Source organism: Henckelia pumila, chromosome 1 (assembly GCF_033568475.1).
Source record: "Henckelia pumila isolate YLH828 chromosome 1, ASM3356847v2, whole genome shotgun sequence".
NCBI lineage: Eukaryota > Viridiplantae > Streptophyta > Magnoliopsida > Lamiales > Gesneriaceae > Henckelia > Henckelia pumila.
In genome coordinates, this window is record NC_133120.1 from 33,270,068 (window position 1) to 33,342,156 (window position 72,089).

Here is a 72,089-nt window from a genome sequence, read left to right on the forward strand (position 1 = left end):
GAAAAGAGAGGAAAGAGACCAATAAACATTAGAAAATATTATGGTCCAAAATAGTGAGGTTGAAATTTTTGTGCAATTGAATGAAATTCCTAAAGTACTTATGTACAAAGAAGTTTTATCTCATTGTGATGATATAGCCGGTTCAATCCCGAGCAACGTTTGTTCTTCTTTGCAGGATTTTGGAGATGTATTGATGAGAAAGCAAAGAAGATACAACATGTTGGATCCATGTGAAGTAGGTCACACACGAAGTGAGGTTAGAGATTTGAAAGTTGTTCCATTCGAGAGGTATGAATTAAATGTTGAATACCAATCAAATTTCTACTTTCAAAGGTATGATCTCAATTCTCAATTGTTGAGATTTAATGACTTCATTGAGAGATTTATGAATGTTCTATCTATGAAATATGGATTGAATTCAAATCTTAATCTTAAGTTATTGGAATCTAGGTATTTGAATAATTTGGATCAGATGATAGTATTGAAATCATTTGTTGATCTTAATGTGTTGGAATCTTGGTGTGATATGAGATTAAGCAAGATGATGTATGTTGTTTTGAATTATTTGAATTGTTTTGATGCGAGTCAATTGTGCATGAATAGTATAGGTTGGAAGTCCTATTTGTTTGAGGTTAGTGTTGACTTTTGAGCTAGCTAATGTGCGTAATATTTTCATGAGATTGATGAGTTGTGTTTTGCATGCCTCAAGGGATATATTTGTTGTTGTGTGCTTTGATTATATCTTAGTATATATAGCAAAATTTTTAAAGTGCATGTTGAACATTATAGAGTTATGTTAATCATGTTGGATATGAAGTTTTTGGGTCATGAGTATGTTAGAAAGTTGAATGTCTTTCGTGCAAAGGAACTTATTGATTTTGGTGTAAGTTCTCAAGGATTAAGAGTTGTTGGTGAAGAGTTGATTAAGTACCAACGAGGTAATAAAAATGTGTTAGTTACTACACTATCACAAAGGTATGAGTTTTTATCTCTTTTGGTTACAAGGTGCTTATGGTTTGAAAATGTTAATGAATTGCAAGAATGGGTTAATAATTTTGAGGATGTGTTTGAAAAATACTTGTGCAATGTTAATGAAAAATTTTATGTGAGCACGTATTTGTTTAAAGAAAATAAGTTTTTCTTTATATGTTCGTCATTGCATGATTTATTTGATGAAAGGACATGTGTGTTCAAAATAAAGTGTAATTTTGAGAGGTCCAAAAGAATGAGTAAATGGATGAATATTTGTTGTGGTTACACATGAAGAGATATGTTGAGTGGAGTTGTAAGTGGGATAATGCATGTGAGTTGTTTCTTATTCCAAGAAAACAATGGTTGTATTTAACTATGCATTTTGTGTTAGGGTTAACTAGGTCTAAGAAGGGGAGGAACTTGAGTTTAGTAATGCTTAACGGAATTGTGATCATGTTTATGCATGCTATTGGTTATAAGGTGTTTAGTTTGAGTATGAGGAAGTTTTTGTGTCTTGACATAGTTTTGAGTGTGCAAGGTATATTATTGCTTATGAGAAATATTTTTAAAGTTTCTAAGTTTTGCTTGGTTTTTGTAGACAAGGGGCAAGATTTGAGGACAAATCTTTTTGAAGAAGGGGAGTCTGATATGAATTTAGGAGGTGCTCGAAGATTCATATTGTTCCAAGATTTTCTCCGTGATTTACAATCAAGAATTGAAGGATTTGGAATTCATCGCAATCAAGTTGAAGTACTTGAAGATCAATTTGGAAGATGTTATAATGCTATTGAAGGCCCAAAAGATCAAGAAAATGAAGGATTTTCACGACAGGACAGCGCTCCAGTGCTTCAAATCAGGCGCTCCAGCGCCAAACCTTCGTATTTTGATGCGCCCCAGCGCTAGTCCATTGGAGCTCCAGCTCCGTACGGAGAGCTCAGGCGCTGACGTCCTAGCGCTCCAGCGCTACCGCACTTACACATACTACGGCATGTAGTGTGTGTTTTCGGATTTTTGAGTATTTATGATATTTTTTTCTATTTTTGAGTATTCTAAGCCTACTAGGAAACTTTTAGATGATATCTTTTGATATCTTTAGCATTATCTTGCATTATCTTTTATTATTTTGTAGTTGTATTATAAATACAACATATACATTCATTATTAAGAAATAACATAGTTCATATTATTGATTTTTATCAGTCTAAAATTGTTTTTAGAATTTTATTGAAGCTTTTGTTTTGTCAAAATCAAACTTATCAAAGTTTAACAACTTTGTGGCGTTTGTCGATTGATTATCTTCGTGGGTTGTCAAAGACAGGTTCCTTTGAAGGTTCCGTTGTGATCGATTGTTTATTCCGTAATTATCTGTTGCTAGTTACAGGTTCAACTAGAGGTGGATTTTGCAAACTTACTTGTTTCAAAGATAGGGAAAAATCGTTGTTTCTTTTGTTATCGAATTGAGGTGTGATTCAATGAAGTTGTGTTGCCTTTCATACATAAGATTCACATCAATAATTGTTTGGTTTCGAGCGGAATTACGTGGAATTTGCTGTTGTTTGTGTTGGATGCTAGGAAGTAAAGCAAATACTGAATCTATGTTGGATAAAGTCAAAAGAGTCAAGGAAGGGGCAAAACGAGTGAAGACGGTCCAAGATTTTGAAGGAAAGATGAAGACGGACCCAAACTATATGAGCGCCCACGCCAGACACCACGCGCGCCCGCGCTTCCTAAAGTGTTTTTGGAGTGTTGAGACAGAGAGTCTTACGCGCCCGCGCGTGTTCGAGAATTTTGAAGTTGTAGGACAGGAAGTTATGCGTGCCTGCATGACTTTTGAGGCGCTCCCGCATGTCGCTATTTTTTTGACGAAGTGTTTCAGTAATTTTGAAAACTTTGGGAAATCTTTGGGTAGATTTTGGACGATTCTTGGGGAGTATAAAGGGGAGTTTTCAGATTTAACAAGGGTTATCTATCAGCCGCCACTACACACAATACTCTGGAGAGCAATTTCGTGAGACATTGGATCGCTATTCCTTTTTATTGTTGAATTATGTTTGAGATACTGAACATGATTTGGTTTGTTATGAATTTGAATATGAAGTAAACTTTTTATGTCTAGAGGTTGATGTAGCCTGGTCAAGACATGTTTATAAATAGTTAATTTTATTGAATTGAGTTCTTCTAAATTAATTGTGATTCTAGTTTTGAAAGTTTTTTCAATTTACTGGCCATAAATTTATTTGTCATATTTATTTAGAATCTAAGACTCGGGAGAGGGGATATAGAATAGGATCGATAGAATTGACACTATTAATTGTTTATATGACTCGGGAGAGCTTATAAATTTAATAGAGCCTAGGAAGAACATTGTTTTACACATATCATTACAAGTAGATTCTCAATAGGGATATTAGAATTGATCTGTAACTGATACATTCTATTTGATACTCGGGAGAGGAAAATAGTATAATCTATGTGTTCTTGGTTATTAATTGAAATGAACTCATGAAAATAGATTAATTAGGAATGAATATTGTCAAGACGAGGTGAGATCAAAACTGTAGTGACCCTTACCTGGATCACCTACTAAACAAAACTTATGCATGCAATTAACTTAAATAAAACAGATATCAGAATAACCTGCGAAAACCATAAACGTTATAAAATCCCAAGTAAAGGAATCTGTAATTTATCCAAATAATATACAACCAAATCGAATAGCTGTATAAACCCAAACAACAGTAATAAAACCTAGACGAAGCTCCAGCTGGTCAACCACTGACTAGCCCCTCCTGGATCCACCCTCCTCGTCCAATCGCAAACCTGCCCCATGGAATAGGGTGTCCAGAAAATACAGAGTACGAGACGTGAGCATAAAATGCTCAGTACGAGAGTATGAGTATACATGCATGCAAAGTGAACTCCCTATAACTCAAGTTCAAGGATCAGATAACATGGACAGACCGGGCCCTGGTATGTAGCACGCTGTGCCGTCTTTTCAGGAGGTGGCTCCCATACCGAGATAACCATGGATACGCCGGACTCAAATCGATGGAAGTCCATCCACTAACAGGATAGGATACAACCCTACTAACAGACATCTCGAAAGAGATACAGCAAGATGCAAATGAATGCAGCATATTTAAACCATGCAGTCACATAATACATGCATACTCAGTCAGGATATCTCGAACAGTACTTCCGTACCTCAAAATAGTGCAAGCTCTACCAACTCTAGGTCCACGCCTATAGTATGCTCTACACTGCCAAATGATACTACTATCATTAAAGTACTATAAAAGCCTTAACTAAGCTATTGCATACTCCTAAATATTTATAGGAAGCAAAAACTATACCTTCGTCCGTCGTTAGCCCTTTGATGTCGATGCCTCCAAAACTTGGGCACAACTCCGCTACGACTACCGAACACCTCGCCGACCGCCGGGTCAAGCCTAGGAAGGCTAGAACAACTCCAAAAGGACTAGAATGGAAAGGAAAACTCGGAATTGGCAATTGAAAGTGAAGCCTCGGCCCTCTATTTATAGACAACGATCGGAACTTCCGATCCTTGATCGGAACTTCCGAACCTCGATCGGAACGTCCGATCCTGTCATCGGAGCTTCCGAAGATCCTGATCTGCCACGTGTCAAAATATCACTTGTTGATTCCGGATAAGGGTGATCGGAGCTTCCGATCCTGATCGGAGCTTCCGATCTAACCACACGTCATGGATGACGTAATATCATCGGTGCCTCCGATCGCTCATCGGAGCTTCCGATCCTGATCGGAGCTTCCGATCGTGCCTTCGGAGCTTCCGATCCGTCCGATACCCAATTTATTTAATTAGCATTAATCCTTTAACTACTCAATTAGGGTACGGGTTACTACATTCTCCCCCACTTAAGATATTTCGTCCTCGAACTAAGATCTTAAGTACCGAATGCAATACAAAAATCAGAAACATTCTTTATTCAAATCCAACGTTTACAGAGTTTACAACTGAATACCACTTAAGAATAAAATCAAAACAACTCAGGATGGTCTTTACGCATCCTGTCCTCAAGCTCCCAAGTAGCTTCCTCAGTGCCTCGGCGTTGCCACTAGACTAAAACCAAAGGAATGACTTTGTTCCGTAAAACCTTATCCTTATAATCCAGGATACGAAGAGGTTTCTCAACATAAGTCAAATCCTTGTCTACCTGAACCTCAGACCGCTGCAGAATATGAGATTCATCCGCCACATACCGTCGCAACAGAGATACGTGGAACACGTCGTGAATACTGGATAGATGCGGTGGCAAAGCTAGTCGATAAGCCAAATCGCCAATGCTCTCCAAGATCTCAAACGAACCTATAAATCTAGGAGACAACTTGCCCTTAAGGCCAAATCTGAGAATCTTGCGGAAAGATGACACTCTCAGAAACACTTTCTCCCCGACCTCGAACTGCAAGGGCCTACGCTTGATATTAGCATAGCTGGCCTGACGATCCTGTGCAGTTTTAATTCGTTTCTTGATTTGATCAACAATGTCTATCGCCTGCTGGATAAACACTGGTCCCTCAGCCTGTCTCTCCCCCATTTCTTCCCAGAAGAGTGGAGTACGACAACGTCGCCCGTACAACGCCTCAAAAGGTGCCATCCCAATACTAGTATGATAGCTATTATTGTACGCGAACTCGATCAACGGCAAATGATCCTGCCAGGCTGAACCAAAATCCATGACGCACGCTCTAAGAATATCCTCTAAAGTACGGATAGTGCGCTCTGACTGACCATCAGTCTTCGGATGATAGGCAGTACTCAAACTGAGAGTAGTACCCATCGCACGCTGAACACTCCCCCAGAATCTATAAGTAAACCTGGGGTCCCGATCGCTGACAATGCTCACAGGCACTCCATGAAGTCGAACGATCTCCTGAATGTACATCCTTGCCATGCGATCCACAGAGTACTCTCGGCTATAGGCAATGAAATGCGCAGACTTTGTGAGTCGGTCCACCACAACCCAGATGGCATCACAGTTCCTCGGGGATAACGACAAATGGGTCACAAAGTCCATTGTGATAAACTCCCATTTCCATTCAGGAATAGGCAAACTGTGAAGCAATCCTCTAGGTCGTCGGTGCTCTGCCTTGACCTGTTGACGCACCAAACATCTCGAAACAAACTGATAAACACTGCGCTTCATACCCTTCCACCAGAAACGAGTACGTAGATCCTTGTAAATCTTGTTGCTCCCAGGATGAATACTCAACTTAGTGCGATGCGCCTGAGACAAAATCTCCTCTCGCAACTCTTCATCCTGCGGAATCACAAGCCTACCAGACAAACACAGAAAGCCATCTGACTGATAATGAAATCCAGACGAGCTACCCTCGTTAGCTAGACGAGCTAAACACTGGGTCTTCGTATCAGACATCTGAGCATCTCGAATCCACGAATACAAAGCTGGCTCAGATAATATCGCAAACATCTGGATACTCTGCATACTTTTCTTATGCTTGAAGGTATAACCTGAAGTACAACAGTCACTGATCGAACTAGACATCGAACAAGTCTGAAGTGCGGATAGTCGCACCTTGCGACTCAAAGCATCAGCGGTGAGATTAGCAGCTCCCGGATGGTACTTAATCTCGCAATCATAGTCCTTAAGCAAGTCCATCCAACGTCTCTGCCTCATGTTCAACTCCGCCTGACTGAACAATTACTTGAGACTCTTATGGTCGGTGAAGATCTCAAATTTCTCGCCATACAGATAATGACGCCAGATCTTTAAAGCGAACACAATGGCTGCCAATTCCAAATCATGGACTGGGTAATTGTCCTCGTGAAGCTTCAGCTGTGTAGAAGCGTATGCGATCACATGCCCATTTTGAGTCAGGACACAACCTAACCCCTGAAGAGAAACATCTGTGTAAACTACATATCCTCCAGATCCTGACGGTAATGTCAACACCGGCGCAGAAGTCAACCGCCGTCGAAGCTCACAGAAATTCTCCTCACACTCGGAGGACCACTCGAAATCCACACCCTTGCGGGTAAGCTGCGTCAAAGGTCGAGCTAGTTGAGAGAAGTTCAGAATGAAGCAACGATAATACCCTGCTAGACCCAGAAAACTACGGATCTCAGCAACTGTCGTCGGACGCGACCAATTAAGTACCGCTTTAATCTTGCTTGGATCAATAGAAATCCCCTCCCTGGATATGATATGGCCAAGAAATACCACTCTATCCATCCAGAACTCACACTTGCTCAGCTTGGCGTACAAGTGCTAATCTCGCAGAGTCTGTAGTACCAACCGCAAGTGAGAAACATGCTCTTCCGTATTACGCAAATACACCAAGATGTCGTCAATGAAGACCACGACAAACTTGTCCAAATACTCCCTGAAGACACGGTTCATCAGATCCATGAATATAGCCGGCGCATTAGTCAAACCAAATGGCATCACTAGGAACTCGTAGTGCCCATAGAGAGTACGGAATGCAGTCTTGGCTACGTCCTGATCACGGACTCTCAACTGATGATACCCAGATCTCAAGTCAATCTTGGAGTAAACTGATGTGCCCTGCAGCTGATCGAACAAGTCATCAATACGAGGCAACAGATACTTGTTCTTCACAGTGACTCGATTCAGCTGCCGATAGTCAATGCACAGCCGCATCGACCCATCCTTCTTCTTCACGAAGAGAACAGGAGCTCCCCAAGGGGATACACTAGGACGAATGTACCCCTTGTCTAAAAGATCCTGTAGCTGATTCTTCAACTCACGCATCTCTGACGGAGCCAGACGATACGGTGCTCTAGAAATAGGCGAAGTACCCGACATCAACACTATGCCAAACTCTACTTCCCTAGCAGGAGGAAAACCCGGAATCTCATCAGGAAATACATCTGGAAATTCATCCACAATAGGAATGCTCTCTATCCCAATGCTCTCAGCGGACAAATCAACTTCATAGATAAGGTAGCCTTCTCCGCCAGACTTTAGAGCTCGACAGGCTCTCAAAGCTGATACCAAAGGCATCGGAGGTCGCGCTCCCTCACCATAGAAAAACTAGCTCTCACTCCCCTCCGGATGAAAGCGTACTAATCTTTGATAGCAGTCCACTGAAGCTTGATAGGTAGTCAACATATCTATTCCCAAAATGCAATCAAAGTCGTCCATCGCCAGGACCATGAGATTCGCAATCAAAATGTTACCCTCAAACTCTAAGGGGCAACCCATCACTAGACGCTTAGCCAAAGCAGATCACTACGTCTAGTGCAATGCATGGTAACTTATGCCTCTTAACAAAACGTGCAGAAATGAAGGAATGAGATGCACCAGTGTCAATAAGTACAAGATCAGGTATACCATAAAGCAGAAATGTACCTGCGATGACTTTCTCATTCTCCTCCACTGCCTGATCATGTCTCAGGGCAAACACCCGGCCAGAAGCTCGTGGCCTCAAATGAGAACTCCCAGCAGATTGTCCCTGTGACCTCTGCTGTACGGTGGCCTGAGAACCAGATCCTGAACCAGATCCAGAACCGCCTCCCCCAGATAGTGGACAATCTCTCCAGATATGACCAGTCTCTCCACAACGGAAACAAGCTCTAGAAGCTCTATGGCACTTGTCGGATGGATGGTTCTTCCCACAGTGATCACACTTGTCCTTCTTACCATAACGGACAACACCTCCAAAACCAGAGGAAGAAGAAGATCCAGACTTCTTGAAAGTTTTGGCACGGGGACCCAAAGAACTAGCAGGCCTCGACTGAGGGAAAGACCTGTTCCGCCGAATGCTGTCCTCCGCCTGGTGACAACGGCTCACCAAACCCTCGTAGGACATGTCGTCGCCAACCGCCACACGGTCATGGATCTCTGGGTTAAGGCCCTGAAGGAACGGATTATACTTCATCTTTGAGCTATCAGCAATCTCGGGGCAATAGGATAGCAGATCAAAGAACCTCTGCTGATACTCATCGATAGACATGGCTCCCTGTCGAAGACTCAGTAGCTCACCTGCCTTCGACTGATGGAGTGCAGGAGGAAAATACCGCTTTTGGAAAGCTGTGCGGAACTCGGCCCAGGTGTCCACTCCTCTCGCCGCAACAAAAGGTGCAGAAGTAAACCTCCACCACCTGCGCGCACGCCCATCCAGAAGATAGCCAAGGGTCTCCACCTTCTGCTCCTCGGTGCATTGGAAAGTCTGAAAAGTCGTCTCCATGCGGTCTAACCAGTTCTCCGCATCCTCCGGAGACTCACCTCCAACTAAGGGCTTAGGACCCATAGCTAAGAATCGACGCACAGTGAAACGCTCGTAGTCATGATGACGATGACGCCGTTCTCGACGAGGCTCCCGGTCGGCATCACCCCAACGCCCACCAACACTGCCATGAGAACTCCGGTCGTCACGATTTTCCATCTACAAAAATACCTCATGATGAGACTAAATCTCAAGAATTCTTTTGCATGCTCTGATACCATAAATGTAGTGACCCTTACCCGGATCACCTACTAAATAGAACTTATGCATGCAATTAACTTAATTAAAACAGATATCAGAATAAACTGTGGAAACCATAAACGTTATACAATCCTAAGTAAAGGAATCTATAATTTATCCAAATAATATACAACCAAATTGAATAGTTGTATAAACCCAAACAACAGTAATAAAACCTAGACGAAGCTCCAGCTGGTCAACCACTGACTAGCCCCTCCTGGATCCACCCTCCTCATCCAATCGCAAACCTGGCCCATGGAATAGGGTGTCCAGAAAATACAGAGTATGAGAAGTGAGCATAAAACTCTCAGTAGGAGAGTATGAGTATACATGCATGCAAAGTGAACTCCTTATAACTCGAGGTCAAAGATCAGATAACAGAGACAGACCGGGCCCTGGTATGTAGCATGCTGTGTCGTCGCTTCAGGAGGTGGCTCCCATACCGAGATAACCGTGGATACGCCGGACCCAAATCGATGGAAGTCCATCCACTAATAGGATAGGGTACAACCCTACTAACAGACATCTCGAATGAGATACAGCAAGATGCAAATGAATGCAGCATATTTAAACCATGAAGTCACATAATACATGCATACTCAGTCAGGATATCTCGAACAGTACTTCCGTACCTCAAAACAGTGCAAGCTCTACCAACTCTAGGTCCACGCCTATAGTCTGCTCTACACTGCCAAATGATACTACTATCATTAAAGTGCTCTAAAAGCCTTAACTAAGCTATTGCATACTCCTAAATATTTATAGGAAGAAAAAACTATACCTTCGTCCGTCGTTAGCCCTTTGATGTCGATGCCTCCAGAACTTGGGCACAACTCCGCTACGACTACCGAACTCCTTGCCGACCACCGGGTCAAGCCTAGGAAGGCTAGAACAACTCCAAAAGGACTAGAATGGAAAGGAAAACTCGGAATTGGCAAATGAAAGTGAAGCCTCGATCGGAACTTCCGATCCTCGATCGGAACGTCCGATCCTTCCATCGGAGCTTCCGAAGATCCTGATCTACCATGTGTCAAAATATCACTTGTTGATTCCGGATAGGGGTGATCGGAGCTTCCGATCCTGATCGGAGCTTCCGATCTAACCACACGTCATGGATGACGTAATAACATCAGTGCCTCCGATCGCTCATCGGAGCTTCCGATCGTGCCTTCGGAGCTTCCGATCCGTCCGATACCCAATTTATTTAATTAGCATTAATTCTTTAATTACTCAATTAGGGTACGGGTTACTACAAAAACCTCTAGACTATTTCTCTTTGATTGATAATATCTTAAGGATTGTGTGTGAGAATGACCCGCTAAATCGTTGTGATTAAAAATCAACTGGCAAGCGAACCAGGTCAAATTATAATATAATGGACTAAGGTCCAGATGTCGAACTCACAGGAACTGTAAAAATCTGAATACCAAAATATATTTAATTCTGCTTAATCTAGACTAATCAAAAATAGCAATTTTAGATTTTAAATTATGAATAAAAATTGCAGTTGAAATTAAATTAATTAAAACTCAGCTGGAAAATTTTGGATTTAAATCAAATTTGGAAAAGGCTCGATGAAGGACACACGTAAGTACCAAACAATTCATGTAACAAGCAGTCAATCTAAAACATCAGACTTAACTTTCATTCACAGGAATTTTCCTAATTTGTTCGAAGGACTATTTCTAGAACAATCAAACCTATTCGAATATTAGTGAACCAATATTTTGTAATTCTAATCAAATTCGAATGCATGAATAACTGTGAAAATTCAGTAAACACCTAAACCGCATAATAAAACCGAATTCTATTTCTAGTCAGTTTTGCACTATGTTGATTATTGAAGTTATCAAAATCGAAACCTCCTCTGTCGAATTGGAATCAATTAACATGCAAGCAAATAACTGGCCAGAAAATTCACAAGACAAATATAAATTCAATAAACAATAAATTCGAATCAAGTCTGAAAATCTCAAATAAACAAACGAGTTTTATACATAAATTGTCTGGCCCAATCACGTGGCCTTGATCGAAAGAGAAAAACTACTCAAAGTTCGACATAATTTAAGAACAAAATTTTTTAATTCTAAACATCAATCCAAAATAAAATTAAAAGAAGAAGAAGAATTGAGATGGTGATGATAGCCGCCTCTTGCCTTCCAATATGTTGTGTAACCCTTATTCTGATGATGAAATTGGTATTTATATGTCCAAGGGTTTTCAAAAGACAATATCCTTCCTGAGTAAGAATTTCCTTTTTAAAAAACTCTGCACGCGTCGCTCGCTCGAGCGACATAGGGGTCTCGCTCGAGCGAGCAGTCTTCTGCCCAGAAGGTGAAATTCAACATCTCGCTCGCTCGAGCGAGCATAGCCTCTCGCTCGAGCGAGTGAGATTCTGTCTCGTAATCTTTTGTGTCCCATCTAGCTCGCTCTAGCGGTCATTGCCTCTCGCTCGAGCGAGCACTCCTCTGGAAAAAAACTTACGATCTCAAGCTCGCTCGAGCGAGAATACCCCTTCGCTCGAGCGAGCGATGCTCTGTCCAAAAATAAAAAATCTTGCCAAGTTTCCCTACAAAACAGACCCGGAAGAGTATTATGCGAATAAATGAATTAAACATGCTAAAACTCAATAAAACAACAACAACAACAACATATGAATGCATGCATGCAAAACTAACACAAAAAATATGCATATGAAACACAGTTAACAACTCCCCCATACTTAAACCTTGCTCGCCCTCGAGCAAGACTAAACAAACACAAAAACAAGAATCAAGAAATACTATGGAGCAATGGCCTCAGCAATAAATTTTTTTTTTTCAAAAACAATTCAAATCCAATCCAATCACATCAAGCCTACCAACACGTAAAAGTTTATAAATAAACTAGTTCACCGCATAAACTTATAATCTCTTCAACTCATGCTTCAAAGTACCTTCATCCAAATCCAATCCACACATTCATACATAATGAGGACTTTTAAGGTAACAAGGGGATCAAACAGATGATATGAACACACTCGCAATCAGTTTAATACAAAAAATAATAGTGCGTGCATGTATTGATTAACATTCATACTCATCAACAATGTCTATCAAGAGTCCATATGCTAAATTCTCACAACTCTTCTCCACTAGTATATTAGGCAACTGTGACTCGGTCAAGAGGACTTAATAAGCTTGTAATGTTAGGCCGGGCTTATGGCTACAAGTGAAGGATAACAGATCAAAGCAAGGAGTAAATTACGACTACACCATTATTATTCAACTCCTTTTTGTTTCATTCAAAATCTTTTCATCAAACCATTGATTCACTTCGTTCTTCAGATTTCTCTTTTCAACCCATGCTATCGATTTTCTTTTTCTTTTTCACCACTACTTTTCTTCTTTCTTTTTTTTTTCTTCCACACCATTCCACTCTTCAAATTCATATTCAAGAGGATAGACAATTAACATATTCAATTTACTCCTTCTAAGGTGGGAATTAGTGTTTAAGCTAGTAACTGGTAGTGAATGTAGGTCCGTGAAAAGATGACGAATGGAGGTTTACCACACGTTTTCACGCAAGCCATTTGATTTCATTAAAGCTCAAATAAGGCACTAGGGATAGAATGTATCAATGGGTAGCTTGAAAGGCTCAAACGATTAACAGAAAAATTGCCTAAATCATCCCTAATCACATTTTTGCCCGTATTGCACCTCGAAGAGTGTTTGAACTAGTTCTAGACATGTTTCATTTCACCATCAACTCATACAAATTCAATCAGTGCAGAAACAAACAATCATCCACATTGAACGATGATCATAAACAAATAGTGAAAATGTACCTCATGTACTCATATAAGTGTAGGCTCAAAAGGGCAACTAGATATAATTAATTCAAAGAAAATTAGGCCCAAAAATCCCAACAACGCCTCAATCATCTCTATGTTTGCATTTTTCAAACTCAGTTTCTAGCACAAGTCACAGAGTATATCAGAGATCATTCATCTAATTGGTTTCACCAGTTCAAATTGGTCAGAAGGCAAACGATCATGGATTACAGTTTCAAAACAAAGCTCTCATCATTGGCCATGCTATCCAATTCTTTCTTGACTCAACAAAACAACACACAATGACATGCTATGAATATGAACTCGATGCAACTAACAAACAAGATGAATGCAAACAGAATGAACACGAAACACTATAACTAAAACCCCCCATACTTAACTAAAGAATTGCCCTCAATGCTTCAGAAATGCAGACAAACACACAAACAAATGCAAAGGACAAAACTGAAAACACAATGCATAAAACATAAAAAGGAACTCCCCTGGTCTACTCGGTGCAAAAGCGTCGGGATCCTCCTCATGTTTTGGAGGAGGCTGTGGAACAGAAGCATCCTGTGGTGTAGGCGGGTGCTGGAATGGTGGATCCTAAAATGATGGATCTGGAGCAGCGTACTGAAAATGGAACGGAGGCGGGTATGGCACAGCATCTGGAATAGACGAGGTGTCGAGCCTCAAATGTGTAGTAATGCCATTGAGAAGAGCATCCATCCTCTGAAAATTTGCGGTCGCAGCTGCCATAAAATCATTCTGAACATGAGCAAAAGTAGTGAGCTCATGAATGGCCTCAGGAAATGGTCTACGACGGGGATGTCGTGGTGGAGGTGCAGGAACAGAACTAGAGCTCGCTTGTCCTGCCCGAGGAAAGTCCTTCTTCCTCTTCGCTTCCTTCTTTGCAACAAGTGCAGCGTCAACGGGCTGTCGCGGCTGCTGCCATTCCTCGTCGGCTCGAACCTGGACCCCATCCTGAAGGCATAAGTCGAAAATAATGCTGGGAAAGAAAAGGCCCAAGGAAGAGGACGTATAGATGGAGCGACGAATTTCACTATGAATAAGCCGACCGACATTGATCGGGCACTCCAAACTCAAGGCAAAACAGAATGGCAGATGCCATGTTCACACTGCTCGTATGAGATATAGGCATCAAACGTTTGGCAGAAAATGCGAACCAAGTGGCCACATCCAACAACAAAATTTTTTCAGGAAAATGTAAAAATGCAATTGGGTCATGCCAAGCCGCCCCTTCATAGCATAATTGCTCCAGAATTTCATTAAATTCGGGGTCGACCTTCAAACTCTGATAGAAACTATCATCAACAGCAGAAGTTTGAAGTAAAGCATTCAAGGCATATATGTTCATCGAAAGAAACTATTTTCCCTCTAACATAGGCTTTACCATCCTCTCTTTCAGCAGCATTAGCATAAAACTCTCTAACTAAAGGCACAACCTCCGCCTTTGGTTGTTGGCAAAAAAATTCCCAATTCCTATTCATTATATCAATCGCAACACCACTATCCCTATGAGTTAATTCGACACCTCGCTCAGGAATAGGGGTGAGATTCAATTTAGCTCGGTCGTACCTTTATTTTGCAGCGGCATTAACAAATTTTCCGGCGATGCCCGAGGAAGATGAAGACGCCAGAGCTCGCTGGGATTTAGAGGCGCCATCCAATCGTGCTCTTTTAGGACCCATCGAATTTAGAAAAGAAGGATAAAATTCCGGCGAGATGATGCGGACTTGGTAGAGGGGCGGCGAACGGACGTTTTCGGCGGAGAATAGCGGAGGGGAGGAGGCGAACAAATCAACGGGGCGGAGTAGAACATAGAAAAAATGACAGACTGAGTAGCAGAGGGGCGGCGGCAAATGAAACGTCCGGCGCGGAGGAGAACGGAGGACAGGCGGCGGAGAGCAACAGAGAACAGGCAGCGGCCTGGTTAGAGATAGGGGAATCGGTGGAGAGGTGGCGAACGAACTTCGGGCGAGGATAGGCGGCGAAGAAACCTGCAAATTTGTGAGATCGAATTAGGAGTGATTTGGGGTTTTAGGGTTCTAATAAATTGAGATAAGAAGTGAGGGAGAGAAGAAAAAAGTGCGTCCCGATTTAATCTGTAAGAATCCCGCTCGCTCGAGCGAGATAGGAGTCTCGCTCGAGCGAGCCCAAAATAATGTCGGGGCCAGAACGTTTCTTACTCGAGTGAGATAGGGCTCTCGCTCGAGCGAGCCAAAAATAAGCAAAAACGTCCTTGAACAGAGAGGCTCTTGCTCGAGCGAGATGAGATGCTCGCTCGAGCGAGAGAAAAAAATATTTTATTTTTTTTTTTCAAAAATTTTCGAAAACAACACAAAAACTTCACAAATTAACTTAAATGCAATAAAAATGACCAAAACCAAAAAGATAAGGGACAAGAATACTGGGTTTCCTCCCAGACAGCGCTAAATTTATAGTCTATAGCCCGACTGTACCTCCCTTTTTAAATTGTCGGGTCTGTCAAGTTGACGGTGGTCTGTGTTTGATCCACGACACCACCTCGATAAACTTTTATCCTTTGCCTGTTAACTTTAAATGTTCCTGTGGTAGGACTATAAATTTCTATCGTACCATACGGCATCACTTGCTTGATAGTGAATGGTCCTGACCATTTCGAACGTAGATTTCCTGGCATGAGCTTCAAATGTGAGTTATATATTAAAACAGTTTGGCCTACCTCGAACTCACGTGAGACAATGCGCTGATCATGTTATTTATTGGTCTTCTCTTTGTAAATTCTGGCATTTTCATAAGCATCCAACCTAAGTTCCTCAAGTTCGTTCAACTTTAGCAAACGTTCTTCACCTGTGGCCTGCACATCAAAATTCAAAAATTTAGTAGCCCATAGTGCTTTATGCTCAAGTTCAACAAGAAGATGACATGCTTTGCCATATAACAATCTAAAGGGAGAAGTTTCTATAGGTGTTTTAAAAGCAGTTCGATAGGCCCATAACGCATCATCTAATTTATTCGACCACTCTTTCCTGTTTAAATTCACAGTTTTTTCCAAAATTCTTTTCAACTCCCTATTAGAAATCTCAACTTGCCCACTAGTCTAGGGGGTGATAAGGTGTTGCCACCTTGTGAGTGACCCCATACTTTGTCAAAAGCTTATCAATTGCTGGTAACAAAAGTGGGTTCCTCCATCACTAATTATGGCTCTAGGGGTACCATATCTAGAAAATATGAATTTTTTCAAAAATTTCACAACCACCATAGAGTCATTTGTCCTACATGCCAGTGTTTCAACCCATTTAGACACATAATTGACCGCAACCAAAATATATTTGTTCCCTTTAGACACAGGAAATGGTCCCATGAAATCTATACCCCATACATCAAAAACCTCGCACACAAGAATATTATTTAAAGGCATCTCATGCCTCCTAGAAATATTACCAACTTTCTGACAAGCATCACAAGCAAGCACATAGGTATATGCATCCTTAAACAATGAAGGCCAATAAAATCCCGACTGAAGTACTTTAGCGGCGGTACGACCCGCGCCGAAGTGACCTCCAGTCGGACCTGTGTGACAATGTGAGAGTATAGGGCTTACCTCCTCCGCTGGAATACACCTACGAATTATACCATCTGCACATATCTTAAACAGAAAAGGGTCTTCCCACAAAAAATATTTCAACTCAGAGAAAAATTTCTTTTTCTGTTGATAAGTTAAATGTGAGGGAAGAAACTTACTTCAGAGGTAATTTACTATGTCAGCATACCATGGTAGTTTCGTTACCTAAAACAACTGCTCATCTGGAAAATCATCATGAATTATTTGCGTTTCATCTCCTTGAATTTCCAAGCATGAAAGGTGGTCTGCAACTTGATTCTCCACGCCCTTCCTGTCAACAATTTTCAAATCAAACTCTTGCAACAACAAAACCCAACGAATTAACATGGGTTTAGCATCCTTCTTGCTCATCAAATACTTCAATGCCGAGTGATCCGTGTGAACTATGACTTTGCTTCCCACCAAATAAGACCTGAATTTATCCAAGGAAAACACGACTGTGAGAAGTTCTTTTTCACTGGTTGCATAATTCAGTTGGGCGGCTGACAGGGTGATAATAGCGTAGTAAATCACATGAAGTACTTTGTCCCTCTTTTGTCCAAGCACTTCTCCCAATGCAGTGTCACTGGCGTCACACATCAACTCAAACGGCAGATTCCAATCAGGCGCTACTATCACTGGTGCCGTTGTTAATTTCTTCTTCCAAATCTGAAAGGCCTGCAAGCACTCAGCAGAAAATTAAAAGGCACCTCTTTGATTAACAAATTAGTAAGGGGTCTAGCAATAGAAGAAAAATCCTTAATAAATCTCCTATAGAAACCCGCATGCCCAAGAAAACTTCGAAATTCTTTCAAATTCGTGGGAGGTGGAAGTTTTTCAATTACTTCAAGTTTTGCTCTGTCCACCTCCACACCAACCTCAGACACTTTATGTCCTAAAAAATGCCCTTTTTCACCATGAAGTGGCATTTTTCCAAATTCAACACAAGATTACTCTCCTCACATCTCTGCAACACTTTTTTCAGATTTAATAAACATGCATCAAACGATGATCCAACCACAGAGAAATTATCCATAAACACTTCTATAAACTTTTCAACCATATCATGAAAAATAGCCATCTTACATCACTGAAAAGTGGTAGGGGCATTACACAAACCAAACGGCATCCGTTTTTATGCAAAAGTACCATAAGGACATGTAAAAGTGGTTTTATGTTGGTCCTCGGGTGCTATAGGAATTTGCATATATCCAGAATAACCATCCAAAAAACAATAAAATGCATGCCCAACAAGTCTCTCAACCATCTAATAAATAAAGGGAAGGGGGAAGTGATCCTTACGGGTGATATCATTTAGTTTCTTATAATCAATACAAACCCGCCACCCCATAACAGTTCTAGTAGGGATCAATTCATTGTTTGCATTTTCAATTACAGTCATCCCTCCCTTTTTAGGCACTACTTTAATTGAACTCACTCATTCACTATCAGATATAGGATAGATAATACATGCATCAAGGAGCTTGATTACCTCCTTTTTCACTACCTCTTGCATCACCGGGTTGAGTCGCCTCTGTGGTTGAGTAGATGTCTTGTGCTCCGCTTCCATCAATAATTTGTACATGCACATGGTTGGAATAATCCCCTTTATATCCGCCAAGCTCCATCCTATGGCTCTTATGTGCTCTCGAATCACCCGCAACAGCTTTTCCTCCTCACAACCTGTCAATGAAGAGGAACAAATTACTGGCAATTTATCATTCTTTAATAAATACAAATATTTTAAATGAGGAGGGAGCGGTTTAAGTTCAAGAGTGGGAGGCTCCTCGGTGGATGGCTTCAGTGGTTTTGGAGTATGGTTAAGCTCCCCCATCTTGGTATTGATGATTTTGTCGAAGGGTAGACTCCAATTCAAGTACCGTGCTACTTCATGAACCTCCTCACTAACATGCTCTTCATCATTTGTACCTGTCAAACATATTTCTAATGGACCCATAGACAACTGTTCCTGCAGAGAACACTCAACCAAATCATTAGTAATATCAATTCTGAAACAATCATAATTGTCTGCAGGATATCGAATGGCCTGAAAAACATTAAATATCACTTTCTCGTCATTCAAACGCAATATCAACTCTCCCTTATGCACATCAATCAAAGCTTTTACAGTGGCTAAGAACGGTCTACCCAAAATAAGAGGTATCTCACGATCCTCTTCCATATCAAGCACAACAAAATACACTGGAAATATAAACTTATCAACCTTAACTAACACATCCTCTACAATCCCCCTTGGATATTTTATAGATCTATCAGCTAATTGCAGGGAGATATTAGTTGGCTTAACTTCACCAATACCTAGCTTTTCAAAACATGAATAAGGCATAAGATTAATAATTGCACCTAGATGACATAAAGCCTTATTAAAAAATGATTTTCCAATAGTGCATGGAATTGAAAAGCTACCGGGATCCTTAAGTTTTGGAGGGAGTTTATTTTGTAAAATAGCAGAACATTCCTCAGACAACTTCACAGTTTCAAAATCCACAAGTTTTCTTCTGTTAGACAAAGTCTCTTTCAAAAATTTTGCATAACTGGGCATTTGAGCCAAAGCGTCTGCAAAGGGAATATTAATATGAAGCTTTTTGAAAATCTCTAAGAATTTTGCAAATTGATTATCCAATTGCAATTGCTTTGCTCTTTGGGGGAAGGGAAGTTTACTCAAATCAATATTATCATTAATAATTGGGTGAGAGGTCTTACCTTTCTTGCCCGTAGGCGTCGAGTCTGACTGGGTTGGCGCTTTCTCCAGCCCTTTTTCCTTGCTTAGCTCGCTTGCTTCCTCATCCTCAGTATTTTTCTCCATAGTGTCTGCTTGCAATCTAGTCACCGCCAGAATAGCATTGACATCCTTGGGATTCCTCTCAGTATTGCTAGGCAACGATCCTGGTGGCCGAGTAGACAGCTGTGTTGCTATTTGGCTCATCTGTGTTTCTAAATTTTGCAACATTGCCTCCTGATTTTGTAGACGGGTCTCAGTACCAGCTACATATTTCATCATAATTTCTTCAAAGGAGGGCTTCTTCTCGACTGGCTTCGATGTATTTGCTGTGGTGTCTGCAGCTTTCCAAGAGAAGTTTGGATGGTTCTTCCAGCCAGGATTGTAAGTATTGCTGTATGGATTATATTGCTGTCTCCCTTGATTCCCCATAAAATTCGCAACATCAACATCAAATACTTGTTGTTCGTCAGACTGTTGAACTTGCACTTTGTGAGGACCTCGATTCTAATCAACTAATCTCAAAAAGTAAAACAATCATCGATAAATAAATGAGCCAATTTTATTTTTTTTTAAATCAAGAACAGTGCCTCGCTCGAGCGGTAGAAAAATATTCGGCTCGAGCGAGATCATCTCGGGCTCAACTATAAAAATCAATTTAACTCGTTATTCGACATACATCAATTCTAAGAATAATCGGGGCATAAAAATACATGCAGTATTATAAATCAACAATAAAAGCATGCTTCAATAAATAACCGAGTTCTAAAAGTTATTCGACTCTAAATCGACGACTCACATCTATCATTCGATCCCAAGCTAACCACGTCGACTCTGACTAGCTCCTGCCCCACCTGTTGTCAAGTATACATACAAAACAAGACAACAGCCGGATAACTCCGGTGAGAATAAAATCCCAGTAAAAGTGACGTAACATGTAATATCAAGTAAGTATATTAAAATCATAATATACATTCAAATTCTTCAATGGAAATGCCAATGAAATGCATGTGTTTAAAAATCGGGATTATCAAATCAGATAATCAAGGGAATATCGAACAATCGGTTGGGATCCCGAGGTCAAGATCACGCAACTAACCCACCTACGCTCCCGCTCGGGGTGGTGCTACGCGTCTCAAACCTCTAGAATTTGGCGCAACTATAGGAGTATGCTGACACTGGGGGAAATCAACATCCTAGGCCACCCGATATAGCTTCCAAACGTCTAATTCGAATCTGGGCAATTCACCCCTCTAAAAATTTAAGAAATTTGGCTCAAGATGAATGCATATGAATCAAATGCAATTTAATCGAATCGAAAATAATAAATTTGTGTATTCAGACATCAATGTATCGAAGATGTCAACACATTCAACTCGTATATTCAAACTCATGAATATAATATCGAAAATCATTGAAGTAATTCAAATAATAAATCTCATGCTTTTCAAATCAAATATATAAATCACTTACTTCAAATAATTTCATATAGACAAACTCATGTCTTGCAAGTAATATTGAAAATCAATTAAATCATTCAAATTCACATTCAATATCAAATAATCAAATAAACATGCAAGTATGTGATTTTAATCGGGAACTCGAGAATCTCAAACTCGCTCGAGTATTCATTCCCTTAGAAATCGACATCAGCTCATACCTCAATTTTCCAATCTGAAAAAGCTCAAATCCTTAGACTACTGATTTCTGCCTCTAATTATCATCGAGTAGCTTTCAATCTGCAAAAAATCATATAATGATCAAAATTCAACCTTAGTCAACTGTGGTCAAACTTTGACCAAAAATTTCCGAACTTTAATGCGTTCTCACCGCTTAACGATTTTGAATCTCGACTCGAAACTTGGATATTTGAATTCATCTCGTCGAGACGATCAAAATGGGGTAACACGTCGATGGTCGCCGGAAAATTTGGGGGAGAAGACGATGCGGCCGCGATGAGCAAATCAACTCCAAAAATTCTGAATTGCAACCATATAAGCCACGACCGGAACGGAGGTCCGACGCGGCGGCGATCGGAGAAAAAAAGGGCGGCGGCGGTGGCGGTTTAAAAACTCCGATCTGCACCAAATATGCCGAAATAATCTACCAAAAGCTAGGGAAATGTTCTACCCATCATATACTATCATTTATCAACTCAAAAACTAACAAAAACGAGCTCCAAATCGCGAAATCAAATCGAAGAAGACGATGAACAGTACCGAGAAAATTTTGTGCAGATTTTGTCCGTTCATTCTCACTTTCCTGGAGATCCAACCGTCCGATCTTTGATTTCTTTACACCAATAGCTTAGTTTTGATGTTGGCTAAAAATTGACCGATCGGATCTTTGATCGGATCTCTGGTGAACGTCCAGAAAAATCAAAAACTACGGCTGCTACAGTAAAGTCGAGAAAATGAGAAAAATTGGGGAAAAAATCTTGATCCGTGTTTTCTCAGTGTGAGTTTTCTATTTATAGTAACCCGATATTTTCGGGTCTCGCACTAATTTATTTGATATCCAACTGGTAAAAATTAGTCCTAAATCTGATATTTTCCGGTACATGCACCCAACATCAATAACATCATTTTTCTGAAATTATACACTTTGACCAGTCAATTGAACTCATAAATTTCCAATTTAATTTCTAAGTCCAACTTAGACTCGTACCAGTCATCTCAGTCAATATTTTCCAAAATTAAATTTATCTGGCATAAATAATTATTTTTATTTCGATATCTCAATAATTATTTCAAAATGCCAAATAATACTAGATATCCATAAATAGCCAAATTCATTGATTAACTGGTATGTGTATTTTATAAATACACTCTATAATCTCATTAGCAATAATAATTATTTCATCAACTCAATAATTACTTTAATTGCTAATTAATTCGATAATTAATTTTTGGGACGTTACAATTCTCCCCCTCTAAGAATTGATTTCGTCCTCGAAATCGCATGCAATCTGAGCACATCAGATAAAGATCTGAAAGAATCTGTACTCAATCTCATTGCAATAAAGAGATTCGGATATCTCTAACTCATATCATGTTCTATCTTCCAAGTGATTTCTTCGACCTTCTTTAAGTCATTATACTGAAACAACTAGAATTGACTTGTTCTAGAACTACTTCTCTTTCGGTACGTAATCTGTATCTGTCATCGGTTATCGATCAATCAAAGTAGTTCAAAGTATCATTCAATTCAGTCTCATCTCGCCAAAGTATAAAGGAACGAATCTTGTTCCATTATTAAAAGTCTGAATCAAGACTTACAACTCTGACACATCTGTCTCGCACTGTTCTGATTCTATTCGGAATCATAATCACTTTCTCTGACATCTATGACCACATCAGGTCAAATCGTACTCTATCGCTGATGTATTTCAGAATCATCATTCTCAAAATGAGAAGAAAATTTGCATTACTCATCGTATCTCGCTTCGAAAAGAGTCATCTCTAAACTCTTCTGGTATTTGTTCAAATCAGAACAATCAACCAAATCATGAATCTAGCCAACTAGTGCAAACTCTAGCACTACGGCTCGTGGAATATCCTCCCAAAACCATGAACATTCTGCTCTAGCTGTCTGTCAGTCTGAAATAATATATTATACTCTGATAAGGCGAGGAAAAAAAAGTTTCTTGAATATCTAACTCTGACCTAAATTTAGTTATCAGATTTTAGCTGTCTGTCAGTTGATAATGGATCATCCAAGAATACTTCGAAATCCTTTAACGAGTCAACAATTCCATCTTCAATCGATCAATCTTAATCTAGACTCAATACACAGTTTAGAATTCAGAGAAAACTTATGTCAATCAGACAGTTCCTAATATCCTAAACTCATATACTGAGTTAATCTTAATCAAATTGATATTCCTCTAATGTTTTCAAGTAAAAATTCGATCAATCAACATTTCGCAAAATTCCAAAATTCAATATCGGAAAGTTATTTCTTCAATATCATTTCGTAGGATCACATATTCATATGCGAGTCACAATATGTTCTCGCAATCATGGAGCAATCACAAATCAAAACTCAAAAATTCTCATCAAATTCTTCCCAATAACCATCAAATAATCGATCAGTAAGGCAAGTTTAAATCCCAAAATTTCTCATTCGATCATAAATCGCAAACAACATCGTATTAATCTCACCAATTGGAAGAACAACACTCAGGTATTCATCTATATGCTCTGGAACTTATTTGGTACTAGTTACACTAATTCAAGTTTCTTCTTCTTCTAATTCGCTCTTTCTGATCTCAAGTGTTAGTAATTCTCGCAATTGAGTTCGAATGCTAAAAAGAAGATGCAACATCTCTACTAACAGTGCAATTCCAGTCTTATTTCTAAATTCAAAATTCTGGTCTTAGTCCACCAATAAAAATTTACCGCAAAGTTCCATAAATTCCCGAACAATCATCACAAAATCCAAAGATCAAAAGATAAATCCGTTATCACTGATTCATCGAGTGAATCATATCAATTCTTCTGAATCATCTGAAATATTCTTAAATCCTAGTCGAATCCACTGCAATTTGTTTCAAAATTTCTCAAAATACCTAAAATTTAACGATCTTCGGACATAATCTTTATCCGGATCGGTCAAACACTAAATTCAGATAGTGCTATCAATCTCTATCAGTTACGAGCCAACAAAATCATATATATTGAAGATATAACTCAAATCATCAATGACTCTCAGAGACAGAATCAAATCAATATCAACGAAAATCGCTAAAGTCATGATTATCAATAGAAAGAATTCTGGACAACAAACTTTGCTAAGTGAAAACAACTCACTTGCATTTCAAAATCGTGTGTGAATACTTCAGATCAGGCTCGAAGAATAAGGAAAACAAGCCAATCAATCAATATAAAATCAAGTGATCACTCATCAACATGTAAGACATAATGCCCATCATCAAGAAAAACCAAAATCATGGTTGCCAACGTGGCCTCAATCACGAGGAGTCTGCACGCACTCATCGATTAGGACTCAGTCCTAAGGCATATTCGAATGTCACAAAAAATAAATCTAGATCACCAAGAAATCAGATAATCAAAATTCACCTGAATCAATATCAATGTCCAGAAAGAAATTTCAATTTCTCAAGAATTACGAATTTCTGAAATTCAGACTCAAAATTTCAATCGATGTCAAATGGCAATAATTATCAAAGTCAATGTCATGCGAATCAAAGTTGCATAACTAAAATAGGATTCAAAAATCTTCAGATTAATCGAAGGAAGGCTCAACTGTAACTGAATTCGGTTTCATCCCAAAAACACTAATTTCATCCTCTTATTCTATAGGAAAAATATTTTATCCTCAACATTTCTCAAATTCATGTCTTTCCAAAATATCAATCATAATAACTCCTCAAACCAATTCAATACTAGAAATTCATACAAGTTTTCTTATGACCCAATAAAACATCATTTTCCCAAAGAACAATATTGGTTACATCAATGAAATCTCGATATCATCGATTGCGACCTAATCGAATTTTCAAAATATTAAATTAATCCTAATCTTCCCAAAAGTTTAACATAAAAGTGTTGATATTCTTACATTCACAAATAACTTTAAAAAATATCGCAAACTTAGATCAATTCTCAATAATTCAATCATTTATCAACATCTAATCACAATAGATCCAAGCAATCGGACACATTCTATTCATTCATATATATCAATCTCATAATGCTAAAAATATAAACATCAACTCAAAAGACATAATAAACTTAATGTCCTTACTGAGTACATCGAGATTTCAATTCATTTCTACTCAATCTCTTATTAACGAACACAATCAAGTTTATCATTCCTGATAAATCTATCGTCTATTCCGAATGGGCGTTTTGAAAAATCTAGTTTTGATCTCAGAGTATTATAAAACACTCACTCAAAACTTACACCACATTATTCAAATCAACGAGTCAGGATCAATAAAATTCTTACCTCGAGAATTCTTACAGGTTCATTACAATGGATGATCAAATCTGATCTCGTTCTGAAATTTTCTGAAATCCTTAATATCAAAGTTCTTTCTCTGTTCTTTCTAAAGGTTCATCTGACGCAAATCAATTCAATCATTGCTAAAGATTAAAATATCAACTCTTACCTCGATCAATCTAAGCCACAATAAACTTCGAGTGGTTTTTAATTCAATTTCCTCAAGAAGGAACATCATCTATTCATATTCTAGATCATCTCATCTTTCATCAATACCATTTCTCAATTTCTAGATTATACAATTCTTCGCTCAACAAGGAGATTTAGTTGATAACGGCAGATATATAACATTTCAGAATATCATAATAAAATATCACTTGCCATCATACTCTCCTCAACAAATTCATGAACATAAAACTCTTTCCAAAACGTGAATTCTCATAGCGAGCAATCTAATTATCACAATTCAAATCTGGTTTGCTAGCTATCTGAACCATATCGGCTTAACAATTATAATCTCAAATAATCACAAGCACAAATCTCAAAATATCAAAATCATCAACTCTGTTTCGATCATCCTCTAATCATCATACTCATGTAATCGCATGAGTGTTTAAATTCTCATCTCGAATTCAATTCTGATACTCTTTCATATAATGCATGCTTTTAAAATCAATTCACATAATCAAAGAGGCACATAATTCTGAATCAGTAAAGCATGCTCGCATGTAATTCAAGTAATCAAACAATCAAATTAATCACATGCGAAATAAAATAATTCAAGCAGACTCGATCTACCCTACTCACTCACTTCTATTCCATTCCAAGAATCTTATCGCTCTGATACCACTTAATGTGAGGACCTCGATTCTAATCAACTAATCTCAAAAAGTAAAACAATCATCGATAAATAAATGAGCAATTTTTTTTAAAAAAATCAAGAACAGTGCCTCGCTCGAGCGGTAGAAAAATATTCGGCTCGAGCGAGATCATCTCGGGCTCAACTATAAAAATCAATTTAACTCGTTCTTCAAAATACATCAATTCTAAGAATAATCGGGGCATAAAAATACATGCAGTATTATAAATCAACAATAAAAGCATGCTTCAATAAATAACCGAGTTCTAAAAGTTATTCGACTCTAAATCGGCGCCTCACATCTATCATTCGATCCCAAGCTAACCACGTAGACTCTGACTAGCTCCTGCGCCACCTGTTGTCAAGTACACATACAAAACAAGACAACAGCCGGATAACTCCGGTGAGAATAAAATCCCAGTAAAAGCGACGTAACATGTAATATCAAGTAAGTATATTAAAATCATAATATACATTCAAATTCTTCAATGGAAATGCCAATGAAATGCATGTGTTTAAAAATCGGGATTATCAAATCAGATAATCAAGGGAATATCGGACAATCGGTTGGGATATTGAGGTCAAGATCACGCAACTAACCTACCTACGCTCCCGCTCGATTTGGTGCTACGCGTCTCAAACCTCTAGACTTTGGCACAACTATAGGAGTATGCTGACACTGGGGGAACTCAACATCGCAGGCCACTCGATATAGCTTCCAAACGTCTAATTCGAATCTGGGCAACTCAGCCCTCTAAAAATTTAAGAAATTAGGCTCAAGATGAATGCATATGAATCAAATGCAATTTAATCGAATCGAAAATAATAAATATGTGTATTCAGACATCAATGTATCGAAGATGTCAATACATTCAACTCGTATATACAAACTCATGAATATAATATCGAAAATCATTGAAATAATTCAAATAAGAAATCTCATGCTTTTCAAATCGAATATATAAATCACTTAATTCAAACAATTTCATATAGACAAACTCATGTCTTTTAAGTAATATTGAAAATCAATTAAATCATTCAAATTCACATTCAATATCAAATAATCAAATAAACATGCAAGTATGTGATTTTAATCGGGAACTCGAGAATCTCAAACTCGCTCGAGTATTCATTCCCTTAGAAATCGACATCAGCTCATACCTCAATTTTCCAATCTAAAAAATCTCAAATCCTTAGACTACTGATTTCTGCCTCTAATTATCATCGACTAGCTTTCAATCTGCGAAAAATCATATAATGATCAAAAGTCAACCTTAGTCAACTGTGGTCAAACTTTGACCAAAAATTTCCGAACTTTAATGCGCTGTCACCGCTTAACAATTTTGAATCTCGACTCAAAACTTGGATATTTGAATTCATCTCGTCGAGACGATCAAAATTGGGTAACACGTCGATGGTCGCTGGAAAATTTTGGGGAGGAGGCGACGCGGCGGCGAAGCGGCGATGATGAGCAAATCAACACCAAAAATTCTTAATTTTGGCATGGTTGTAGATCTCGACGAGACTATTCCAACCATATAAGCCACGACCGGAACAGATTTTCGACGCGGTGGCGATCGGAGAAAAATAGGGGGCTGGCGGCGGTGGCTGTTTAAAAACTCTGATCTGCACCAAATATGCCAAAATAATCTACCAAAAGCTAGGGAAATGTTCTACCCATAATCTACTATCATTTAGCAACTCGAAAACTAATAAAAACGAGCTCAAAATCGCGAAATCAAATCGAAGAAGACGATGAACAGTACCGAGAAAATTCTGTGCAGATTTTGTCCGTTCATTCTCACTTTCCCGGAGATCCAACCATCCGATCTTTGATTTATTTACACCAATACCTTTGTCTTGATGTTGGCTACAAAGTGACCGATCGGATCTTTGATCGGAGCTCCGGTGGACGTCCAGAAAAATCAAAAACTACGGCTGCTACAATAAAGTCAAGAAAATGGGAAAAATTGGGGAAAAAATATTGATCCGTGTTTTCTCAGTGTGAGTTTTCTATTTATAGTAACCCGATATTTTTGGGTCTCGAACTAATTTATTTGATATCCAACTGGTAAAAATTAGTCCTAAATCTGATATTTTCCGGTACACGCACCCAACATCAATAACATCATTTTTCTGAAATTATACACTTTGACCAGTCAATTGAACTCATAAATTTCCAATTTATTTTCTAAGTCCAACTTAGACTCGGACCAGTCATCTCAGTCAATATTTTCCCAAATTACATTTATTTGGCATAAATAATTATTTTTATTTCGATATCTCAATAATTATTTCAAAATTCCAAATAATACCAGATATCCAGAAATAGTCAAATTCATTGATTAACTGGTATGTGTATTTTATAAATACACTCTATAATCTCATTAGCAATAATAATTATTTCATCAACTCAATAATTATTTTAATTGCTAATTAATTCGATAATTAATTTTTGGGGCGTTACACACTTGGTTGGCTGAAGATGTCTGCATAGCTGCCATCTGATGAGTAAGAGCATCAATCTTGGCATTCAGTGATGGTAGCGCATCGACTTCTAATATCCCAGCCTTTTTCTCCTTTTTAGCATCTGGCCATCCAATGTTGCTTTCAGCCATATTTCCAATGATTTCCCATACCTCTGCCTGTGTCTTCCTGAATAGGCTTCCATTAGCAGCGGCATCCAACATGGATCGGACAGATTGATCATCCCCATTGTAGAAAGTCTGAGTCTGCTGGCTCTGAGTAAGATTATGTTGAGGACACATCCTCAACATCTTTTTGAATCGAGTCCAAGCAGCATGAAAAGATTCAACTTCCTTATGCCTGAATGAGATGATATCGGAGAACAGTTTAGCCATCTTTGTAGGGGGGAAATACTTATTCAGAAAGGTCTGAACAAGTTGGTTCCAGGTAGTGATAGAACCAGCAGGTAGATCATCTAGCCACTCAGCAGCTTCTCCTTGTAGAGAGAATGGGAATAACCACAGTCGCACTGCATTAGATGTTACCCCATTCACTTTGAACGTGTCGCAGATTGACAGAAAATGATCCAGATGAGCGTAGGGGTCTTCCATAGATGTTCCCCCAAATCTAGCTTGCAATTCAATCAGCTGAATAGTAGAGGGTTTCAGCTCAAAATTGTTCGCCTCAACTGCGGGGAGAACTATGCTAGATCCATATCCTTCAGTTGGCGGACGGATAATATCCCAAACATTACGGTTGTCTGCCATCTCTACTTCAAATTCAGATTCTGACTCTAGTTCAATATTGATAGCTTTCTTGGCTTTTCGGATCCTGCTAAGCATGCGTTCGTTCTCCAAATCAAGTGGTAGTAATTTTCTTGATCGAATGCTATGCATGCACAACAGAAGGTACCTGAAAATCACCATGAAATTATAGTTAGAAATTAAGAAAATAAATAAGGTCTAAACTCAAGCGAAATAAAAATTCTGATATCAACACAGTCCTCGGCAACGGCGCCAAAAACTTGACCGGCTAAATCGGTGTGATTAAAAATCAACTGGCAAGCGCACCAGGTAAAATTATAATATAATGGACTAAGGTCCAGATGTCGAACCCACAGGGACTGTAAAAATCTGAATACCAAAATATATTTAATTCTGCTTAATCTACACTAATCAAAAATAGCAATTTCAGATTTTAAACTATGAATAAAAATTGCAGTTGAAATTAAATTAATTAAAACTAAGTTGGAAAATTTTTGATTTAAATCAAATTTGAAAAAAGCTCGATCAAGGACACACGTAGGTACCAAATAATTCATGTAACAAGCAGTTAATCTAAAACATCAAACTTAATTTTCATTCACAGGAATTTTCCTAATTTGTTCGAAGGACTATTTCTAGAACAATCAAACCTATTCGAATATTAATGAATCAATCTTTCGTAATTCTGATCAAATTCGAATGCATGAATAACTGTGAAAATTCAGTAAACACATAAACCGCATAATGAATCCGAATTCTATTTCTAGTCAGTTTTACACTATGTTGATTATTGAAGTGATCAAAATCGAAACCTCCTCTGTCGAATTGGAATCAATTAACATGCAAGAAAATAACTGGCCAGGAAATTCACAAGACAAATATAAATTCAATAAACAATAAATTCGAATCAAGTCTGAAAATTTCAAATAAACAAACGAGTTTTATACATAAATTTTCTGGCCCAATCATGTGGCCTTGATCGAAAGAGAAAAACTACTCAAAGTTCGACATAATTTAAGAACAAAAGTTTTTAATTCTAAACATCAATCCAAAATAAAATGAAAAGAAGAAGAAGAATTGAGATGGTGATGATAGCCGCCTCTTGCCTTCCAATATGTTGTGTAACCCTTATTTTGATGATGAAATTGGTATTTATATGTCCAAGGGTTTTCAAAAGATAATATCCTTCCCGAGCAAGAATTTCCCTTTTAAAAAACTCTGCACGCGTCGCTCGCTCGAGCGAGATAGGGGTTTCGCTCGAGCGAGCAGTCTTCTGCCCGGAAGGTGAAATTCAACATCTCGCTCGCTCGAGCGGGCAAAGCCTCTAGCTCGAGCTAGCAAGATTCTATCTCAAAATCTTTTGTGTCCCGTCTAGCTCGCTCGAGCGGGCATTGCCTCTCGCTCGAGTGAGCACTCCTCTGGAAAAAACTTACGATCTCAAGCTCGCTCGAGCGAGAATACCCCTTTGCTCGAGCGAGCGATGCTCTGTCCAAAAATAAAAAATCTTGCCAAGTTTCCATACAAAATAGACCCGGAGGAGTATTATGCGAATAAATGAATTAAACATGCTAAAACTCAATAAAACAACAACAAAAACATATGAATGCATGCAAAACTAACACAAAAAATATGCATACGAAACACAATTAACAGAGCACGTTTTATTAACTTCATTATTTATTTAATTTGTCAGAAAATCTCTAAAGTTTGGTTTTCTAGATAAAATTAAGACTATTTTAATTACAAGTATTGAATATTTTCAAATTACTCCTTGTGGGATCGACACTCTCTCTATCACTATATTAAACTTGACACTCGTACGCTTGCGAGTATTTTTCACAACAAGTTTTTGAAACCGTTGCCGGTGAGTAATTTTTTATTTTGTTTAGTCTTGTTACCAATTAGTCTAAATTTTAATTTAGAGCTTTTATTTATTTTATTTTAAGTAATAATAAATTGTTGTTGTTCTTAACTACAGTTTATGCGATGATCTCAAAGTGCAAATTCTTTAATCTTTGATCCAGAAATCAAGAGAACTGCAAGTGCGTTGAGAAGAGCTAGGAGAGAAGAGCAACAAAACATGGCTGAAGAAAATGTCAATGAATTTCCCTTGGTGCCAATTAGAGATCATTTCAGGCCGAGACAATAAATGCCAACAACTTCGAGTTGAAGCCGGCATTAATCAACATGGTTCAACAGAACCAATTCAATGGAAGCGCCACAGCTGATCCTCACTTACACTTGTGCACCTTCCTAGAGATTACTGATACGGTAAAAATAAATGGTGTTTCTGAGGAAATAATACGTTTACGATTGTTTCCTTTTTCTCTCAAGGACAAGGCACGCAACTGGTTGCAGTCATTGCCGCTAGGAAGCATAACAACTTGGGATGACATGGCTGTGAAATTTTTAGCAATGTATTTTCCACCGGCAAAGTCCACCCAGCTGAAGATTGAAATCAGCACCTTTCAACAGCATGATTTAGAACAGCTATATGAGGCATGGGAAAGGTACAAAGATTTGTTGAGGCGTTGTCCTAACCATAATTTTGCAGATTGGGAAGAAATAGAGCTTTTCTACAATGGGTTGAGCACGCCTACCAGAATGTCCGTGGACTCTGCTGCTGGGGGTACCATATTTTCCAAGGACCTCATTCAGGCCTATGAGATGCTGGAACAAATGACTATCAACAGTTATCAATGGCCATCTGAATGCATGGGAGTCAAGAAGGGAGTGTATAGTGTTGATCCTCTCACTTCCATCACTGCACAGCTATCTGCATTGAGTACACAAGTTACAGCTCTGAACAAGGTGAATATAGCAGAACCTGCAGGTGTGTCGGTTGCCATAGAAGAGTCTCATCCACCTGAGGAAGCTCAATATATCAATCCCAGAGGCTATGGAAACTATCGAGGTAACCCTCCACCTAATACTTATCATCCTGGCTTACGTAACCATGCAAATTTTTCCTATGCCAACAAAAAAAATGTGTTGAATCCCCCTCCGGGCTTCAATACAAACAAGGGTGAAAGAAAGGCGTATTTGGAGGATGTTGTGTCTACATTTGTCACTGAATCTAACAAGAGGATGTCAAGGACTGAAAATCGAATGGACAGCATGGAGACACATATGTGCAGTTTGGGGGCTATGATGAAATCTATGGAAACACAGATTGGGCAACTTGCTAATGCTTTGAAGGATCAGAATCGAGGGCAGTTTCCTAGAAATACTGAAGTGAATCCAAAAGAGCAGTGCAAAGAGGTGGAGTTACGAAGTGGTAATAAATTAGAGGTTGAAGAGAATAGCTGAGCAGAAAAAAGGCAAAGAAGCTAAAGAACCAGTGGTGGAAAAAATTGTTGAGGAGAAAAAGTAAGAATCTGAATCCAAACCGATGTACAAGGCACAGCTTTCGTGCCCACAGAGGTTCAAAAAAAAGGCACTTGATGAGAAGTTTTCCAAGTTTCTAGATATCTTCAAGAATATACACATCAATATCCCATTTGCACATGTCTTGGAACAAATTCCCAATTATTCCAAATTCATCAAAGATGTGATGTTTAAGAAGAGGAGACTGCAAGACAATGAAGTGGTGAATCTGACTGAAGAGTGCAGCGCAATCCTGCAGAAAAAGTTTCCACAAAAGCTTAAGGATCCAGGGAGTTATACTATCCCTTGTTTTATTGGTGGTTCTAAGGTAAATAGAGCTTTATGTGATCTAGGAGAAAGTATAAATTTAATGCCTTTTTTTGTATATAGGACTTTGGAGCTTGGAGAATTCAGGGCAACCACCATCACATTACAGCTAGCCGATCGTAGTATCACATACCCACGGGGTATTGTGGAGGATGTTTTGGTGAAGGTCGACAAGTTAATATTTCCAGCAGACTTCATGACATTGAACATGGATGAAGACGAAGAACTCCCTTGATTTTTGGGAGACCTTTTATAGCTATTGCACGCGCGCTGATCGACGTCCACAAAGGAGATCTCACACTTTGAGTTGATGGTGAAGCTGTGATTTTCAATATTTATCACACCATGAGGGGACCAAACGAGGTAAGTACATGTAAAAGTATTGAAGTTATAGATTCTCATAATTCTTTTTTATGTGCATGAATTACTGATCCACTAGAATGGTGTTTGGTGGCGGATGAGGTATTTGATAAGGAAGAGGATTGGGAGCTACATGAACAAGAAGCTTTCCTTGAGGGAGCTCCGAAAGAATAAATGGTGAGTACTAAGGAATCTGAAGCATTGGAAAATAGTGCACCAGAGTTATTTGCTGAAACTCATGATCTTAAATAATTTCCTGCACATTTATGTTATGCATTCCTTGGTGAAAATTCTAATTGTCCTGTTATTATTTCTGCTCACATGTCTGCTGTAGAAAAAGATAAGTTGTTGAGAGTATTGAGAAATTTTAAAACTGATTTAGGATGGTCAATTTCCGATATTAAGGGTATTAGTCCAACAATATGCATGCATAAAATTTTGATGGAAGAGTCTTATACTCCTTATGTTGATAATCAGCGGCGGTTGAATCCCGCCATGAAAGAGGTAGTTATGAAAGAAGTTTAAAAGTTGTTGAATGCGGGTGTGATTTATGCTATTTCAAACAGTAGTTGGGTGTCTCCTGTTAAAGTGGTGCCTAAGAAGGGTGGGATTACTGTGGTAAAAAATGAAAATAATGAGTTAATCTCCATACGTACAGTAACTGGCTGGCAAGTCTGTATAGATTATAGGAAGTTGAACAAAGCTACTCGTAAGGATCATTTTCCACTTCCTTTCATTGATCAAATGCTTGACAAACTTGTTGGTTATTGCTATTATTGTTTCTTAGATGATTATTCAGGATATAATCAAATTGCTATTGCACCGGAGGATCAGGAGAAGACTAATTTTACGTGTCCCTATGGCACGTTTGCTTTCAGGAGGATGCCTTTTGGCCTGTGTAATGCACCGGCAAATTTTTAGCGGTGTATGATGGCTATTTTTGCAGATATGGTGGAGGAGGTGATGGAAGTTTTTATGGATGATTTTTCAGTTTTTGGTTACTATTTTGATCATTGCTTGCATAATCTTTCTCTTGTTTTACAGAGGTTCCAAGAAAAGAATTTAGTTCTTAACTAGGAGAAATGTCACTTTATGGTTCAAGAGGGCATTGTCCATGGACATAAAGTGTCATCAAATGGATTAGAAGTGGATCGAGCCAAATTAGTTGCAATTGAGAAGTTTCCACCTCCGAAGAATATCAAGGGCATTAGAAGTTTCTTAGGCCATGCGGGGTTCTATAGGCGTTTCATCAAAGATTTTTCCAAAATCACAAAACCCCTATGTAATTTGCTTGAAAAAGACTCTACATTCATATTTGATGATGATTGTTTGCAGGCCTTTGAAAAGATCAAGACGGCGTTGATCACATCACCCATCATGGTTGTACCGGACTGGAAGGAACCTTTTGAACTGATGTGTGATGCTAGTGGCTATGCAGTGGGGGCTGTATTAGGCCAGAGGAGAGATAAGATGTTTCGAGCCATCTACTACGCCAGTCGCACCATGGATGCCACACAACAAAACTACACTACTACAGAAAAAGAGATGCTTGCAGTAGTTTTTGCTTTTGATAAATTTTTTCCGTATTTAATTGGCACTAAAGTAGCTGTTTACACTGAACATGCAGCGATTCGCTATTTATTTTCCAAGAAGGATGCCAAGCCACGCTTGATAAGATGGATTCTGCTTCTACAAGAATTTGATTTTGAAATCAAAGATAAGAGGGGTAGCGAAAATTAATTTGCTGATCACTTGTCGAGATTGGAGCTAGAAAATGTTAAGGAGGAGGCAAGACGCACTTGACATTCTGGAACAATGCCATTCAACGCCATATGGAGGACATTTTGGAGCAACCAGGACTGCTGCTCAGGTACTACAATCTGGTTTTTATCGGCCTACGTTGCTTAGAGATAGTTATACCTTAGTGAAATCATGTGATAAGTGTCAACGAACGGGGAATATATCTAAAAAGAATGAATTACCCCTCACAAATATTTTAGAAGTTGAATTTTTTGATGTGTGGGGTATTGATTTTATGGGTCCCTTTCCCCCTTCTTTTGGATACACATACATTTTTGATGTGTGGGGTATTGATTTTATGGGTCCCTTTCCCCCTTCTTTTGGATACACATACATTTTATTAGCAGTCGAATATGTTTCAAAATGGGTGGAAGCCATTGCCACCTCTAATAATGACGCTCGTGTTATAGTAAAGTTTCTGCAAAAGAATATTTTTACGAGGTTTGGAACTCTACGGGCAATAATCAGTGATGAAGGTACGCACTTTTGCAATAAAATTTTTAATACCTTGCTCGCTAAGTATGGTGTCAGACATAAGGTGGCGTGCACATACCATCCTCAAACCAATGGCCAGGCGGAGATCTCTAATCGGGAAATCAAGCAAATCTTGGAGAAAACGGTTAAGACAAATCGCAAAGATTGGACAATAAAGATGGATGACGCTCTATGGGCCTACCGCACTGCTTTTAAAACACCTATTGGTGTAGCCCTATAGGTTAGTGTTCGGTAAGGCATGTCATTTTCCTTTAGAGTTAGAGCACAAGGCGTTTTGGGCTGTCAAGAAGCTGAACATGGATCTCAAAGCATCCGGAGAGCTGTGTAAATTACAGTTGAATGAACTGGATGAGTTTCGAATGGACTCTTATGAGAATGCTAAGATCTTCAAAGAGCAAACTAAGAAGTGGCATGACTAAAACATTGTACCTCGGGAATTCAAATCAGGTCAGAAATTATTGTTGTTTAACTCTCGTCTGAAATTGTTTCCAGGGAAATTGAAGTCCCGATGGTCTGGGCCATTTACTGTGGAGACGGTGTATCCGCACGGGGAAATTGAGCTTCGATGTACAGATGGAAGGGTATTCAAGGTGAACGGGAAAAGTGTTAAACACTATTTTGGTAACGAAGTACGAAGTACTGAGAGCACTTTGCTAAAAGACCCGGCCTAAAACTGGTGAAAGTCCGGCTGAGGACTATAAACCAAACGCTATTTGGGAGGAAACCCAAATTTTCTTTTCATTGTTTTGTTAATTTCTTTAGTCTTTGCGTTAATTTGTTTCTCGTAATTTCATTTTTTTCTACCCGTCTTGATTATTGTTTTGTTTTTTTTTTCAGGAACGAATTTCCAGCAGCGTATGCGTGCCCACTTTTCTCTTTGGCGCGCCCGCGCCTCATGAAATTTAAAAACGGAGGAATGAAATAGACCCTTATGCGCACCCGCTTAACACTCAGGAGCGCCCGCGCATGAAAATAGTGAAAATCAGGAGCAGACCAGAGACTTATGCATGGCCGCTTCTAATTTATGCGCGCCCGCGCATCAACTGTGCATAAAAAATTTTAATCGGGCCCGACACTTATGCGCGCCCGCCTCTCCTACATGCGCGCCCGCTCCTGCTATTTTGAAACCCCGATTTCTTTCCATTCTTCTCCAATTCTTCATCCCGATTCTTTCCTATTTTTCCAACCCTTCACACCTTCGTTCCCAACTCGCCGATTACTCTCCAGATTCCACTTTCCAATCCTCCTCCCTCTTCCTTCTCGTTCTTTTTTTCCCTTCTCTTTATCCATCTTCTATTGTTCTTCTACAACGCGGGTGCCCATCGATCAAAAGGTCAGGCAGTTCTTGTTGGTGGTTATTGCTGTGATATTCTCACGATTCAGTGGTAAGTTTCTCTTATTATGGGTTTACTACTTCTTATCCTTCTTAGTTGACCGAGATAGTAAGGTGGTGGTGCAGAATTGTGTTCGTTTTGTTGATTTACGAGTTGGGTATTTTGGTTGGTTCTTGTTTGACGCTTGCGTGAGGAGTGTGTTTGTGTCTTGAGTTCATAAGTTTGGGGGAGTCACGGTCGGGGTTTATTCCTATTGAATTTTGGCTTGTTAATTTGCCCTCTAAGTGTTTGTCATATCGCTCCAAAGAAGAAAACGAAGTTTGGTGAATCCTCTTCCTCGGCCCCTACTTTTGATACTCATCGTTTCTGGGATGAGAAAGCTGCAGAGAATTATCACTCACTTTTATCTAAAAGCATTATACCTGAGCGGGGGTTTGATACGTCAATTGGATTTGAGCCGAATGGGATTATAGGAGCAATGTTGGTGATGAAGTAATTGAGTGTCAGTGGCATCAATTTGTTAAACAGCCCCAAGAAGCAGTAGTGTCTTTGGTCAGGGAATTCTATGCAAATTTGAAAGTCAAACATGTCGAATTCAAAGTGTTGGTGAGGGGGAAAATGGTGTCTTTTGACTCCGTGTCGATTAATACTTTGTTTCAAATTCCACCAGTGGAAATTGATGAATATGTTGCGTATAAGTCTGGGGAGATTGATTATAATGACATTATTCAAACAATCTATGTTGCGGGAGCCGAATGGAGGATGGGAAGTGATCACAAACCATCGAAGCTGCAAAAGATTGACTTAATTAGTGATGCCAAGAGGTGGTACAATCTTGTTTGCGCTAGACTTAAGCCCACTGATAACGACCATGAGGTCACCAGAGAGAGAGCGATTCTTGTGTAATGCATTATTGAGGGAAAACCGTAGATGTCGGTCAAATATGCCAAGAAACTATTCAGAATGTTTTTACTGGTCGTTCGAGGGGGGGGGGGGGACTTGCGTTGCCATCTATTATTACTGATTTGTGTGAAGCTGTTGGATTTGATTGGAGCCCCACTGAAGAATTTTTGAAGCCCACAGCTCTCATACCCTGTGGTTCGTCTTCTCGTCTCCCATCTAAAAGTGAATTGAGAGAACTTGCGTCCAGAAAAGCATACAATGGTAGAGAAGCAGCCAGTCGAGTTTCTGAACCACCACCTGTTCCACCTCCTTCTTTTGATGCACGTGTTACATCCCTTGAGGTGGATATGCGCCAGCACTGACAGGATTTTCAGCATTTTCAGCAGAGGAATAACATGTTTATGGACTATATGATGAGTTTCACTGATTCCTTGAGTCACAAGTTTCCTCACGCTGCGAGCTCGGCTCATCCGTTTCCTCCTTATCCTCAGTGGCCACCTACTTTTGGTGGTTCAGACCCTGACCATGGTGTTGATGTTGATGAGGGCGGCGACCACTGACGGTCGTCGTCTAAGGTACATGTCCTTATTCTTTATTGTTAATTCATTGAGGACAATGAATGTACCTAGTTTAGGTGGGTTTTGATACAAGCATGTTGGAAATTGTTGCTAAGTTTTATTCTTGTTCTTGTGTGTTTTCTTTTAGTGTTTTGTCTCTTTTAGTTTAGTTTTCTGTGCTGTGTTGGTGGTGGGATGGATTTCTTAACAAGAATAGTGTATGATCTTGGTAAATTGAAAAATGTTGTGTGGATGTGAGTAACTTCAAGAAACCATGAAAGAAATGAAAATAATTTGGCCAATGATGCAAATTTCTTCTCAAATCCATGATCGTACTTAAAAGAATTTTTGTGTTGGTGAACTAATTTGATGAATGAATTCATATATATTCTGTGATTGTGCTTAAGTCTGAGTTAAAACATACAAACATAGAAATGAATTAGGCATTTTTGGGATCTTTGGGCCTAATTTTTGTTGGAACTTACCTTAATTACCCTTTGAGCTTTCACGAGATATACATGAGTACTTTAGGTACATGTTCTGAATTTTGTTGAAGATCATTGTTTAATGTTGATGATTACTTCATTTATGCACTGGTTAAAATTCATGTGATTTACTTGTGAATTGAGATTGTCTAGAACTAGTTCGGACACCCTTTGAGGCGCAATACGGGCATAACTGTGATTAGAAATGAGTTAGACAAATTTTTTCTGAAATCGTTTGAGCCTTTCAAGCTACCTATTGTTTCAACTAGCCTTAGTACCTTGTTTGATCCTTATTGAAAATCGAATGACACGCGTGTAAATGTGTGATAAACCCCCATTCGTCATCGTTTCAAGGTCCTACATTGACTACCTATGAATAGCCTAAACACTAATTCCTACCTTTAAGAGAGTAATTTGAATGCTAAAATGTTATATGCTCCTAGTTTTATTTGTGAAAATGGGATGGTGTGGTGGATGAATTGAAAAGAAAAAGGTAGTAGTGAAAAAAAAAGGTTGTGAAAGAAGTTGTGAAAAAATTGAAAAATCAATGAAGTGAAAAATAAGTGTGAAATTGTGAATGAAAAAGAGTTGAAATTAGAATTGAGCATAAGTTACTCTTTACTTTGAATTCTTATTGTTCATTTATAGCCATGAGCCAGACCTTACGTTACAAGCCAATTAAGTCCTATTGACCGAGTCACAGTTGCCCAATATACTAGTGGAGAAGGGTTGCGAGAATCTAGCCTATGGATGATTTATTGACACTTTTAATGAATATGAATTTTAGGCCGAAACATGCACACACTTTTCTTTTGTGAAATAACCTGATTGTGAGGGATTTCAATTGCCAATTGTCCTATAGTTTGATCCTTTTTACCCTATCAAGTCCTCATGATCTATGAATGTGTGAATTGATTTGGATAAGAGTATTTTGAACGTGAGTTGCGGGATTTGTAAGTTTTGAGGTTCACTAGCATATGTTTGTTTGAAGGTAAAAATTGATAGGTTCGATATGATTGGATAAAAAAATTGTTTTTCTGACTAAAATTGCTAAGGCCAGTGATTCATAGTATTTCTTGGTTGGTCTTGATTTGTTTGAGTGAATATTATGTGCTTTGATTTTGAGTCTTGTTTGGTTATGCTCAGGACTAGCAAACATTTAAGTTTGGGGGAATTTGATAAGTGTGTTTTGTGCACTTAATTTATAATTATATTATTATATAATTGTTTGGTTTCGAGCGAAATTACGTGGAATTTGTTGTTGTTTGTGTTGGATGCTAGGAAGTAAAGCAAATACTGAATTTATGTTGGATAAAGTCAAAGGAGTCAAGGAAGGGGCAAAACGAGTGAAGACGGTCCAAGATTTTGAAGGAAAGATGAAGACGAACCCAAACTGTATGCACGCCCGCGCCAGACACCACGCGCGCCCGCACTTCCTGAAGTGTTTTTAGAGTGTTGAGACAGAGAGTCATACGTGCCCGCACCTGACATTACGCGCGCGCGCGCGTGTTTGAGAATTTTGAAGTTGTAGGACAAAAAGTTATGCGCGCCCGCGTGACTTTTGAGGCACACCCTCGCATCGCTATTTTTCTGCCAAAGTGTTTTTGTAATTTTGGAAACTTTGGGGAATCTTTGGGTAGATTTTGGAAGATTTTTGGGGAGAATAAAAGGGAGTTTTTAGATTTAAAAAGGGTTATCTATCATCCGCCACTACACACAATACTATGGAGAGCAATTTCGTGAGACTTTGGATCGAGATTTGAAGATTGCTTAGAACGAAGACGAAGACTTTTCGACCGGACACGGAAGAAAGACTACGGCTTTGTTATTTCATCTTTATTTATTCCTTTTGATTTTTGAATTATGTTTGAGATATTGAACATTCTTTGGTTTGTTATGAATTTGAATATGAACTAAACTTTTTATGTCTAGAGGTTGATGTAGCCTGGTCAAGACATGTTTATGAATAGTTAATTTTATTGAATTGAGTTCTTCTAAATTAATTGTGATTCTAGTTTTGAAAGTATTTTTAATTTACTGCCCATAAATTGATTTGTCATATTTATTTAGAATCCGGCACTCAGGAGAGGGGATTTAGAATATGATCGATAGAATTGACACTATTAATTGTTTATATGACTCGGGAGAGCTTATAACTTTAATAGAGCCTAGGAAGAACATTGTTTTATACATATCATTACAAGTAGATTCTCAATAGGGATATTAGAATTGATCTATAACTGATACATTCTATTTAATACTCGGGAGAGGAAAATAGTATAATCTATGTGTTCTTGGTTATTAACTGAAATGAACTCATGAAAATAGATTAATTAGGAATGAATATTGTCGAGACCAGGTGAGATCAAAACCTCTAGACTATTTCTCTTTGATTGATAATATCTTAAGGATTGTGTGTGAGCACGTTTTATTAACTTCATTATTTATTTAATTTGTCAGCAAATCTCTAAAGTTTGATTTTTTAGATAAAATTAAGACTATTTTAATTACAAGTATTGAATATTTTCAAATTACTCCTTGTGGGATCGACACTCTCTCTATCACTATATTAAACTTGATACTCGTACTCTTGCGAGTATTTTTCACAACAGCACGACACATCCCTCCGACCAATGTCAGTCTTCCGCCAAAGTTGTTCAAACTTTAATGCTTTAAAGCCTTTTATTTTTTGTTATTGAGTAAATGTAATTGTAATAGCTTCTAAATTTGAATTTATGGCATATAAATTGTTTTACTACTTCACATCCTCGTTTGGGATTGGTATTGTTTTGGGAAATTTATGTTTCTATCGTATTAATTTCCTGTCTGTTGTTAAATTATTTGAATGTTGAGTTGAGACAGGTCGGTCCTAGTATAAACAGATAGGTCATGCTGAATTTTTTTGAAAATCCGTATTTTATTTGACTATTAATAATAGTAGAGGTATAGGTCGTTTCAGTTTGTATCAGAGCATGGTTCTGGTTGGGTTGTGCCTACTGTCGGTTGCAAGAAACTCGAGAAGCCTCGCCTCAAAGTCTGTAAGTTTTAAGGAATTTTATATGTTTGGCGCATTTGAGTTATTATTTTAAATGTTTTCATATCGTCCTTTTTAAAATATTTTCAAACCTAGATGTTTAATTTATTTAAGTGTGTAGCTCATTGTTTATTTTTGGTTAAAAATTTCTTTTAGTAGTTTAAAGTGTACCATTCAAATGTTTATTTTTATAGCATGCGACTTCAAGTTAAGCGGAGTTGGTGTACCAATATTCCTTCCAGTTTTAGACAGTAGGTGAAAGTTATTTGAGTTATTAGGTAGTGTTAAAAATTTTTTTTTTATGAAATTGTGAGAGTTTGTTGGAAAATATTAAACATGCGTATTAGGAGATATTAATTATTGAATCATTTTTGTAATTTATTCTCTTGTGAATGGATTTTAGTCGGATACAACTAAGTGAATAGTTTGTTTAGAAATTGATAGCGTGTGTTTTGTCAGTTAAGTTAATGAGTCGAAACTCGTGCGAAAACTTGGGGTACGTACTTTGTTTTATATCCTTACGGATAGTTTGAGTTTTACTTTTGTTACATGGACAAAAAAACGATTTTTGAACAATAGTGAATTGGTTACGAACTAGGCTTTCGATTATGTGAACTACTATAACGATCATTATTTCATTTTTTCTTCTTTTATGCTCGTATCCATTGTAACATATAATTTCAAATATCCAAAATCTCTTTGCACTTCTTTTGTGCATTTATGGAATCATATGACATCGATCAACATCTTATTCTGCGACTTTGATATTGGTTGAACTTTTTTAATAAAACCTTGTTCGTATTTCATACTTCTTGAAATTTTTCTTCGGTTCTAGAGCCACATGTTGATGTGAGTGAGATTCACTTTGTCATTCTTTTTGGTGATCTACTTATGTTGTGTGGTTGACATCTGAATATGTTTTAAGACCGTTGTTTCCTAATTATTGACTTGTGTGGACTTCTCTCAACTGGAGTCACACCGATTGCCTTGATTGTGCTTTGACTTTTTGAGCATGCTGTCATTACCCATGAATGAGTGATCACGAGATTTGTTACATTGTTGACTTATATTCATTGTTCTTAGATCTTACATTATTATCCACTCACCCCTATAATTGAATTATGAGTTAATTATTTTCACTTATCTAGATTTTTCATCTCCAACTCGTTTGTTTATAATTCTTGCACTAATTCATTTCGTACTGAGCAGCATTACTTGTATTTTTTTCCTTTCATAATCCATCATGATGAGGATTTGGGTGGATTATAGTTTCAGTTATCATTTCGACTTCTTGTATAGAGAATTGGCTTGTAACCACATAGAAAGTGTTTAGACCGTTGGGATTTAGCCTTAATACTAGATAAAATCCTAAGTTATCGTTGTTATCCGAGAAATGACGACTATAAACTACATCTAGTTCTAACGAGAAGACTGCTAGTTAGTGAATTAGTTGAATGAGTTGTTTCAATTTTAAATAGGATCGTTAAGAGTAAACAGACGACTTTGGTAAGCTGAATGGGTGATCAGTCACAAGATAGGGAAATAGAGTTGTCCCTAGAGACTTTTGGGTAATTTACAATTGCATTCCAAGATTTTGTGAATGTCAACCAGTAAGACTAATGCACCAAATATGGGTACAGAATGATGAATAGAATATTCAGGTAGTTTTCTGGATAAGCCGTAGATTTAGCTATTGGTGAAATACTAAGGTACTAGGGGAGCAATGAGAAAACATTTACGATCGGGTTACAAACTCTCCAAGGTGTCTAACTGTATACTAAGTTCTTGAAACATGAATTCAAGTTGTACCATATATTAATTTGGATTTCTAGACCCGCGGTCGAGTTTAACTAGAGATTTGAGATATATCTTCAGGTGATATGAAATAATTATTTTGTACTTAGAGACAATCTAATCTCATAAAGGGATAATAGCTCGTGGTATATTTTGGCATCAAGAGTAAATAGGGATTTCTTAGTCGTTGCGTCTTGAAAGAGTGGGTGCCCGGTGAGCCAACTTGTGGCTAAGGGCTTTGATGACTCTTTGTATAAACAATCTTTTGTTTAATATAATTTACACTTTTATTAATGGCAATGACTTTATCTTTCTTCATATTGTTATATTGTGATATACTATTGTTGTTTTGATAAAGACCTTGAATATACTATAGTGTATGTAAGATGTGGTAGAACATGGGGATTTCTATCATGAAACACATCTTATAGTCACTGTATATTCTAAACTGTTCCTAGTCGATTGAACCGTCCGATAATAAGGATAAGGATCGCTCGAGTTTGAGACTAGCATTTGCGATGCAGAGTACCACGTTTCATTGGTAGGGAACATAGAGATTTTCGAAGCATGCAAATGGATATTCATATGATGAATGATCGAACTACCCTATCCGGACTTTCCAAGTGGTTATCACTTATCGAGTGGATAAAGTCCGCGGTTTTGGTTGTACACCATTAGTCCTTACTACTTGAAACATCATTGAGACTATATATGCTAGTACTGTGCTTTGACTCGTTTACCGACTCTATTGGGGTCATCAGGTGTCGGGATTGGGTACAGTTACAACACATATAGGAGTCGATGCTTTGTTGTCAAGGATTCACCACATACTTGCGAGTGTGGATATCCTATGCGATCTTAGGAGATATTAGTGTGACGAATCTCTGGTCAGAGTACATGATGTGTTTTAAGAAATGGTTTCTTAGTAACACATGCGATGTCACTATTTGATCTTCAAGATGTATTGCATAGTTATCGAATCTCGAACGACTCTCGATTTACCAATGGTTGTTGATTCGATCGGGATATATGGATGAAGGGACCGTACTGTACGCTAACCAAAATCTATTGGTTCTTGCAGGCACTATCAGTGATACCTAGGGAATCATGGGGTGATGTTGCTAGGCGCTCTTACCATGATTAGATGGGCAAGTCGGAAATTGTTGTTTCGAGTTACAAGGAGTTGTGAGCCCACGGCTAGCTGTATCCCTGAACCATTGAGGGTCACACAGAGTAATGGATTTTTAATCCCCGTTGAGATAGTTAAATTTAAAGAGTTAAATTTAATGTACAAAGAAGTTGGACTTCTTATTTAAGAGTAGAGGAGTAAGATTTTCTAAAATGACATAGGGATGAGCATTTTTGGAAATCACTGAATTCGGATTCAGAAAAATTTATCTTGACTTTAAAAGGTGCAGAAATGGTTTCTGTGCACATTGGTGAAATCGGTTTATCAATCGAAGTCATGATGAATTTTATATTAATTTCTGAACATGCGGGCTTTGCTTGTCGGGCTTGAACTTATGACTAATGGGCCCTAAGCTGTTAGCGGCCTACATTATAAATAAGTTATTGCAGTACAGAAATTAGATACAACAGGTCACAATTTTTCGAAAACCCTAGTATTTTTTTCTAACAGTGGCCGCCCCCCTCCCCTCTGCTCGGGAAAATCCAGTCTGTGAATTTTGAATTACAGTCTGGTTTAACGGATCAAATTCGTTAATTCTCTTCGTAGAAACTTCTGATAGATTTTCTATTGCAATCTATCAGAGGGATTAAATATCCGTTCGTGGACCTGATTGAAGAACAGTTCGTCCATCAGTTCCAGGGATATACAACAAGAGCAGAGCAATCTGTTGGTGTCCATAATCTCGATTCGAGATTGGAGGTAAAAATTTATAATTGTTATTTAATTTTTACACACACAATTTAATCGTAAAAGTTTTGATACCCATTATGGAATCGTTCCATATAAAATTTTTAAACTTCCGCTGCACCGGGTATCAATTCTGATTGATCTGATCGTCGTTCTCCAACAGTGGTATCAGAGCCAGGTTGCTCAGATCAAGCGATTAAATTAATCGATTGTACGAAAATTTTTAAGCCTCGGTTTTTGAAACAAAATAAATTTTTTAAAAATAAATTTTTTTTTTTTCGGGCAAAACCCGGGCAGCGATTGGATCGCTTCCCCGGGCAGTGCACGGCGCTGCCCAGGGCAGCAATCTTCGCTGCCCTAGGGGCAGCCGGGCTGCCCGGCCCGAGCCCTTTGGGGCGCGGGCAGCCCGGGAGCGTCCCGGGCAGCCCGCGGAAAAATTAATTTTTAATTTTTAAATTAAAATTTTAATATGTTAAAATTCTATTTTTGGTCCGATCGAAAATTGTTTTTGATTGGTCCACGAGGCATCGGATCGAATTGTTCGAGTCCGAAATTTTTTAAATTGATTTTTGGATAAATTTGAATTTTTGGAAAATTTAAATATTTTATCCGTTAAATTGAATTTTGAAATTAATTATTTTTGGTACAATTGATGATAAGATATGATCTTATGGATATATTGAGTAAAATATGATTTTATGTATAAAATTGGATTTTATATGTAAAATATGATTTTATTTGATAAAAAGATAAAATATGATTTTGTATGTAAAATAAGATTTTATATATGGAATATGATTTTATCCTTTTAAATTTAAATTGTCATTGCATGTTATCCAATAAATTAATTTTGAATTAAATGTTATTGGATAAGGATGATCGATTGCCATGACCAACTTTGTAGGTGTATGTTAGGAATTTACATTTGTTTTTATTGTTGTTGGATTTATTAATGGGCCTGGTTTATGGCCCAATATGAATTGTCATATGTAATAAAAGTGGGCTTGGTTTATGGCCCGTTCCCACCCCTTGAAATGTATCCCCTACTTGTCATGGTTATTTATTGTAAATACATTAGACTTAGTGGGAGATGAAGATTTGAAGATGGAGGTGGGCCCAGCAGACAATAAAGACAGAAGAAATGTAAACTGGAAGCTCAATGTAATAGGATTGCATTGCATACTGCATATTACCTAGGATTGGACTAAGACTCGTGATTGGCAACCACGGGTCGATTAGAAATGGAATCGATCATCCTATATAATATGTGATATTATTGTTGTATGCATGTTTTAGACAAAATTGTGTGAATCCGGCAAGCATACAAAATTTTTAAAATGATGAGACAAATTTTCAAAATTAAAATCCGTCATTTTAAATATGATTTAAAATTGATATCAAGATAAATAAATGAAATTTAAAATTATTTAAATGTTCCTACTTTCCATCAACGATCAATGTATGAGATGCTACCCGCGGATACGGTCCGGCTCATATTATTGGGGGGGCCCGTTCGTCGGAAAGCTGTACATTGGATCGACACATGTTGTAAGTTGGGTGGAACTCCCATGGGATCGGCTCATATTATTGGGGGATCCACATGGCGACCGTCCATCACAACTTAATATTGATGGGTCATCTTGACATGTCACAATAAACAGCGTCATATTATTGGGCCCTTATTGGACATGAGGTAAACACGTGGAGGTTGCTTTGGAAGCAATTGGGCTCTACCTTTTGAAAATTATGGTTGGCTGATATTATTCGGGACCATAGTTTGTCAATTGGACTCCATGTTCTCACTAAGGAAAACAGTTTCTCGTTTTCACTAGAGGGTAGTAAAATCGTTAAAATAGTGGGAGTGAGATTCATAAAATAAATTTCGCCTATTTTATGTCTTAGTAAATTAATTAAACAATCACTGATATTTGTCTGTTTCTTTTCAGTATTTCATAAAGATGAATTCGCGTAATCCACTTTTCTCGATCCTCGAACAAAATAAATTGACTGGCGCAAACTATACGGAATGGTTCCGTAAGTTGAAGATTGTCTTGACTTCGGAGAAGATGCTCTACGTGTTAGAAAAATCTCCTCCGAAGGAAGCACCAGCTGACATAAGTCCAGAAGAGTTAGCCAAACTTGATACATGGTGGGACCATGATATCAAGGCCAAATGCTATATGCAAGCCTCGATGTCTGATGAACTCCAGAGGCGATTTGAGGACACCGTGAATGCTACTGACATTCACATACAACTCAAGGAAATTTTTGGGGCTCAATCGAGGGCTGAAAGGTTCGCTACTGTAAAAGAGCTAATGACGTGTCGCATGCGTGAAGGGACTTCGGTCCGTGATCATGGGGTACGAGTGATTTGGCTCATACAGAAGTTGGTAACCCTTGATTTGGTGTTGGAGCATGAACTCAACGTGGACTTACTACTTCTATCTCTTCCTTCTTCGTTTGACGGATTTGTGGTGAATTTCAATATGAACAAGATAGAGGCCTCCCTTGAAGAGATGGTCAATATGCTTGTAACATATGAATCCACTTTAAAGAAGGATAAACCGGCTTTCTTGGTGGGCTCCTCTTCTTCTGCTAAGAAGGGGCCAAGTACAAAGGGTAAGAAACGTTCTGCCCCACCCAAGAAAACCGAACCCGAGAAGAAGTACAAGACAAAGGCTTCAAACATGGAAAAGTCCAAGGATGTTTGCCATTACTGCAAGAAGCCCAGTCATTGGAAGCGTAACTGCAAGGAATATCTAGAGCAGTTGCGAACTGCGAAGGGTATGTTCTATATTGAAATAAATGTTTCACTTAATACTACTTCTTGGGTATTGGATACCGGATGTGGATCTCACATTTGCAATGATTTGCAGGTGATGACAAGAAGTCGCAAGCTTAGAATGGGTGAGACCCAGCTGAGGCTCAGAAATGGTTCCAGAGTTGAAGCTAAAGCTGTGGGAGATGTTTATTTAAATTTGCAGAACAATTTTAAGTTACTTTTGAGAGATGTTTTATTTGTTCCAGATTTAATTAAAAACATTATTTCTGTTTCTATGCTTGATAGAGATGGTTATTCTTGCAATTTTGTGAATGGGATTTGCAATATTTACAAGAATGAATGTTTGATTGGAAATGGACAACTTGAAAACGATCTATATAACTTAAAACTAAAAGACGTTCCAATAAATTATGTTGATAAACCGGCAACAACAAACAAAAGGAAAATCGATAGTCAAAACCCGGCAAACCTTTGGCATGCTAGGCTAGGTCATATTTCCTCAAGGAGGATGAACAAGCTAGTGGGAGAGGGCATGTTTGATATGTCTGATATTAACTCTCTACCTAATTGTGAGTCCTGCCTGAAAGGAAAAATGACTAAATCTCCTTTTAAGGGGAAACCTGAGCGTAGTCAAAATCTGTTGGATTTGATCCATACAGATTTTTGTGGTCCATTTAGAATTGGTACTCAATATGGCCACACCTACTTCATTACCTTTACTGATGATTATTCAAGGTATGGGTATTTATATTTAATGAAATATAAGTCTGAAGCATTTGAAAAGTTCAAAGAATTCAAGGCTGAAGTAGAAAACAAGCTAGGTAAAAGTATTAAAGCACTTCGATTGGATCGAGGTGGAGAATAATTGAGTACCGAGTTTTTGGACTATCTGAAAGAGAATGGGATTCTCTCTCAGTGGACTCCTCCTATGACACCTCAGCTGAATGGTGTATCGGAGCGTCGTAATCGAACTTTGTTGGACATGGTTCGATCCATGATGAGCTTCACTGAGCTTCCACCTTCGTTTTGGGGCTATGCGCTTGAAACGGCGGTATTGTTGTTGAACAACGTCCACACTAAAGCAGTGGACAAAACACCATACGAGTTATGGAATGGCAAAGCTCCTAAGTATTCGTACTTGAGGATTTGGGGATGTCCTGCTTACGTGAAGCAGACAGTGGGAGATAAGTTGGATAGTCGATCCACCTTATGTTATTTTGTAGGGTATCCGAAGAATTCAATCGGATATTATTTCTATCATCCTGCTGAAACAAAGGTGTTTGTTTCGAGGAATGCCACCTTCTTGGAGAAGGAGTTCTTATCGGATAAGAAAGGCGAGATGATGGAACTCGAAGAAATTCGAGAAGAACCCGAAATACAAAATAACGATCCTACGCCTCAGGAACCATTGATAGACACGCCTATACCTAGAAGATCCGAGAGGACTTCTAGACCTCCTATTCGATATGGTCTTCTTCTTGAAGGGGATCAAGATGAACCCGATGTTGGATGTGATCCAAGAAACTTCAAGGAAGCAATTTCTGATGCGGATTCAAATTTATGGCTTGAAGCTATGCAGTCGGAAATAGATTCGATGCATACAAACCAAGTTTGGTCTTTAGTAGATCCTCCCGATGGAATTGTTCCAATAGGGTGTAAATGGATCTACAAGAAAAAGCTTGCGCCCTATGATAAGGTATTGACCTACAAGGCGCGATTGGTGGCGAAAGGTTATACTCAAAGACAAGGAGTTGACTATGATGAAACCTTTTCACCAGTTGCAATGTTCAAGTCCATAAGAATCCTTATTGCCATAGCTGCTTGGTATGACAATGAGATATGGCAAATGGATGTGAAGACTGCTTTTCTTAATGGAGACATTAAGGAAGAAATCTATATGACGCAGCCTGAGGGATACACATCCATGGGAAGCGAGCATAAGGTATGCAAGCTTCAGAGATCAATCTATGGTCTAAAACAAGCATCAAGAAGTTGGAACTAGAAATTTGATGAAACAATAAAGGATTTTGGTTTCATCAAGAACCCGGAGGAACCACGCGTGTACAAGAAAGTAGTTAAGGATGCTGTGACATTCTTATTACTTTATGTTGATGACATCCTACTCATTGGGAATGACGTAGGGATGTTGCAGTCAACAAAGATATGGTTATCAGGTAGATTCTCGATGAAGGATTTGGGTGAGGCATCCTATATTCTAGGGATACAGATCTATAGAGATAGATCTAAGAGAATGATAGGACTCACTCAATCAACCTACATCGACACCATATTGAAACGGTTTTCAATGGATGGGTCCAAGAGAGGACATCTACCCATGTGTCATGGAGTTTCTCTATCCAAGTCTATGTGTCCCAAGACTGATGAAGAGATAGAGAAAATGACACATGTACCATATGCGTCAGCCATAGGTAGTATCATGTATGGGATGATATCTACCAGACCGGATGTAGCATTTGCTCTGAGTGTCACGAGCAGATATCAAGCTAATCCCGGTCAAATGCATTGGAAAGCCGTGAAGGACATTCTTAAGTACTTACGAAGGACTAAGAATATGTTCATGGTATATGGAGGAAGAGAACTAAAATTGGAAGGCTATACCGACTCTAGCTTCCAAAGTGACGTGGATGACTCGAAGTCAACCTCTGGATTTGTGTTCATGCTCAATGGCGGTGCTGTCTCTTGGAAGAGTTCCAAGCAGGACACCACAGCGGATTCCACCACTGAGGCAGAATACATTGCAGCATCAGCTGATGCTAAAGAGGCCGTTTGAATGAGGAATTTCGTCCAAGAGTTGGGCGTTATTCCGAAAGTTGTTGGTCCAGTCCCGGTGTACTGTGACAACACGGGTGCCGTTGCTCAGGCAAAGGAACCAAGGTCTCATCAAAGATCCAAACACGTACTGAGGAAATACCACATCATCCGGGAGATTGTGGAAAGAGGAGACATCATTGTCGAAAGAGTGGCCTCTGCAGACAATATCGCTGATCCACTTACTAAGCCCTTGCCAGGACCATTATTTGACAAACATCGCTAAGCAATTGGTCTACGTAGTATGACTAGTTGGCTTTAGGGCAAGTGGGAGATTGAAAGAGTGGGTGCCCGGTGAGCCAACTTGTGGCTAAGGGCTTTGATGACTCTTTGTATAAACAATCTTTTGTTTAATATAATTTACACTTTTATTAATGGCAATGACTTTATCTTTCTTCATATTGTTATATTGTGATATACTATTGCTGTTTTGATAAAGACCTTGAATATACTATAATGTATGTAAGATGTGGTAGAACATGGGGATGTCTATCATGAAACACATCTTATAGTCACTGTATATTCTAAACTGTTCCTAGTCGATTGAGCCGTCCGATAATAAGGATAAGTATCGCTCGAGTTTGAGACTAGCATTTGCGATGCAGAGTACCACGTTTCATTGGTAGGGAACATAGAGATGTTCGAAGAATGCAAATGGATATTCATATGATGAATGATCGAACTACCCTATCCGGACTTTCCAAGTGGTTATCACTTATCGAGTGGATAAAGTCCGCGGTTTTGGTTGTACACCATTAGTCCTTACTACTTGAAACATCATTGAGACTCTATATGCTAGTACTGTGCTTTGACTCGTTTACCGACTCTATTGGGGTCATCAGGTGTCGGGATTGGGTACAGTTACAACACATATAGGAGTCGATGCTTTGTTGTCAAGGATTCACCACATACTTGCAAGTGTGGATATCCTATGCGATCTGAGGAGATATTAGTGTGACGAATCTCTGGCCAGAGTACATGATGTGTTTTAAGAAATGGTTTCTTAGTAACACATGCGTTGTCACTATTTGATCTTCAAGATGTATTGCATAGTTATCGAATCTCGAACGACTCTCGATTTACCAATGGTTGTTGATTCGATCGGGATATATGGATGAAGGGACCGTACTGTACGCTAACCAAAATCTATTGGTTCTTGCAGGCACTATCAGTGATACCTAGGGAATCATGGGGCGATGTTGCTAGGCGCTCTTACCATGATTCGATGGGCAAGTCGGAAATTGTTGTTCCGAGTCACAAGGAGTTGTGAGCCCACGGCTAGCTGTATCCCTGTACCATTGAGGGTCACACAGAGTAATGGATTTTTAATCCCCGTTGAGATATTTAAATTTAAAGAGTTAAATTTAATGAACAAAGAAGTTGGACTTCTTATTTAAGAGTAGAGGAGTAAGATTTCCTAAAATGACATAGGGATGGGCATTTTCGGAAATCACTGAATTCGGATTCAGAAAAATTTATCTTGACTTTAAAAGGTGCAGAAATGGTTTCTGTGCACATTGGTGAAATCGGTTTATCAATCGAAGTCATGATGAATTTTATATTAATTTCTGAACATGCGGGCTTTGCTTGTCGGGCTTGAACTTATGACTAATGGGCCCTAAGCTGTTAGCGGCCTACATTATAAATAAGTTATTGCAGTACAAAAATTAGATACAACAGGTCACAATTTTCGAAAACCCTAGTATTTTTTTCTAACAGTGGCCGCCCCCCTCCCCTCTGCTCGGGAAAATCTAGTCTGTAAATTTTGAATTACAGTCTGGTTTAACGGATCAAATTCGTTAATTCTCTTCGTAGAAACTTCTGATAGATTTTCTAGTGTAATCTATCAGAGGGATTAAATATCCGTTCGTGGACCTGATTGAAGTGTTGGAAAACGCGGCTCTCAGATCAATCACGATTGATACCCGGTGCAGCGGAAGTTTAAAATTTTTATTATGGAACAATTCCATATTGTGGGTATCAACCGTTCAACGATTAAATTATAAGTGTGTGTGTAAAATTTAAATAACAATTATTAAAATTTTACCTTCAATCTCGAATCGAGATTAATGGACTCCAACAGATTTCTCTGCTCTTGTTGTCTCTCCCTGGAACCGATGAACTCCTTCAATCAGGTCCACGAATGAGGTTTAAATCCCTCTGATAGATTGCACTAGAAAATCTATCAGAAGTTTTTATGCGAAGAGATTAAACGAATCTGATTCGTTATTCCTGACTGCAATTCAAAATCACAGACCGGAATATCTCGGGCAGAGATAGGGAGTGTTCGGCCGATTGCTTTTGAGAGAGGCTAGGGTTCGAAATTTTTCTCTCAAAAATAATGAGCTGTTGTGTCTAATTTCTGTACTGCAATAACTTATTTATAATACAGGCCACTAACACCTTAGGGCCCATTAGTCATAAGTTGAGGCCCGACAAGCAAAGCCCGCATGTTCAGAAATTAATATAAAATTCATCGTGACTCCGATTGATAAACCGATTTTACCAATGTGCACAGAAACCATTTCTGCACATTTTAAAGTCAAGATAAATTTTCCTGAATCCGAATTCAGTGATTTCCAAAAATGTACATCCCTATGTCTTTTTAGGAAATCCTACTCCCTTACTCTTATTTAAGAAGTCCAACTTCTTTATTCATTAAATTTAACTCTTTAAATTTAACTATCTCAACGGGGATTAAAACTCCATTACACTGTGTGACCCTCAATGGTTCAGGGATACAGCTAGCCGTGGGCTCACAACTCCTTGTGACTCGGAACAACGATTTCCGACTTGCCCAACGAATCATGGTAAAGAGCCTAGCAACATCGCCCCATGATTCCCTAGGTATCACTGATAGTGCCTACAAGAACCAGTAGATTTTGGTTAGCGTACAGTACGGTCCCTTCATCCATATATCCCGATCGAATCAACAACCATTGGTATATCGAGAGTCGCTCAAGATTCGATAACTATGCAATACATCTTGAAGATCAAATTAGTGACATCGCATGTGCTACTAAGAAACCATTTCTTAAATCACATCAAGTACTCTGGCCAGAGATTCGTCACACTAATATCTCCTCAGATCGCATAGGATATCCACACTCGCAAGTATGTGGTGAATCCTTGACAACAATGCATCGACTCCTATATGTGTTGTAACTGTACCCAATCCCGACACCTGATGACCCCCATAGAGTCGGTAAACGAGTCAAAGCACAGTACTAGCATATAGAGTCTCCATGATGTTTCAAGTAGTAAGGACTAATGGTGTACAACCAAAACCGCGGACTTTATCCACTCGATAAGTGATAACCACTTGGAAAGTCCGGATAGGGTAGTTCGATTATTCATCCTATGAATATCCATTTGCATGCTTCGAACATCTCCATGTTCCCTACCAATGAAACGTGGTACTCCGCATCGCAAATGCTAGTCTCAAACTCGAGCGATCCTTATCCTTATTATCGGACGGCTCAATTGACTAGGAACAGTTTAGGATATACAGTGACTATAAGATGTATTTCATGATAGACATCCCCATGTTCTACCACATCTTACATACACTATAGTATATTCAAGGTCTTTATCAAAACAACAATAGTATATCACAATATAACAATATGAAGAAAGATAAAGTCATTGCCATTAATAAAAGTGTAAATTACATTAAACAAAAGATCGTTTGTACAAAGAGTCATCAAAGCCCATAGCCACAAGTTGGCTCACTGGGCACCCACTCTTTCAATCTCCCACTTGCCCTATAGCCAACTAGTCATACTACGTAGACCCATTGCTTCGCGATGTTTGTCAAACAATGGTCCTGGCAAGGGCTTAGTAAGCGGATCAGCGATATTGTCTGCAGAGGCCACTCGTTCGACAGTGATGTGTCCTCTTTCCACAATCTCCCGGATGATGTGGTATTTCCTCAGTACGTGTTTGGATCTTTGATGAGACCTTGGTTCCTTTGCTTGAGCAACGGCACCCGTGTTGTCACAGTACACCGGGACTGGACCAACAAATTCAGGAATGATGCCCAACTCTTGGACGAACTTCCTCATCCAAACGGCCTCTTTAGCAGCAGCTGATGCTGCAATGTATTCAGCCTCAGTGGTGGAATCCGCTGTGGTGTCCTGCTTGGAACTCTTCCAAGAGACAGCACCGCCATTGAGCATGAACACAAATCCAGAGGTTGACTTCGAGTCATCCATGTCACTTTGGAAGCTAGAGTCGGTATAGCCTTCCAATTTCAGATCTCGTCCTCCATATACCATGAACATATTCTTAGTCCTTCGTAAGTACTTAAGAATGTCCTTCACGGCTTTCCAATGCATTTGACCGGGATTAGCTTGATATCTGCTCGTGACACTCAGAGCAAATGCTACATCCGGTCTGGTAGATATCATCCCATACATGATACTACCTATAGCTGACGCATATGGTACATGTGTCATATTCTCTATCTCTGCATCAGTCTTGGGACACATAGACTTGGATAAAGAAACTCCATGACACATGGGTAGATGTCCTCTCTTGGACCCATCCATTGAAAACCGTTTCAATATGGTGTCGATGTAGGTTGATTGAGTGAGTCCTATCATTCTCTTAGATCTATCTCTATAGATCTGTATCCCAAGAATGTAGGATGCCTCACCCAAATCCTTCATCGAGAATCTACCTGATAACCATATCTTTGTTGACTGTAACATCCCTACATCATTCCCAATGAGTAGGATGTCATCAACATAAAGTACTAAGAATGTCACAGCATCCTTAACTACTTTCTTGTACACGCACGGTTCCTCCGGGTTCTTGATGAAACCAAAATCTTTTATTGTTTCATCAAATTTCTGGTTCCAACTTCTTGATGCTTGTTTTAGACCATAAATTGATCTCTGAAGCTTGCATACCTTATGCTCGCTTCCCATGGATGTGAACCCCTCTGGCTGCTTCATATAGATTTCTTCCTTAATGTCTCCATTAAGAAAAGCAGTCTTCACATCCATTTGCCATATCTCATAGTCATACCATGCAGCTATGGCAATAAGGATTCTTATGGACTTGAACATTGCAACTGGTGAAAAGGTTTCATCATAGTCAACTCCTTGTCTTTAAGTGTAACCTTTCGCCACCAATCGCGCCTTGTAGGTCAATACCTTACCATCAGGCCCAAGCTTTCTCTTGTAGATCCATTTACACCTTATTGGAACAATTCCATCAGGAGGATCTACTAAAGACCAAACTTGGTTTGTATGCATTGAATCCAATTCAGACTGCATAGCTTCAAGCCATAAATTTGAATCCGCATCAGAAATTGCTTCCTTGAAGTTTCTTGGATCACATCCAATGTCGGGTTCATCTTGATCCCCTTCAAGAAGAAGACCATATCGAACAGGAGGTCTAGAAGTCCTCTCGGATCTTCTAGGTTCAGGCGTGTCCAGTAATGGTTCCTGAGGCGTAGGATCGTTATTTTGTATTTCGGGTTCTTCTCGAACTTCTTCGAGTTCCATCATCTCACCTTTCTTATCCAATAAGAACTCCTTCTCCAAGAAGGTGGCATTCCTAGAAACAAACACTTTTGTTTCAGCAGGATAATAGAAATAATATCCGATTGAATTCTTCGGATACCCTACAAAATAACATAAGCTGGATCGACTATCCAACTTATCTCCCACTGTCCGCTTCACGTAAGCAGGACATCCCCAAATCCTCAAGTACGAATACTTAGGAGCTTTGCCATTCCATAACTCGTATGGTGTTTTGTCCACTGCTTTAGTGTGGACGTTGTTCAACAACAATACCGCCGTTTCAAGCGCATAGCCCCAAAACAAAGGTGGAAGCTCAGTGAAGCTCATCATAGATCGAACCATGTCCAACAAAGTTCGATTACGACGCTCCGATACACCATTCAGCAGTGGTGTCATAGGAGGAGTCCACTGAGAGAGAATCCCATTCTCTTTTAGATAGTCCAAAAACTCTGTACTTAAGTATTCTCCACCTCGATCCGATCGAAGTGCTTTAATACTTTTACCTAGCTTGTTTTCTACTTCAGCCTTGAATTCTTTGAACTTTTCAAATGCTTCAGACTTATATTTCATTAAATATAAATACCCATACCTTGAATAATCGTCAGTAAAGGTAATGAAGTAGGTGTGGCCATATTGAGTCCCAACTCTAAATGGTCCACAAACATCTGTATGGATCAAATCCAACAGATTTTGACTACGCTCAGGCTTCCCCTTAAAAGGAGATTTAGTCATTTTCCCTTTTAGACAGGATTCACAAGTAGGTAGAGAGTTAATATCAGACATATCAAACATGCCCTCTCCCACTAGCTTGTTCATCCTCCTTGAGGAAATATGACCTAGCCTAGCATGCCAAAGGTTCGCCGGGTTTTGACTATCGATTTTTCTTTTGTTTGTTGTTGCCGGTTTATCAATATAATTTATTGGAACGTCTTTCAGTTTTAAGTTGTATAGATCGTTTTCAAGTTGTCCATTTCCAATCAAACATTCATTCTTGTAAATATTGCAAATCCCATTCACAAAATTGCAAGAATAACCATCTCTATCTAGCATAGAAACAGAAATAATGTTTTTAATTAAATCCGGAACAAATAAAACATCTCTTAAAAATAACTTAAAACCGTTCTGCAAAATTAAACAAACATCTCCAATGGCTGTAGCTTCAACTCTGGAACCATTCCCGAGCCTCAGCTGGGTCTCACCCATTCTAAGCCTGCGACTTCTTGTCATCACCTGCAAATCATTGCAAATGTGAGATCCACATCCGGTATCCAATACCCAAGAAGTAGTATTAAGTGAAATGTTTATTTCAATATAGAACATACCCTTTGCAGTTCCCAACTGCTCTAGATATTCCTTGCAGTTGCGCTTCCAATGACCGGGCTTCTTGCAGTAATGGCAAACATCCTTGGATTTTCCATTGTTTGAAGCCTTTGTCTTGTGCTTCTTCTCGGGCTCGACTTTCTTGGGTGGGGCAGAACGTTTCTTGCCCTTCATACTTGGCCCCTTCTTAGCAGAAGATGAGGAGCCCACCAAGAAAGCTGGCTTATCCTTCTTAAGTGTGGATTCATATGTAACGAGCATATTGACCATCTCTTCAAGGGTGGCCTCTATCTTGTTCATATTAAAATTTACCACAAATCCGTCAAACGAAGAAGGAAGAGACAGAAGCAGTAAATCCACATTGAGTTCATGCTCCAACACCAAATCTAGGGTCGCTAACTTCTGTATGAGCCAAATCACTCGTACCCCATGATCACGGACCGAAGTCCCTTTACGCATGCGACACGTCATTAGCTCCTTAACAGTAGCGAACCTTTCAGCCCTCGATTGAGCCCCAAAAAGTTCCTTGAGTTGAGCGTGAATGTCAGCAGCATTCACGGTGTCCTCAAATCGCCTCTGGAGTTCATCAGACATCGAGGCTTGCATATAGCATTTGGTCTTGATGTCATGGTCCCACCATGCATCAAGTTTGGCCAATTCCTCCGGACTTACATCAGCTGGTGCTTCCTTCGGAGGTGCTTTCTCTAACACGTAGAGCATTTTCTCCGAAGTCAAGACAATCTTCAACTTCCGGAACCATTCCGTATAGTTGGCGCCAGTCAACTTGTTTTGTTCGAGGATCGAGAATAATGGATTACGCGAATTCATCGTATGAAATACTGAAAAGAAAAACAGACATATATCAATGATTGTTTAACAATTTACTAAGACATAAAATAGGCGAAATTTAATTTTATGAATCTCACTCCCACTATTTTAACGATTTCACCACCCTCTAGTGAAAACGAGAAACTTTTTCCTTAGTGAGAACATGGAGTCCAATTGACAAACTTATGGTCCCGAATAATATCAGCCAACCATAATTCTCAAAAGGTAGAGCCCAATTGCTTCCAAAGCAACCCCCATGTATTTACCTCATGTCCAATAAGGGCCCAATAATATGACGCCGTTTAAAGTGACATGTCAAGATGACCCATCAATATTAAGTTGTGATGGACGGTCGCCATGTGGATCCCCCAATAATATGAGCCGATCCCATGGGAGTTCCACCCAACTTACAACATTTGTCGATCCAATGTACAGCTTTCCGACGGACGGGCCCCCCCAATAATATGAGCCGGACCGTATCCGCGGGTAGCATCACATACATTGACCGTTGATGGAAGGTAGGAATATTTAAACAAATTTAAATTTCCTTTGTTTATCTTGATATCAATTTTAAATCATATTTAAAATGAGGGATTTTTAATTATAAAAATTTGTCTCATCAATTTCAAATTATTGCATGCTTGCCGGATTCACGCAATTATGTCTAAAACATGCATACAATCATAATATCATATATTATATAGGATGATCGATTCCATTTCTAATTGACCCGTGGTTGCCAATCACGAGTCTTAGTCCAATCCTAGGTAATATGCAGTATGCAATGCAATCCTATTACATGTGCTTCCAATTTACATTTTTTCTGTCTTTATTGTCTGCTGGGCCCACCATCTTCAAATCTTGATCTCCCACTAAATCTAATGTATTTACAATAAATAACAATGACAAGTAGGGGATACATTTTTAGGGGTGGGAACGGGCCATAAACCAAGCCCACTTTTATTACATATGACATTCATACTGGGCCATAAACCAGGCCCATTAATAAAACCAACAATCAATAAAAACAAAGGTAAATTCCTAACATACACCTACAAAATTGGTCATGGCAATCGATCATCCTTATCCAATAACATTTAATTCAAAATTAATTTATTGGATAACATGCAGTGGCAATTCAAATTTAAACAAGATAAAATCATATTTTACATATAAAATCATATTTTATCTCTTTATCAAATAAAATCATATTTTATCTACAAAATCCAATTTTATAGATAAAATCATATTTTACTTAATATATCATAAGATCAAATCTTATCATCAATTGTACCAAAAATAATTGATTTCAAAATTCAATTTAAGGATAAAATATTAAAATTTTCCAAAAATTCAAATTTATCCAAAAATCAATTTTAAAATTTACGGACTCGAACAATTCGATCCGAAATCTCGTGAACCAATCAAAAACAATTTTTGACCGGACCAAAAATAAAATTTTAACACATTAAAATTAATTTTAAATAAAAAATTTAATTTTTTCCCGCGGGCCGCCTGGGACACTCCCGGGCCGGCCCGCACCCGTGGGCGCGGGCCGGGGCAGCCCGGCTGCCCCTTTAGGGCAGCAACAGTTGCTGCCCTGGCGGCGCCGTGCGCCGCCCTGGGCAGCGCCCGGCGCTGCCCTGGCGGCGCTGGGCGCCGCCGTGCGCCGTCGTGGGCGCCGCCGTGCGCCGTCGTGGGCGGCGCCGTGCGCCCCCCGTGGCAGCAACAATTGCTGCCCGGGTTTTGCCCCGAAAAATTTTTTTTTTATTTAAAAATATTTATTTTGTTTCAAAAACCGAGACTCAAAATTTTTTTGTACAATCGATTAATTTAATCGTTTGATCTGAGCAACCTGGCTCTGATACCACTGTTGGAAAACACGGCTCTCAGATCAATCACGATTGATACCCGGTGCAGCGGAAGTTTAAAAATTTTATTATGGAACAATTCCATATTGTGGGTATCAACCGTTCAACGATTAAATTATAAGTGTGTGTGTAAAATTTAAATAACAATTATTAAAATTTTACCTTCAATCTCGAATCGAGATTAATGGACTCCAACAGATTTCTCTGCTCTTGTTGTCTCTCCCTGGAACCGATGAACTCCTTCAATCAGGTCCACGAATGAGGTTTAAATCCCTCTGATAGATTGCACTAGAAAATCTATCAGAAGTTTTTCTGCGAAGAGATTAAACGAATCTGATTCGTTATTCCTGACTGCAATTCAAAATCACAGACCGGAATATCTCGGGCAGAGATAGGGAGTGTTCGGCCGATTGCTTTTGAGAGAGGCTAGGGTTCGAAATTTTTCTCTCAAAAATAATGAGCTGTTGTGTCTAATTTCTGTACTGCAATAACTTATTTATAATACAGGCCACTAACACCTTAGGGCCCATTAGTCATAAGTTGAGGCCCGACAAGCAAAGCCCGCATGTTCATAAATTAATATAAAATTCATCGTGACTCCGATTGATAAACCGATTTTACCAATGTGCACAGAAACCATTTCTGCACATTTTAAAGTCAAGATAAATTTTCCTGAATCCGAATTCAGTGATTTCCAAAAATGTACATCCCTATGTCTTTTTAGGAAATCCTACTCCCTTACTCTTATTTAAGAAGTCCAACTTCTTTATTCATTAAATTTAACTCTTTAAATTTAACTATCTCAACGGGGATTAAAACTCCATTACACTGTGTGACCCTCAATGGTTCAGGGATACAGCTAGCCGTGGGCTCACAACTCCTTGTGACTCGGAACAACGATTTCCGACTTGCCCAACGAATCATGGTAAAGCGCCTAGCAAACATCGCCCCATGATTCCCTAGGTATCACTGATAGTGCCTACAAGAACCAGTAGGTTAGCGTACAGTACGGTCCCTTCATCCATATATCCCGATCGAATCAACAACCATTGGTATATCGAGAGTCGCTCAAGATTCGATAACTATGCAATACATCTTGAAGATCAAATTAGTGACATCGCATGTGCTACTAAGAAACCATTTCTTAAATCACATCAAGTACTCTGGCCAGAGATTCGTCACACTAATATCTCCTCAGATCGCATAGGATATCCACACTCGCAAGTATGTGGTGAATCCTTGACAAAAATGCATCGACTCCTATATGTGTTGTAACTGTACCCAATCCCGACACCTGATGACCCCCATAGAGTCGGTAAACGAGTCAAAGCACAGTACTAGCATATAGAGTCTCCATGATGTTTCAAGTAGTAAGGACTAATGGTGTACAACCAAAACCGCGGACTTTATCCACTCGATAAGTGATAACCACTTGGAAAGTCCGGATAGGGTAGTTCGATTATTCATCCTATGAATATCCATTTGCATGCTTCGAACATCTCCATGTTCCCTACCAATGAAACGTGGTACTCCGCATCGCAAATGCTAGTCTCAAACTCGAGCGATCCTTATCCTTATTATCGGACGGCTCAATTGACTAGGAACAGTTTAGGATATACAGTGACTATAAGATGTATTTCATGATAGACATCCCCATGTTCTACCACATCTTACATACACTATAGTATATTCAAGGTCTTTATCAAAACTGTTGGAAAACGCGGCTCTCAGATCAATCACGATTGATACCCGGTGCAGCGGAAGTTTAAAAATTTTATTATGGAACAATTCCATATTGTGGGTATCAACCGTTCAACGATTAAATTATAAGTGTGTGTGTAAAATTTAAATAACAATTATTAAAATTTTACCTTCAATCTCGAATCGAGATTAATGGACTCCAACAGATTTCTCTGCTCTTGTTGTCTCTCCCTGGAACCGATGAACTCCTTCAATCAGGTCCACGAATGAGGTTTAAATCCCTCTGATAGATTGCACTAGAAAATCTATCAGAAGTTTTTCTGCGAAGAGATTAAACGAATCTGATTCGTTATTCCTGACTGCAATTCAAAATCACAGACCGGAATATCTCGGGCAGAGATAGGGAGTGTTCGGCCGATTGCTTTTGAGAGAGGCTAGGGTTCGAAATTTTTCTCTCAAAAATAATGAGCTGTTGTGTCTAATTTCTGTACTGCAATAACTTATTTATAATACAGGCCACTAACACCTTAGGGCCCATTAGTCATAAGTTGAGGCCCGACAAGCAAAGCCCGCATGTTCAGAAATTAATATAAAATTCATCGTGACTCCGATTGATAAACCGATTTTACCAATGTGCACAGAAACCATTTCTGCACATTTTAAAGTCAAGATAAATTTTCCTGAATCCGAATTCAGTGATTTCCAAAAATGTACATCCCTATGTCATTTTAGGAAATCCTACTCCCTTACTCTTATTTAAGAAGTCCAACTTCTTTATTCATTAAATTTAACTCTTTAAATTTAACTATCTCAACGGGGATTAAAACTCCATTACACTGTGTGACCCTCAATGGTTCAGGGATACAGCTAGCCGTGGGCTCACAACTCCTTGTGACTCGGAACAACGATTTCCGACTTGCCCAACGAATCATGGTAAAGCGCCTAGCAACATCGCCCCATGATTCCCTAGGTATCACTGATAGTGCCTACAAGAACCAGTAGATTTTGGTTAGCGTACAGTACGGTCCCTTCATCCATATATCCCGATCGAATCAACAACCATTGGTATATCGAGAGTCGCTCAAGATTCGATAACTATGCAATACATCTTGAAGATCAAATTAGTGACATCGCATGTGCTACTAAGAAACCATTTCTTAAATCACATCAAGTACTCTGGCCAGAGATTCGTCACACTAATATCTCCTCAGATCGCATAGGATATCCACACTCGCAAGTATGTGGTGAATCCTTGACAACAATGCATCGACTCCTATATGTGTTGTAACTGTACCCAATCCCGACACCTGATGACCCCCATAGAGTCGGTAAACGAGTCAAAGCACAGTACTAGCATATAGAGTCTCCATGATGTTTCAAGTAGTAAGGACTAATGGTGTACAACCAAAACCGCGGACTTTATCCACTCGATAAGTGATAACCACTTGGAAAGTCCGGATAGGGTAGTTCGATTATTCATCCTATGAATATCCATTTGCATGCTTCGAACATCTCCATGTTCCCTACCAATGAAACGTGGTACTCCGCATCGCAAATGCTAGTCTCAAACTCGAGCGATCCTTATCCTTATTATCGGACGGCTCAATTGACTAGGAACAGTTTAGGATATACAGTGACTATAAGATGTATTTCATGATAGACATCCCCATGTTCTACCACATCTTACATACACTATAGTATATTCAAGGTCTTTATCAAAACAATAATAGTATATCACAATATAACAATATGAAGAAAGATAAAGTCATTGCCATTAATAAAAGTGTAAATTACATTAAACAAAAGATCGTTTGTACAAAGAGTCATCAAAGCCCATAGCCACAAGTTGGCTCACTGGGCACCCACTCTTTCAAAAACAACAATAGTATATCACAATATAACAATATGAAGAAAGATAAAGTCATTGCCATTAATAAAAGTGTAAATTACATTAAACAAAAGATCGTTTGTACAAAGAGTCATCAAAGCCCATAGCCACAAGTTGGCTCACTGGGCACCCACTCTTTCATGAAGAACAGTTCGTCCATCAGTTCCAGGGATATACAACAAGAGTAGAGCAATCTGTTGGTGTCCATAATCTCGATTCGAGATTGGAGGTAAAAATTTATAATTGTTATTTAATTTTTACACACACAATTTAATCGTAAAAGTTTTGATACCCATTATGGAATCGTTCCATATAAAATTTTTAAACTTCCGCTGCACCGGGTATCAATTCTGATTGATCTGATCGCCGTTCTCCAACACGTCTGGGATAGGAAAGGTGGTTAAACCCGTTGGGAAATTTTAACTGTAGTGACCCTTACCCGGATCACCTACTAAACAGAACTTATGCATGCAATTAACTTAATTAAACAGATATCAGAATAAAACTGCGGAAACCATAAATATTATACAATCCCAAGTAAAGGAATCTGTAATTTATCCAAATAATATACAACCAAATCGAATAGTTGTATAAACCCAAACAACAGTAATAAAACCTAGACGAAGTTCCAGCTGGCTAACCACTGACTAGCCCTCCTGGATCCACCCTCCTCGTCCAATCGCAAACCTACCCCATGGAATAGGGTGTCCAGAAAATACAGAGTACGAGACGTGAGCATAAAACGCTCAGTACGAGAGTATGAGTATACATGCATGCAAAGTGAACTCCCTATAACTCGAGGTCAAGGATCAGATAACAGAGACATACCGGGCCCTGGTATGTAGCACGCTGTGCCGTCGCTTCAGGAGGTGGCTCCCATACCGAGATAACCGTGGATACGCCGGACCCAAGTCGATGGAAGTCCATCCACTAACAGGATAGGGTACAACCCTACTAACAGACATCTCGAAAGAGATACAGCAAGATGCAAATGAATGCAGCATAATATCATGGCATATAAATCATGGAGTCACATAATGCATGCATACTCAGTCAAGATATCTCGAACAGTACTTTCGTACCTCAAAACAGTGCAAGCTCTACCAACTCTAGGTCCACGCCTATAGTCTGCTCTACACTGCCAAATGATATTACTATCATTAAAGTGCTCTAAAAGCCTTAACTAAGCTATTGCATACTCCTAAATATTTATAGGAAGCAAAAGCTATACCTTCGTCCGTCGTTAGCCCTTTGATGTCGATGCCTCCAGATCTTTGGCACAACCCCGCTACGACAACCGAATGCCTCGCCAACCACCGGGTCAAGCCTAGGAAGGCTAGAACAACTCCAAAAGGACTAGAATGGAAAGGAAAACTCGGAATTTGCAAATGAAAGTGAAGCCTCGGCCCTCTATTTATAGACAACGATCGGAACTTCCGATCCTTGATCGGAACATCCGAACCTCGATCGGAACGTCCGATCCTGCCATCGAAGCTTCCGAAGATCCTTATCTGCCATGTGTCAAAATATCACTTGTTGAATCCGGATAGGGGTAATCGGAGCTTTTGATCCTGATCGGAGTTTCCGATCTAACCACATGTCATGGATGACGTAATATCATCGGTGCCTCCGATCGCTCATCGGAGCTTCCGATCCTAATCGGAGCTTCCGATCGTGCTTTCGGAGCTTCTTACCATAATGGACAACACCTCCAGAATCAGAGGAAGAAGAAGATCCAGACTTCTTGAAAGTTTGGGCACGGGGACCCAAAGAACTAGCAGGCCTCGACTGAGGGAAAGACCTGTTCCGCCGAATGCTGTCCTCCGCCTGGTGACAACGGCTCACCAAACCCTCGTAGGACATGTCTTCACCAACCGCCACACGGTCATGGATCTCAGGGTTAAGGCCCTGAAGGAACAGATTATACTTCATCTCTGAGCTATCAGCAATATCGGGGCAATAGGATAGCAGATCAAAGAACCTCTGCTGATACTCATCGATAGACATGACTCCCTGTCGCAGACTCAGTAGCTCGCCTGCCTTCGACTGATGGAGCGCAGAAGGAAAATACCGCTTTTGGAAAGCTGTGCGGAACTCGGCCCAGGTGGCCACTCCTCTCACCGCAATAAAGGGTGCAGAAGTAAACCTCCACCACCTACGGGCTCGCCCATCCAGAAGATAGCCAAGGGTCTCCATCTTCTGCTCCTCGGTGCATTGGAAAGTCTGAAAAGTCATCTCCATGCGGTCTAACCAGTTCTCCGCATCCTCCGGAGACTCACCTCCAACTAAGGGCTTAGGACCCATAGCTAAGAATCGATGCACAGTGAAACGCTCGTCGTCATGATGACGATGACGCCGTTCTCGACGAGGCTCCCGGTCGGCATCACCCCAACGCCCACCAACACTGCCATGAGAACTCCGGTCGTCACGATTTGCCATCTACAAAAATACCTCATGATGAGACTGAATCCCAAGAATTCTTTTGCATGCTCTGATACCATAAATGTAGTGACCCTTACCCGGATCACCTACTAAACAGAACTTATGCATGCAATTAACTTAATTAAACAGATATCAGAATAAAACTGCGGAAACCATAAATATTATACAATCCCAAGTAAAGGAATCTGTAATTTATCCAAATAATATACAACCAAATCGAATAGCTGTATAAACCCAAACAACAGTAATAAAACCTAGACGAAGCTCCAGCTGGCCAACCACTGACTAGCCCCTCCTGGATCCACCCTCCTCGTCCAATCGCAAACCTGCCCCATGGAATATGGTGTCCAAAAAATACAGAGTACGAGACGTGAGCATAAAACGCTATGTACGAGAGTATGATTATACATGCATGCATAGTGAACTCCCTATAACTCGAGGTCAAGGATCAGATAACAGAGACAGACCGGGCCCTGGTATGTAGCACGTTGTGCCGTCTCTTCAAGAGGTGGCTCCCATACCTAGATAACCGTGGATACGCCGGACCCAAATCGATGGAAGTCCATCCACTAACAGGATAGGGTACAACCCTACTAACAGACATCTCGAAAGAGATACAGCAAGATGCAAATGAATGCAGCATAATATCATGGCATATAAATCATGCAGTCACATAATACATGCATACTCAGTCAGGATATCTCGAACAGTACTTTCGTACCTCAAAACAGTGCAAGCTCTACCAACTCTAGGTCCACACCTATAGTCTGCTCTACACTGCCAAATGATACTACTATCATTAAAGTTCTCTAAAAGCCTTAACTAAGCTATTGCATACTCCTAAATATTTATAGGAAGCAAAACATATACCTTCGTCCGTCGTTAGCCCTTTGATGTCGATGCCTCCAGATATTTGGCACAACCCCGCTACGACTACCGAACCCCTCGCCGACCGCCGGGTCAAGCCTAGGAAGGCTAGAACAACTCCAAAAGGACTAGAATGGAAAGGAAAACTCGGAATTGGCAAATGAAAGTGAAGCCTCGGCCCTCTATTTATAGACAACGATCGGAACTTCCGATCCTTGATCGGAACGTCCGAACCTAGATCGGAACGTCTGATCCTGCCATCGGAGCTTCCGAAGATCCTGATCTGCCACGTGTCAAAATATCACTTGTTGAATCCGGATAGGGGTAATCGGAGCTTCCGATCCTGATCGGAGTTTCCGATCTAAGCACACGTCATGGATGACATAATATCATCGGTGCCTCTGATCGCTCATCGGAGCTTCCGATCCTGATCGAAGCTTCCGATCGTGCCTTCGAAGCTTCCGATCTGTCCGATACCCAATTTATTTAATTAGCATTAATCCTTTAATTACTCAATTAGGGTACGGGTTACTATATTAACTAAGAATTGAACTTTTGGTAGAGTCAAATATGCCAAAGAGACGAAGGTATAAATTGGTGAATGAATGATTGAGATCTGTTTAGTTGCCCATTTGGATTCTTTACTTAATCGGATAATATCTTGGAACTGAACAACAATAGAATTTGTGGTTATGCTTCCTTTCAAGGACTAGATTTATTTGTTTATAGAAATGAGTCAATCAATCCTAAGTGAGAAGAGTCTTACATCACACTTGAAGATTAGCTGAACTAGATTCGTTGCTTAAGAAAATTTTTAATCATCCATAAAAGTGTTGTGAGATGTAGTGACTAATAAGGGATTGAGCTCAGTCCAGGATCATTAAGAAAAGCACTACTAATAAGTGGCATATGCCTTTAGGATTTCAAATTTTATGTTAGATTTTTCTTGAAGGTATCATTGTTCCGTAATACTATTGAATTGGGAATATAGGGAAATTAACTCGTTTTGTTGGCCTTTATGTGATTGTTGAGGTATAATTGTATAGTTCCTTTAGACATCTTATTTATAAAAGTTTACTGTTTAGTTGCTCAGTATTTTGGGAACTTGTGGACTTCTCAAGAGTTCTAGTTGTATATTATATGAGTTAAGTTTAACTGGTAAATAGACATCAAGCATAGTTTCACTGTTAGAAAACTTTTAATTTAGGATTAAGATCGACATAAATTAATTATTGGTTTTGCGGACTCTATTGCTTGAATTTGTGACCAAGACTTAAAGATATTGAACTGAGGAAAGTATCTGATATTTTAAGAGTTTAGGTGACAAATTAAAAAAAAACCCTTGAAATCACATTGGATTAACAGTGATTAGAAATTTCTCATAGGATACCATCACCTGAGGATAAATTAGAATCGTGAATATATATGTTTCAATAAGAGTTATTAAGATCCTTGATGATATAGATATCAGTAAGCCTCAGAGTGCGCAGCGAAAGCTAATTAGCGTCAACTCATGTGGGTGCAAGGTAGAAAATTTAGTGTTGTTTTGGTCTAAGGTAATTGAAACTAGTTAGTAAGTTTAAATTTCGAGGACGAAATTTTATTTAAGGGGGGAAGGAATTGTAGCACCTAAAATCCAATCTACTAAATCGCATTCATTAAATTAAATAAATATTATGATTATTATTTTTGGATCTAATCGATTTAAATTCGTTATTTGGATTACGTGTTAAAAAATATTAATTATTTATTCAAATGATTTTATCATACTAACTATTTAATTAATATTTTTAATTGTTTAAGTTTACTTATTTAAATTATTTTATTATACTAATTAGTTTTTTTAAAGATTTTAAAGGTATAAGCTTGTTTATTTAAATACTTTTGATTGTTCAACTTATCTATTTTTTTTAAATAGCATAAGTTTAGTGGTTAACTACTTTAAATTATTTTAAATGTCTAGCTTATTTATTTAAATCCTTTTTTTTTATTTGTCCAAATTATTTTAAAGGTTTTTATTTTCGCTTGTGTATTTATTTAAATTACTTTTAAGCGTTAGTCTAGTTTGTTTAAATTATTCTAATTGCATTGTTATTATTTAAATATTTATTATATCGTTGTGACATCAAAATATTTAAGTATTGATTTTAATGTCTTGGATTTAGTTGCTTTAATTTCCTTTAAAGTACAAGTTGCTCAAATATGTAAGTTAATTTTTCTTGAGATTCTTGAGTTCAGTATCTTCCGGTTCCGGCTTACGGCGATGGTAGATTTCGGCTGTAAATTCCTATATTATACTTCAAGAGTAAATTTTCTGAGAATGGAGGAAAATAGATGAAATGTTGATTTTAGAATTTTCCGGGTGTTGAGACTTGAATGATATTGGCAATTTTTGAAAATCCAGAAATTTCAGAGTGTGTGGCATGTTTAGAATTTTTTTATGGGTTTGTGATGGTTTTGGAGTTATGTTATGGTGTATGTAATGAAATTCACTTGTCTCGTTTGGTGGCTTGAGATTTGTTGCATTTCGGTTGGAGTTTCAAACTCGTATTCAAAAGTTTGGAGTTGGTGTTTGAGGGGCTGCCTTAGTAGATGTTCGAGGATGTATTGGGGTGTTTGAAATGTGTTTAGGATGGTTTAAGTAATGGTAAGAAGGGGCTGGTCATTTGGAGTTGGAGTCTTGAATGTTGGGTTGAAATCAAGAGAGGTATGGTTGTGAAAGGGGCTCAACTTTGGGTGATCTCGATCGCTGTCCTAGGTGGTTTAAGGGTGAGGTTGGTTCTAAAGGTGATTCATAGTGTGTAGGAAGGCTTGGACATAAGTAAATTCATTGGCAAGGGTCTTGTAAAGGGTTAAGTTGAGGTTTGACTTGAGCAGAATTTTAGAGCAATGATTGAGTTGTTGGAGTATTAGATTAAACTGAACGGTTTGGGCAACTAAGGCTGGGTGAGGTCTGTTCCTAAGTTAGTTTTAGGATGTTTTGGTCGTGTCGGTTCAAATTGGGAGCGTTTTGGGTTAGTTATGATTGAGTTAAGGGTGCGACAAGTCGAGGTGGTCAGAGCAGATTTTTGGCGAGTTTAGGGGCTGCCCGGAAACCCATTTTGTTCGGGTTGCTCGGGCCGGTTTTGGAGGTTGTAACCTGGTCCTTCGGGTAGTTTAATGTGTGTAAAGAGTGTCGGTTCAAACGTGATTTAATTTGGTTAAGGTAAGATTGAGTTATGGGCTTTTCGATTGGATTTCTCAAGGTAGGTCGAGATTGAGGAAATATGGAGACTCGGTTGGGTAACTAGCCTAGGGAAAGCCACTTTCTCACCAATATTTCTTGTTTTAAGTAAGTTTCATCCCCTAAGGTATCTTATTCTCGTGTGTGTGTTCTCATCTTAGGGTTGCATAAAGTTTGAGCAAGTTGAGTTAGTCCTTTGCACTTCAAGTAAAGTTAAATGTTTAAAGTTAATAAAAGTAAAAGTTTTGAATGAAGAGAGTTGGTTGTGGCACTCATGGGATTGGAAGTCCGGATACCGGGCCCGATGATCTTTCCACTTATGTTATGAGTCTATGGTTCCCCAAAAGTTGGGTGAAGTGGAATAGGGCGTAGGGGTCACACCCCATAGGTCGCCATCACATACGTTGGTTTTAGATTGATCAATCGACTCAAAAGTCACAACGGAGGATCTAAATTCACAAGATAATTAAAAAATGAAATGTACATGAATGTTATGTTTTCATTGCATATTGTGAAGGTTCTATTTCGGGCATGTGTTGTGTTACTTTCGCGAGAATTCATCGTATACTTATTATTGATTATACTTGCTGGGACTTTAGGCTCACTACCTGTAGTAGCCCGGTTCCATTTTACAAGATTAAGTGATTTTAAACATGTTATAAAATGACATATAATTTTAAAAGTGTCAAAACATGTTTAAGGAGTAATTATTTGGTAAAAATAAGTGGAAAATCATATCCAAAACGTTTAAAAATTGTAGGTGGGGTTCCGGGGGTCTCAGACAGTCCAAAAACAGGTAA

At 38.9% G+C, this 72,089-nt stretch overlaps 1 protein-coding gene across 1 annotated transcript; it reads right to left on the reverse strand.

The window, feature by feature from the left end:
• Positions 1-16,031: 16,031 nt before the first annotated feature.
• Positions 16,032-29,523, reverse strand: LOC140861055 (uncharacterized). The gene is made up of 9 exons (XM_073264065.1): positions 29,263-29,523; positions 28,918-29,187; positions 19,855-20,127; positions 19,605-19,752; positions 18,388-18,809; positions 17,797-17,931; positions 17,077-17,558; positions 16,536-16,899; positions 16,032-16,133 (listed from the first exon to the last, which is right to left on the reverse strand). Exons 1-9 carry the CDS (start codon positions 29,521-29,523, stop codon positions 16,032-16,034), a joined length of 2,457 nt encoding a protein of 818 aa, XP_073120166.1.
• Positions 29,524-72,089: the final 42,566 nt, after the last annotated feature.

Bases quoted from the DNA above. Each gene is read 5' to 3' on its own strand.
- LOC140861055 (XM_073264065.1), bottom strand. From the start codon at position 29,523: ATGGAAGACCCCTACGCTCATCTGGATCATTTTCTGTCAATCTGCGAC. The intron at 20,128-28,917 runs GTGTGTAACGCC...TTAGTTGATTAG, and splicing joins AGACATCTTCAGCCAACCAA to AATCGAGGTCCTCACAAAGT. The intron at 17,559-17,796 runs GTGAAAAAGGGC...GAGTGCTTGCAG, and splicing joins TGGAAAAATGCCACTTCATG to GCCTTTCAGATTTGGAAGAA.